Here is a 72,089-nt window from a genome sequence, read left to right as displayed (position 1 = left end):
TCCCCAAAAGAAGTCATATGAGATTTATTGAATGTTCATTATGTGTAAAAAAAAAAAAAAAAAACAATATATAGACCATCAGTTCTATTAACTGCATTGCAAAAGCTGTGATTTTAAAAAGCACTGTAGCGTGTACAGTGATTTCTTTATCAATTTTATGGTACAGAATATGTTCTGCAATCTTGCAGCTTTTGTTCTTGGTTTGTTTTTGTTCTGGAGCCTATGCTTTAATAAATACATTTTCTACGGTACAAAGGGAAGCCTACGCAGTGCTTCATGTGTCTAACTGGTGTGTGTCGACCGTGGGTGGAGGCAAAACCAGAACGCAAATAAGTTCTGCTTCCTTCTTCTCTGTCGTCTTTTTTAATTTATAAAACATAAAACACAGTTTATCTACATGTTCTCTCTGCCTCTTATTTCTTTTCTATTTCTGTTTCTGCTTCTTTAATGTTTTCAGGAAAGAAAATGGAGCTCGTGGCACTGCAGGTAAGAAACATCTGGATGGCAGCTTCTGCTTAGAGCTGCTCTCATCAACATTTCAAGTCAAAGTCAACTTTATTGTCAATTCTGCGATATGTACAGGACGTACAGAGGATCGACAGGCCGTTCCCTCAGACCGTAATGATAGTGACAACGGATACATTGACTGCATGTAATGTGGAGAGGCTCCGTCTCAATGACAACCCTACAGAGAATTATCACCTGACTCAGTAGTTCCTCACAGCTCAACAACAGTTTAGCATCTTTGAGCTCATCATTTTAGTTTTACAGTCTGCTAATCATCAGAGCTGCGGCGGGCAGCTGTTTTCAGTGAGAAGCCTTCGGCAAACAGATAAAATGAGCTACGAGCTGGTTAAGAAATAAACATCTGGCAGCAAAATAGTTGGCGGAGACCGAAACAGATCTTAATGGAAGGTGAATATTAGACTTTGACTCATCAGTTGGAAACAAGCACAGTTACACATGAATGCTAATGCTGCCCTGGTCACCATATTAACTTCATATGATAATAATATGCCAATTTTGTGTTTACACACTGATCCTAAGAGGCCAGATAAAATCTAATTAATGCAAGTTTAAAGTGGAAACAGACGACTTCCTCCCCGCAGCGTTTCCAAGTATTAGTGCTGGCGCCGCTGTTGCAGAGAGAACCTGTCCTTAGAGTAACAACTACCAACAACACAGAACAAAACACGAGTCTATTCATTCATTTAGTTTATTGTGGAGACTTGAAAGCAGATGGAAATGGCTGGCTGCCAGTCAGACTTCATTTTCTGGGACTTTTCGCGCCTGATGGCAAAAAAAAAAGAAAATGCCTGGCGAAAGCAGTGTTTTAGGGAACCAATCTAAACTTTAACAGTGTCATTATTTTATATCCATTACACTGTGTGATAAATATCTATTTAAAAACGATAAGTTAAAGCAAAAACTTGTTCTGAAAGGAGCATTTTAGTACGAAACACTGAGTGAGCTTGAAATTCTGTTGCATGTGCTGCTGAAGTCAAATCAAATCAAATCAATTTTATTTATATATCACTATCACATTGCCCAGAGGAGAATAAAAGATGGAAGAAACCCCACCGTGCTGAACTAAAACGATGATTTTTCAGAAATGATTTAAATTGATTGCTGTTACATACAACTGCAGTATGATTAAATGATCCTGAGAGGAACGCTGAGGCTCTTCCCCCTTCACACCACAATGATGAAGGAGCTTCACATGTATCATGTGTTTATTGTCTAACACGGTGACATTAATACATGATTTCACTGCCTCTGTGAAACAGAGGGTCAGACAATGTTTCCCTCCCACGCGCTGAAGCATCCACTTCTTTGATTGTGAATCCACTAAATCCTCCAGAGCTGCAGCTGCAGGTTGAAGCAGAGCGGCATCAGAGCCGCTGTGTGGGCTGCTGAGGACGGATTAGCATAATGAGGCTATAGGCAGCTTCTATAGGTAATCTCATAAACACACAAACATGAACTGTGAGCCGTGAGTGTGTGAATGAGACTGTGAGGAAGATGAGAGGGAGAAATTAGTGATGCAGCTTTAAATTTGCATGTGAGTGTTGATATGACAGACAGAGAGACTACAGTGTGTGTCAGTGTGATGAGCTGTGTGTGTGTGTGTGTGTGCATCACAATATTTTTAGGCTTTTCAGTCGTTCTGTGTTAAACCTGAAAACAGTGAAGGCGACACACCTTTACAATCCAACCTGAGTGCAGCCGCAGCGTTCCAGAGACGAGCTCATCAACATCCACACGAGGTTATTTCAGATGATTTGTTTAATGGACAAACATTCTTCTTGTATGGAGCCCATTAATGCAGCTGTCAGTTTATAGAGCTAAATGTACAGCGTGTTCTGTATCTGAAACATTTTTCACTTCAGTGTTATTCATGAGTTGGGACAGACGGCGGCTCAACCGAATCTGTAAGACTTTACATGACGTGAACTTCATGGTAACGATGCAGTGATGTCACACAGAAATGGATCCTCTGCATGTTTTACATTCATGTATCGCTTATTTAGAGGACAGACTTGTCACAGATTAATTTAAAACACATGGTAAGAGTGTGAGGGGGTATGAACAGCAATAACAGCAACAAAAATGTATTCATGGGGAGTTTGTGAATGATAGATCGCAGGCAAACACAGGAATCAAACACACCGCTGGCAAAGAGTTGGTTTATATTTAATAATCACATTATTCCAAATTATCTCAGTATGATGTCACTGGTACGAGGTGACTGAACACTTGAGTCATGCAAATACATTAAAAACATTCTTAATTTAGATTCAATTCAAATCACTTTGCTTTCAGTCAGTTATCATAAATAATAATTATCAAAGGAGACTCCACATGTTGACAGCTAGATATCAGGACACATCATCCCAGTGAGAAACAAGCACAGTAATGCTAATGCTAATATACAAAGCTAACTCTTGCAGGTAGTGAAAGACCTGTATGTGTTTTTTGTATTTTAAATATTTCTTTGTATTTTGTAAAACTATGATTAATCTTTGTTTGTCTGTAGAACCGCTGCAACAATTTGGTTCATATTTATTTTATTCTTATTTAAGAAAATGATGAAGGAGTTAACAGTTTCTTTATAAACAGCACACACATTCATCGGTGAAGGTTCTCGAATGAACGGTCAAGATTTGACTTCAGCTGAAATGTTGTAAATTACATTTTGCGGCTCGGAGACGGTCTGACAGCTGGAGTTACTTTCTCACTGGTTTTGCTGTTTTTTCAGATATCTTTGCAGCAGTGTGACGTGTCCTTCAGTGAGTCCAAAGAGTGGAAATAAATGCAGAAGTAGCACATTGGACATTTTTTTGTAAATGCACAACAGCTGCTGAGGTCTATGACAGAATCACACATCTAAAAGGAAGAGAGCGGTCAAGATGGCTCGCTAAGTATGGACAGCATACATATAAGTTTCATTCTGCATGAATGAATTTGACATTATCGCTCGTTATAGTTCATATTTTGCTTCATATCTGACTTGAAGCACAGTCTTGTTCATATTTGTACATAGGAACAGTTTAAATTGCAGTTGTTCTATTTTCTTCATGAACAACCTGTCTTCACTTCCCGGCTCTGCAAATCACACAATCCCAGCAGGACACATTAGTCTTTCGAGTTTTTTACGAGGAACCAGCGGCTCTGCTCACTCACAGCCTGCACTCTGAAAACCACACGGTTCTTCAGGGGTCCAAAAATGGAGCTTTGGTCGTTACATATGTTTGAAAACCATAAATAATTTAATGTACTACATGACGATCTGATGACTCTTAACTCCCACTGTTACTGAAAGTCACCACAGTAAAATATATGCTACATAAAATACATTTCTCTCCATGTATGTGATGAAAACATGAACTCTATGTGAAGAAGAGCAGCAGAGAACGATACTGCAACTACCTCATGGAGATGGAGAAGATTACACATCAAGTTTATGTTTTCTTTTCTGTTTGTTAGTTAGTTTACAGAAAGATTCAAAACAGACGGATATAAATTCATTTTGATGGAAAATTGGAAACAACTCATAAATAACAAGTGATTCGCTTTAGATGCATTTTTTTAAGTATTTCCTAAATTGACATTTTTAAAATTTTCTTAGGAATTTTTTTGCACAAACTTGGCTGATACATTTCCAACATGTCTACCATGATATTCGGGCACTTTTTGCATTTTGATGCACGTACTGAAATCCTAAAGATTATTGAATTAAAGTCACTATTTGTAATATTCAAAAATGTCCAACTTTGGCGCCCCCCAGTGGTAGAACTGAAAAAAGCATGGGTCCCCCTGGGGCTCTGAGAACAAAGGGCTAACAACAGTTTCATCAGGATTGTCTCATTCCTTCACAGTCTGAAACATTAATTATCAGAATAAGATTATATACATACAGTAATGTCTTAAACACATTAAGAGTAAGTGAAGACTTGTTTTTAGATTCAGGTGTATCAACACAAACCTACTCCTAACCACTAAGTCTTTGAAAAAACAACGAGGGAATTCATTTCCTATGTTTGGATATTAGAGAAAACCAAGAAACTGCCACTGTTTTAACAACCACAGGCTTCCTCTGTGGAAACCGCTCGCAGGTTCAGCTTACAGAGTCATTTTTAATCACAGTGCAGCAGCCTCTCGGCACGCTCGGCTCTGCCCAGCAGGGTGGACTGCGCACCTGTCTATGAGACCCCCAAAACATCACGCGAACCCTGTCGGGAGACATTAGACTTTCCGTGATGTATGGACGTCAGCCAGAGAGGAGAGAAAGCAGCAGATCCTCCTGACGGCCTCAGGCTGCTTCACATCACGCTCACAGAGGAACAGCTGAACACACAGACAGCTTCTTTCTCTCACAGTTCATTTTCTGGTGTTTATGATCAGCAGGTAGAAGAGACGTGATCATTTCTTTGGACAAACACAATCCAACACTGATGGACCCGAGACGGCAGCTTCGTTTGTTTATTCCATCTAAATGTTACTCAGACAGTGCTGATCGAATTGTGTCCAATCTTTGCGGAGGCGTCCAGCTCACTCTTACATTTTGGACATTTCTGCCACTTGGTTTCTGCAGTTTGTCACATGCTAATGTGAAGTCCTTCATTTACACTTCAGGGGTCAAATCAAGGTGACAGATTTGTCAGCTCAGAGGGAGGCAGCGTCGGTCCTGGAGGGCGACATGGTTAATCTTCACAAAGGTGGAGGAGGATGATGTCAGGTGGTTCAGAGGTTGTACGGTGGATGATAAAAACTAAGGACAGAGAGGACGGGAAGTGAAAAAAGAAAAAAGAAAAAAACGTTTCGTAGTTATAAAGGTACGTACAGGCAATCCCACCTTTCATTCACACAGTTCTACCCTGAAGTCTTATTTAAAGAATATATCAGCAGCCAAAGTCGATATTCTGTCAAAACTCATCTGCAGCATTCTCCTTAAAAAGCAAGACACATTTCCTTTGCAAAGTAAGAGACCGGGGAATAAAGACATCATTGTCAAGGAGCTAACTCGCTCCAACAGAAGCTTTAATTTGAATATAACAATAAATAAATATTAACATGGTGTTTTAAGACATTAATCAAGAGAACGCTGTACAACCTTCCATATTTTCCTTTTAGCCTCCTCTTCCCTTACTTCCTTCCTCCATCTTGCCTTAATTCCCCCATTTGCACTCTCCCTCCCTCACTCACTCCCTTCCTTCTTTCCTTCCTTCCTCACCTACATCCTTGTCCTTTCTCATCCTTTCCTTTCTCTCCTCTTTCTGTTGCTTCTCTCCCTCCTTGATAGTTTCCTGCCTTCTTAGTCTTTTCCTTCTACCGTGTCTTCTTCTCTCATTGTAACAATGGACGACAGAAGACGACAGAAGAAAGAGAATAATGGTCAGGACTTCATAACAGATTTAGTGATTTGGTGAACTTGAAGTAACCTTGAATCTCTACATTCCTCCACTCTGCTTTTATGTTATTACGGTCCCGGGTCATTTAATAACTGAATGATAATCTGATCAGCCTAAGTGCTTGGAAATAAAGAGGATGAAATGAAGCTTTCTTTATTCCCCCGGGGCAGACAGATGAGATTTTAGGGTTTCAAACCAAAATGCAACGAAGCAAATTTCATTGTGGAAAAATTCATCGCTCATTAGACGGAGAAATAACGATCCATCCTCAGAAATATCAGGATAGTGGGCGAGGTCTTAAAATAGCTTACAACTTAAATATTCTGCAACAAAAGAGCGAGTCAGCAAACAGTTTGTGAAACTTTTCACTTGAAAGAAGTTTTAGAAACTGAGTCTGAATAACTGAGCCATGGTTTGTCATCCTGGATGCAAAACAATTGAAGGAAATGTTTTTAATCTATGAGACGAGTGAGATCGTAGATCTTTGGCATCAGTTGGGGAAATAATGATGAATGATTCGGGGAGTGGGAAAAGGTTCTCAGGTGGGCGTGGAGGTCAGGTATGGGGGTTGCTGCAGGGGTAGTGGGGGTTGATGGATCTGAAGCAACAGGAGCGTTCGTACATGGCTGAAATGTGCACTTGTGCATATTCAATTGGCCAACGCAGTTTGTAGCCAAGTCGCCCCGAATGTTGAACCTGGTTCAACATTTTTTGCCAGGCATCCCTGCGTTATTTTGCCAGAGCCCTCGATGTCGGTACCCACTGTGAGCACACAGTCGTCTCATTATAAATAAATGATCAACTGCAGCAAGTGAAGCCAATACAAGCTGTTTTTTGGTTGTGAACCCTTCTGTGAGCTCAGCGGCGTCTTTACCACCTTGTCCAGTGTATCTCGAGGCTTCCCATGCCCCCTTTTTGTTGTGTTCTGGACCCCTGCCTGTGTAAAATGCCAGCGCGGAGTCCTGGAACACGGACAGCTGGCTGGGCAGCGCTCGAGGAAATCATGTAAGTTCAGATGGAGCCACTTGCTGTCGAGGTCGGAGTTCAAGTCAACGTCTTTTCTCTGTGAAAATGGCAGCCTGGAGGAGCGGAGGAGTTTTCTGGATGGACAGTTGGAATACAAAGAGACTATTTATGCAACACACTCAGAGTCGGCTAATCCCCCTTTACATAAGTCAGCTTATGGAGCAACAGGCCTTCTCAAACCGGCGGAGGTTCAGCCGACAAATATAAGTGGAATACACTGACGTTATTACAGAGAGAGGGAGCGAGACGAGCAGAGTACACTGCTCTCCTGTGGCGACAGATTCTGCTGGAAAAAAGCATTAAATCCGTTTTATTTTACTACTTTTACATTTACAAGGAAACACATCATAAAATGGTTTCATATCATCCGACTGCTACACAAAGAATTATGTAATAAAGTCTTGTGAAATAAAGGGAAGATAACACTTACTGTATGAAAGGGAGCAGCGCTGTGACTTCTATGCTGACCCAGTTCTGGGAGTTACGTAACATATAGAGCACAGGCCCTTTTTGGATTACACAGGATTTTTTTCATATTGTGCAAAGATAGATGGAGGTCAGGGAATGTAGACAAAGGCAGAGAATATCTGTTTTACACACATTTTATCATCTCGTTTGTTCTTCCTCATTTTTATTAAAAACATAATTTGATGCAGAGATGAAACCTTTGTTTAGCACAGTTAAAGCAAACATGTAATAGACCTTTTCACAGACACTTTGACTCGTCAACGCAGGAAAAGCACAGGTGGAATCCATAACATTAATGATGGCTGCATTCAATTTAGGCCAGCTGGTGCCAGGGCTCTGGTATTGGGCATGCTCACTAGCTTGCATGGCTAACTTAATAGAACGGAGCCATCGTTAATGTTATTGGTCACACCTGCTTTTCCTGCTTTGCAAAATGTCTGTGAGGGTCTGTTGTTTAAATCTCAAGGATTCTAGCTTCACATCTATAGATCTTAGTCAGCCCGTCCTCATTAGAAAAACAACCACGTAGGTCAACTAAGAAAGCTCATCATGACCCATATTTACATTCGTTGTTTGGTGACAACCTCCAGCGGCTGTGGTGGCTATGTCTATGGCTGCAGAGGAAGAAGAGCAAAAAAGTCCGTATGGCAAGAGGGTTGGGGACGGATTGTTAAACAAGCACAGGACTTTCATTCCAACCCCAGTCACCAGAATGAATGTTAGCGAAGTACTTTTCTGCAAAACCACGGATAAGTTCAAACCAAATGCTTCCTCGTGATGCAACTTGTTTAGGGTTAATTTTCCATTTATTTCTCTGCTTAGGTTTAGGCACAGAAACACTTGGTTATGGTTCGGAAAACATGGATTTACTTAAAATACACCTGCTTTGGTCGCCACAAAAACAGCTGGAAATCTCCTCACAGTCTAACTGCAGTCGCCCAGTTGGAAGCCATGTGGCTCGTAATGAGGCCACCACCGTCCACTCCACCTCCGTGATGTGAAAGTCAGCGATACGATGAAGGTCTGGTGAGCCTGTTGCTGGTACGTCATGTTGTTTTTCTTCACGGTCATATGTGTCTGTTCGGGATTCGCTGGCAGTCGACCCATTCAGTCGTATGATGATGTGTCGAGGATGAGACCAGGGAACTTCAATGCCGTTAAATCCTCTGATTTCTAAGAGTAACAACAACTTTTGAGTGAGCATGTAGAATAACAGTAGAGGCAGCACTCCGATGGTGGAAGAGTGCTGGGAGGCAGGAATGTAAGTCCAGTACTTGTGCACCAGGACTGCAGATGGATTGAGAGTTTGGCAGAAAGATGTGATGAACCATGGTGGAGCCCACAATAAGACCCGAGGACTCACTGCTGCGAGAGGAGAAAGGGGGTAATTGGCAGATCCTTGTAGCTGTGCCAGCATGGACACATCGCCTCTGTAAGTAATGTTGCTGTGCCTGCTGGCCACGGCGGGAACCCGGAGCAGCTGCCACAACAGGATCCTGGAGAACAGGCGAATGCGTGTCCAACACCTGGAATCTGTTCTCAAGCTGTATGGTCTCAGGGGGATCAGGATAAGAGTGAGTCCTCCCTTCTCATCTACAATCCCTAGTGTTGCCTTGTGTGGGCGGATTCAGTGCAGAGAGCCTGCGATTCCCTTTGGTGCAAACCTGTTTTCCACCTGTGTTGAGGCTGATGAAAAGTTGTAGAACAGGCCAAAATCTTAAGCTCGAGCCAGGGATCAAGATCAGCAACAGTAACCGCAGCGTTGTCAGAGGATCGATTACCAACTTCTCTGGATCCAAACCAGATTCTTGTCTCCTCACCAGGACGCTGATCTTTTACAGCTGGGACGGCAAAAGCAGCAGTGGCAAGAGAGTCAAAAACTTGAAATCTGCTCTCAAGTCCAATTATAAAAGATGGTTCACTTAAATTAACCACAAGATCACTAATACAAAACTCACTTATTTATATAAAAGCTGTGGTCGAGCAGCTGAGCAACAGATGAGCAGCTCAACAATAATTACACAACTTTCCAGAACAACAATGACAAAAACTGTTGGCAGTCAACATTTGACACATCACAGTCACAGAGAACTCGCCGTGTTGGTGGCAACCAAACCAGGCATTTTAATTCAAAACATGATCTTTTCCTCACCGTAGCTAAGTGGTTTGTGCCTAAACCTACTCAGAGCATAGGCACAGCGTTGTCACAACATAATTTAAAACTGGACGTAGAGAAACGTAAAGTTGCAACATGAACATTTGGTACATCAGGCAGGCTCACCTCTGGTCTGGGAAAGGTTGAGCTCAGCGCTGCGTTAAGTTCAACAGCAAGTCACTGACTTTGTCCATCTGCCGTCTGGAGCAGGTCGTATGCAGTTGGTTTGGATGTTACTCACTGAAAACAGCTGCAGCCGGACACTGAGCTGAAATATGAACGCCACAAAGACCAAAACAACAAGCTAAAAGAGGCTTCAAGGCTCCGTACAGGTGATAACTCTCTGTGGGTGTTTCACTACATCACATTACACAACGGTCGTCTGATTCCTATTGATTTGAACAGCCTTAATAAAAAGATGCATGTCTTTACTTAAAGAGGAATTGTAATGGACTAATAAAAGATTACACTTAACGTACTTCATCATTCATTTTTAATTATACCATGATGGAGGATGCTAACTAATGCAGAATGAAGCAGACGTTGTTTCTCTCCCTCAGTGGACTCACATCTGGTTTCTACAACAACAGAGTCGTTGAACGACAGAAATTATGTCTTCCTAAATATCAGATAATATGTTTTTGGTTTCTACACTATAACCTGCCTGGGGTCAGACTCAACATAGCAGCTGAGAAATCTGTATGACTTTCAGTTTCTCTCAGCTGAAGCTAACTGCGAAAGCACGTCTCGGGGGGGAAAGTGTTATTAATCCACTTTTTCTGCCATAACTGTCTCAAATGAACAATCCTACCAAGCCAAAGCCGTCGTCTGTAGGACTCCAGGCAGCAGGGCTCGTCTGCCTCAACCCGCAGACAGATGGCTGCCCAGCAGGACTTCAGGGCGAGCGACAGCACTCCTCTGACGGCCAATTCATCTCTGATCCAGCAGCCTGAACTCTGACCTAAGTGTAAATGAGGGCTCGCACACACAAGGCACTCTGGGAAGGCGGCCCTGCGAGTCGCCAGGAGAGAAGAGAGGAGAGGCCCGGAAATGGAAACACATGGTATTTACTGTCCAGTGAGCTAAGATCGGAAACAATTTATCCCATTTATGAATATTTATGACATAAACATGTCAGAGCAAGCCCCAGCTATCAAACTGTTGATCTGTGTTCACATTACATTAAACTGTCGTGTGGTTTTGACATTAGCTGTAATGAAACCGTTGGATTTTTTTCTTGATCTCAACTAAAGTGGTATAATTTAGACTTGTCATTAAAATGTCATTAAATGTTACAAAGCCAGTTTGACAAGAGGAAATGTACTGTCAGAAAAAGATCTTTTGCGACCGGGAAAATTCACCTGAATGCCCTCTCAAGTCGGAACAACAACTCGGAAAGTCAGATAAAATTTTCAGACACGAGTCGCAGAGTTTATGTCATATGTTATATCACTCAAATACTAGAAACAGCTGTCAATGTGATGTTTAAATGCTCTGAGAGAAAAAAAAACAAAACAACTTATTTTTGGTGTCCACGTTGCTCCCACGTTCAGACATGACGCACACAAACATACACGAAATCAGAAAGACGACATCAGTACTCGGGAAATGGGACCAACTGAGGAGCATGTGAATGGATCATAAGTAGCAAGGTGATTTAAGGAAGTTTTACTTGTTGCTCAAGAAGGTTAACCACTAACTGGTGCTAACAGTAGCTGGCCGGTGGTAAGCTGTGGAGCTAGTGCCCCTATTTGGTGACAGCCCCAGGGAGGGAGGACCAAACCTGTCAAGAAAACCACCTTGGTGCGCTGTGTTTGGTCCCGAAGACACTGCTTGTGGTTAACGATGTTAAGAAGAATATTTATTCACAATGGCAAACATGACACGATGGTAAACAAGTAAAACAAACTTATCCATTCTTGCCAGAAGCGACGACTTCATTGTAATAAAGCTGCTCACATCCACGAGGATTGAATTTTATTATAACTTCAGTGCACTGACTGAAGCTCTGACTTATTGACCGGGGATTTCATATGTTAGCCACACTGGAATTTAAATGCAGAGCAGCAGAGAGAAACACCAGCAGTTCAGACATGGCAAAGTTGTTTGAAATTAAAATGTGTCAAACCACGAGGGTAACCGGGCTTTTATGGTACCAGGTGTTGATTCTGGAGAAGATTTAAGGATTAAAAAGTACTTTGTACTTTGTTTTCAAATAAAGATTAATCTTCTGTTTCATTTTTCACCTCTTGTTTTCCATTAATCCCACACATGGTCACACCTCAGCTCTGATCACAGAGAGCAGCACACACTCAGTCCATGTGTGTGTCTGCTGTGAAGGTCAAGTGAAGGACGTCTTCCTCCTGTCACCGCCTCCGTCTGAACCTGCTCACACACACACACACGCAGAGGCATGCTTCCTTATGCATGTATGTATGTGCACACATGCAGTCGCTGTCTCAAATACTGATGTACACACACACACACACACACAGTCACACACACGTACAGAAACACATATGCATCCTTGTGAAAAATACACACACACATACATGTTGAATATATGCACACACCAACGCACGAAACCAGCTCTCGTTGTCGGTCTTCCAGGCTTTAATAAACCAGGACTCTGAAAAAGCTTTCGGGATATCGAGCGGTCCAAACAATGGGGGGAAATGGCATTGGGGTTTCCATGGCAACTGCTGCAAGCTGCTAAGAGGGCTGCTTTGAAAACATATGTCAGACTTGACTGGTCTGTTCACAGTGAGCCTAGCAACAGATTCTCTGTGCAGCCTATCACACTGTCTCGCACAGTGCTCGCTGTTCTAACATTTGACTTGCTGTCTGTCAGCGGTCTGGAATGATTCAGGCAGAGAAAACTACTCCCATTAATGAAAACATTAAAAAGACAACTTCAGGCTCTCTGGGTGAGAGAAGCAGGAGCCCAACAATTAGATGAAAAGATTTCCTTATTTCAGCTTCTTCGTTTAAAGATTTTACTGACGCAAAAATCCATAACAGCTAATCTCTGCCTCAGAGATGCAAACGATTAACATTCACTGAGCACCAAAATATGATCTCCAACTTCCTTATATTGAGTTACAAACATCTCACTTCTCACAAGGCAGACTTTGCTGTCTTTCAGAACCACAGACAGTTTAACAGGTGCTGCTGTCCGCAGGATCCGGTCTTTCCTCACAAAGGAAGCAATGCAACTCCTGGTCCAAGCGCTGGTCATCTCCCGCCTGGACTACTGCAACTTGCTCTTGGCTGGACTCCCAGCCACTGCGACTAAACCGTTGCAGCGTATCCTGTTTACAAGACTAGCACAGGAGCTTTGGACTGCTTGGAGGAGGAGGGTTTTCAGGCCCGTGCTGAACCAGAGAAACCTGGATCAGCAGCCTCCTAGTGGACAAGTTGATGAGGGGAAATACACACTACAGAGGTGATTTACAGCGGACTCTGGGGAAATTGTAGACACGCCAGGTTCAGGCAGGGACAGAAAAGACATGAAGCAGCAGGAGCCAGATTGTAGGAATTTAATTTGTAAGTAACGTGATACATCATCCATCATGTTTAATAGTCAGCAGGCATTTGTTTTTGCCAAGTCCAAAGTTATTTATTTTCATGTTATGAACAGAGATATTTGAAATAAATCTACAAAATGTCTCCATGCTGGTTGTTCCAACACATTTATAATTGTTAATGTTACCGCTTTTGCCCGTAAGGAAAAATCTGGATACGGCGTCTGTGGTGGAGCCCTGTTGACAGCTGCTCAGTGATGCACGGAGCCAAAAAAGTTCAACTTTTATAATTTCAGCACTCCTGGTGACGGCTTATACTACCAAACAGGCCAAGTGAAGAAAAAAACAAAAAGAACGAGGCAAAGAGAACCGCCTCGAAAAAAACAAAGGAGTCGTGCAAGTGTGGTGAGTGAGTTGGAGCTTCTGCTATTTTACAGGCTCAACAAATGATTTAATACATTTTAAGATTGTCAATATTTGCCTGTAGAGTTCACATCGCTGCTCTGTTCCACACCTGTACAGCAGCGTCTTCTTCTCTTCAGGTCACATGTGGTTGAATTTTTGTTTGTCGCTGCAGAGGTGGTGGGTGGGTTGTAACAGCAGCAGCAGCTCAGTGCCATATCACTGCCACACAATGTGAAGAGCAAGGTGGGAGGGAGGGTATGAAGAAGAAGAGAGAGACATATGAAAATAGATGGGAGGGGGAGGGAGGGGAATATGGGAAGAGGGAGGAATTGGAAAACAGGGATGGAGGCTGATTAGGGGGGAGGAAGAGAAGAGCGAGAGATGGATGCGTCATACCAAAACATTAGTATGCAATCAAGTTGCTGGTGCGGTAAGGATTGTCGTTGTCTGTCGACGGCTGCTGCAGCCTTTCAAATCTACACTGCAATGTCACACACACACTCACACACACACACACACACACACACACAGAGTTGATCAGTGACACCACACAAACAACAACACTTCTACTCCCTCCATTGTCTGAGAGAAAATAAAGGAAAAGAAAAGAATTACCATTTCCATGTCAGTGTGTGCAGAAGAGCTTCATATATCCTGTTATTGATCCATGTCACACTTTCACAGGGGCTTATTAGAGGGCTGGAGCTGGAAATGAGCCAGGGCTGCACACACACACACACACACACACACACACACACACACAGAGTAAAGTAACGAGCAGTGGATACTCTCATCTGTATGGTCTCTGTGTTCTCGTACAATAGAATTATTTAATTAGGAAAGAGGGAAGAGAAGAAGAAAGATTGAGTCATGTAAAGGAATGACGATAGATAGATAGATAGATAGATAGATAGATAGATAGATAGATAGATAGATAGATAGATAGATAGATAGATAGATAGATAGATAGATAGATAGATAGATAGATAGATATTGAATGAATTCAGTTTTTCAAAATAAAAGCAAATCTGTGTAAAACTCTGTAATGTGGCCTCTGGCTCAGTAGAAGGAGAGAGTACGAGGGATTAGAGGGAATTTATTTATTACTTGTTTAATTAGTTTTCCAGTAGCGCTGCCAGAAACAGAAGCTGTTGAGGTGTTTGTTATTAAACAGAGGTAAAATGTCTAAAAAAAAAATGAGCAGAACGGGAAACTGAGGAGCAGCAGCAGAGTTTCAGTTTCTCTGCGGCAGATTTTAGGCTCCAGCCCTTTGTGATGTTTGTTCTTTCAACAGCATGTATGAAGTGTGTGTGTGTGTGTGTGTGTGTGTGTGTGTGTGTGTGTGTGTGTGTGTGTGTGTGTGTGTGTGTGTTCATGTACGTTTGGGTGGGGGAGGGATGGGGGACTCTAAGACATTGATGAGCTGCACCCTTCCTCTCTCTCTCTCTCTCTCTCTCTCTCTCTCTCCATCGCCATGGTCCTTGGCAGGTCCACGTTGCCATGGCAACGCTCACATTGCCGCAGGCTGGCTGGAGCGAGGCGCGCTGGTTGAAAAAGAAAGCAGGAGAGAGGAAGAGAGAGAGAGAGAGCGAGCAAGTGAGTGAGTAGAGAGAGAGATCACTGCAGAGGGAGGGGAGGGCAGGCGAGAATTGGTTCTCCAATTCATTACCCCTACAACATCCCCCCCACCCTCCCCCCGACACCACCTCCCCCAGCTCCCCCTCGCCATCCCATCTCCCTCCCCCCCAAATCTTATCATTGGCATCGGCTCGGCTGGGCCGTGGAAAGGCCTCTGCTCTGCTCAGTAGTCTGAACACGTTGGATCCAAACTTAAGACTGCATTTATTATTCATCCTCCTCCTCGGCAGACAGCACCGCAGCCTAACACTACACACACACACACACACACACACACACACACACAAAGAACCTGCACTGGGACCAGACAGTGAGAAGCTAACACACACACACACACACAAAGCATTACACAGAGCGGTATATTGCATCAATCTATTACCCTCGGACTGTCTAATGCATTACAGTGGAGACATGAGCAGGTGTAAGTTTACTGTCTGCAGATGGAGGTAAAGTGACTAACAGGAAGTGAAGACGCCTCGCTGCCTCCTCAGCTCATATTTGACCCCTGTGACCTTCCAGTTGAGCCTCAGTATACCTGATTACTCATGAGTACGTATAGAGGTGATGAAGTTTCGGTAAAATTTTGTCAGGATCAGAAAGTCTCACAGTTTGAAGGCTTCGACGCAGAATAAAGTTTCTTAATTCTGATCTGTGAGGTTTTTAACGTTTTGGCTCAGATTTTATATTCCCACACGTCCAAAAGCTGCTGTGTTTGTGTTTCCTGCTGAGAAACACAAACTGATCACTCCAGTTTACAGTGAAGGAGCTTTTGGTTGATGACACCTCCGAATATTCATCATGTGATAATATGAAAAGAGAAAAATACAAAAAGCTGCTGATAATATGCAGCTCCTTGAAGTACATTTAAAACGAGTTCGCACTGTGCTTTTTTATAATCACATTTTCATCCAGAAGCAAAATACTACTCATGTTTTTGATTAAAATAAGGACATTTTTAATAAGAACAGAAACTATTTCCCAGCATCTTTCTAACTCCTTCAGTCAAATGTCACTCTGTGCTCCTCGAACATGAACCTGCCTCACTGCCTCAGCTGAGGTTTGACCTCCTGACCCCTCAGCTGCTACAGTGAACAGTGACTGCGGTGCGTTCAAGGGGACACACACGCTCAGTCCGAGTTGCTAAGATACAGTATGGCTAAGCAGGTCTGAATCCACCATGAACCTGAACAATCACAGCCTGCTTACTTACAGTGCTACTATTCTGTTTCTTCTTTCTCTTTCATGTGATCTCAATTAAACAATCCAGCATAATGAACAACTTCTCTATTAAAGAATAATGTAAAGACTGTAGTTGCTTGAGGCTGCTCATGTAAAATGTATAAGTATTTTCACAGTTGCACAATGATCAGAGTAATTCCCGTGAGAGAAACCACGTCACTGCACCTGTAGTACGACATTATTGTTTTGTGTCCTCCGCTGCCTCCCCACAGAGGATGCATCCAGAATAATGATGCCATTACAGCTCCAACAGGAGCCGAGTCGAGCCTTCCACGATCCACTTAAAGATATAATATGTGACATTTCTGCATTAAAATGTCTAAAAACTGTAACCTCTGAGAGAGTCAGAGTGAGGAGAGTAACTGTAACGTGAATCGAACATTCAAACATTACGTCGTCTGTGAACGTTTCTGCCTCAGTCGTGTCATTTAGACTTTCATCTGCAGCGTTGGTTGTTTAACAATGGCAACAACTCCCATGATCCCTCGCTACCCGTGTCTTTTGCTTTGTTTTGACTGAGAGACCCCCAGTGGCAGAATTTACATGCTGTGCATTTAATGATTGAAGAAGGCATGTATTGTAATTTAAAGAGTGAGGAACCCTGTGTTGTTTGTTGATAACAAGGAGGAGTGAAAGGAGTAAACAGAAGGTTTGGTTCTTATCCACTCCGCCTCCATTTACTTTGTGACTACATGGAGCCCACACAGAGTCCACCCTCATCACCTGATAGATGTTTGGAAGCATTCCTGAAGAACTTGAGGGTTGAACACACAATAATAATTATGGCTAAAACACTGACTTTAAGTATTTTAATTAAATGTAAAAATGTTCCTCTAATTTCAAGACATAAGTTCAATGTAAAGGGTCGAATTTAATGCATCATATTTAGTCAGTGTGTTTAGTTAAATAACTAGATGTGTGATTTATGACAGGAGACAGGATAACCTACTTTAATGCATTATTTTTATGTATAATAATTATAAGCACTTGAATAAACACATTATGTTCATTAGGTTCTCCTCAACTTTATATGTAAAGTGACATAAACACACATGAAAGCTGAATAAACACACACAAGGTTTATTTATACATCTGCATGAATTTACATCAAGCAGAACAAGTTATTTAATTCATTCACATTGACTCAACATGATAAAGAAACGTTGCATTAAATGTGACACTTCACATTGAACTTCTGTCATATAATTAGACGGAAGATTTACTTGTAATCAAAATACTTCAAGTCAAACTAAAGAATGAAGAAACACTCAGCGTCTCCGTCGTGGCCACGCAGGTGTCACGAAGCTCTGTCCCGTCCCTCACTAAGAGTTTTATTGTACTTCAGCTCCTCCGTCTTCTTGCACTCTTGCACTTGTTGAAATTTACTCACATGTGATGGTGGAAAACAGATGGAACAGTAACACAAGCTGTTAAAGTTCAGCCTGTTAATATTACAATTCCAGTTTATTGCCTTACTGCCTGCAACACTGCTGCTTGTTTCCTTTACTGTGCAGGTATACCACCGAGGAAACGCTGACAATCAATAGCGCTCGGGGTTAATTCCATCCTGATTGGCTGGACCTCTGCGAGCTTCACTGTCAGAGGTCAGAGTTCATTCTGAGTGAACTTTGAAGCAAACAAGTTCAGATCAATAAGAGAAAATATCACTTCTCCCCCAAATCAACTTTTATCCAATATAAAAGCATTTCATTTCAAAAACAGAGCGCACAATTATTTTCATAGCTCGTACGCTGACCCAGCAGCTGGGTGAGAGAAGAGTCTGCCGTCACCCTCAGTGACGTCTGCTTCCTCTCTGCAGTGGAGAGTTTACCTGTTTGTTTACACCCTTCACTCAGAGACGGAGCATCCTCCACAGCTGCAGGTGTGACTTCATGTGAAGTGACACTGCAGTGAAGAGCTGGAGGGGAGAGCCCGGTTTGAGAATGAGCGATGGTAGTTCACCTTACGTAATCAGGCCTCTAGTGCTGCATTCAGGGTCTAATGTTTCAGACGGGGTATTCAGGCACAGGAACTGTATATGACACCTTCATAAACAGTAAGTGAGAAAACTGGAATGAGCAGACATTTTTCCTATTTCATACAAACAGGTAAACATGTTCACACCTGCAGGCTGTAAAGCAAAATTCAGTCATTACTCGCCTCCATTTCTGGATCTTTGCAGCAAAACAGGGTTGCAGCATTCTCCTAAACAACTGAAGCAGCTGTGGTGAAAACAAAACAACGACAGACAAAACAACAGAAAACGGCTCCACAGAGCCTCGAGATCTCCAAACTGATTTGAAATGACGTTATTGACACACTTATATAAGCTGAAATCTTCACTGTAGCTGCCGAGCTAAAAGTGTTAGCGCACATCCCGTCTGAAGAGGGTGCACAAGCTCATCAGTCCATCTAGGGTGCAAATCTTTTCAAATCAGTTTGGGATCTGAGGGCTTCTGGAGACATTTTATGGAATTTTTCTAGGTTATATATTTACTTTTTAAAACGAGTCCCCATCTACTTCAGTTGTTGAGGAGAATGCTGCGACACTGTTTTGCCGTGCAGCTCAAGAAATGTTTCGTGGACCGTGAAACTTCACGCTTTATCAGCAGGGGTTGACTACATAATGGCTGGATAATTTTCTTTTTTGGGTGAACCTTTTCTTTCAGTTTCCTGCTTCCTTGTTTATTAAGCAGACTTACTCAAACACTTTCCCCCCACTCATACTATTCCCAGCAGGTGTGTGAAGATGACCCACTGGTCTTGTTTCTCTTCAAAGAACCCAATTATTTTTTTTGTCCCTTTGAAACAAATGTAGTGAAGAAGGTGTAAATGGTGAGCTCGTCAGAAAGAGACAGAAACACACTGTGAAGGGCAGTAATGGCTGTGAGAGTATATAGAGGGAGATTTAGATTACTTGACTGCATCACCCTGATTTTGTTTTCAGATTAAATCCAGTTTACAATAAACTCTAAATTAGAGAGATGAGTGAGGCACATCCTCCTGACCACACCGCTGCATGCACACAGAGAGAGAGAGAGAGAGAGAGAGAGAGAGAGACTGGTGATGCAACCACAATGAAAGATTCAGAAAATGGCAGAAACACCATGACAAAATGTATAAATGCTCATGCTTTATTCAGCTGTACTGCACTCTACAGCAGCAATAAGTGTTTTCACTGCCTCATACTGTATAATGGCTGCCATATCATCAGGGGGTTGATCGGATTGTTAATGAATACCAGTTTCTCAGTTACAACTTAACTTAAAACATGTGTTGAGGTTTCTGGTTTGAATAGTTTGGAAACATAACTTCCACAAAAGTATCCTCTGAATATATTTCAACTAATTCTCCTGAGACTAAACCCAAAAAATCAGGTGATGTCACTCGACATATTTGATTTGGCTCAGACCAGAGCCAGAGCTATGTGTCGACGCTTTGTCAGCATTGTAATTCTGACTAGCTGTCGATAAAGGTCGACAAAGGTCCAGTTGTTTGACTTGCTAATTTTCTTTGTTTGGGCTGATTTTCCCTCATGACTAATCGCAGGGGATTCAGATCACCTGTGCACAGGTGGGGAGACTGACTCCTGATTTGAGGAGTGGAAGCAGCTTGGGGTATTTCCCTCCCAGCCAATCAGGGTGTGACAACAGGGTGTAACAATTATAAATGTGTGTATTCAGTAGAAGTGTCCAACATGTCTTTTGTTTGAACTACTTACTGGAGGTCAGCCACTAACAACATACCTAACAGGCATACCTGCATCAATTAAGGCAAAGACATGCCTGCTGAAAATGCTTCAACTCTGTTATCCAAAGGCTTCATGATTCCAGTTCAGTACACCTACAGACATGAGAAACAAGCAGGGGGGGTCTGGAGGAAAATAAGCATCTTCCATCTGTTGTTTCAGTTTTTAACACAATAGGTGAGAAAGAACCCCGTTCACAACGCCTTGACTTTCCAAAGATTTAGTCCGATTCCCAGAACCAGACGTCTGCATATGGACTCATCTCGAGGAGAATGAGCCAAGAACACACAGAGTCTGTGTACAGAGGAGAACCGGGCTGACTTATATAACATGGTGTAGTTGGTTATCTGTACTGGATGTTTGGTTTGCTGTTCCTAGAGTACAAACTGATTCAGATTAGTATGAGCGGCGTCAGGCTTCCTTCTAATGCTTACATGAACAAATTATGCTGAACTCACACAATATCTGCTGTAAACAACAGGAGGAGAAATGTAAAACTCTCCCCTGGTTACATAGTGAAAGGAGCACATTGTACAGTTCTTATGCCCGCCATCAGAGGTTACAAAAGTACAAAGCAAAAAATAAATCACTAAAATCACACACAGCCACAAAAGGTATGTGTAACAGGAACGTGTACAGTCAAGCTTCAGTAACAACAAAGCAGTTTCAACTGAGTGCGTCAACTATGGGTCAGGTTGGGTCTGGAACTGATTTAGAGATACAGTAAATGCAGGTAATGGATCAGATCTGGACTGGTTTGCTGAACAGGACCAGGTAGAATCTCAAAACTACGAATACAGGTGTCAACATCACGTGATTGGCAGTCGCTTGTTGCATCTCAGCTCTGCCCGCTGTGAGGATTTTCTGGATTCAAGACAGAACGACGTGTATTTTTTATACAGATTATCAAACACAGAACTGGATCATTCAAAAGTAAACCAGCAGGAAATAAGAAAATACAAAAATGTGATACTACTTTTTGTTAACATGAAGTTACTGTTGCACAGAAGAGAAGTTTGTCAGGAAGGAAGAGAAATGTTAAAGGAAGCATGTTAAGGAGACTCAGCCAGCAGAAAAAAAATCATTTTTCATTTCACTGACTTTCATCTCAGGCAGCTGCACACACACACACACACACACACACACACACACACACACACACACACACACACACTTTCAGTTACACAGGCATATGCATCCATCCACTCAAGCCTGCAGACTCTGGCTCAGAAGCACAGACGCTCTCACACACATTCAACATACCTGTGAGGGTACACAGAAATCTGGCATTAGATGTGACTCACGGGGAAACGCTTGATCCAACATCTGACATCTGGGGCTCTCTGCTGTAATGGCTGCCTTATACACCAAAAAACTAGACGTCATGATGGTAAGACAAGTCCAGCTTAGTGAGTAGAAAACTATTTTAACATTCTCTTTAATTCTAACGTGGTTTTGTTCACTTTGGGTCTAGTTGAACCCCGAGTAGGAGTACAACTGTGAATGCACACGTGAGGCTGGATCAATAAAGCTTTGCAGTATGTGCAGAGGGTTACTACAGATGGTGAGAGTGTGATAGCGCCAGAGGTGCCTGAGCTCATTAAGAAACAGGACCATACTCCGGTGCAGAGCAGGGAGAGGGGAGAGGGGAGAGGGGAGCAGTGAAGGGAGGGAGGAGGGGAGGAGGGGAGGATGCAGAGCCTGGACGGAGATTTTTCACCTGAGTGTCACTAAGATCTGATGAATCTCCACCGCTGGAAGAAAAAAAAAAGAAACATTATAAATCCTTCCTTTGTGTGCGTCTGGACGGCACCACAAGATCTGTGTTACATTAGTGAAAATAAATGGTAGCATGTAAATGATAACCTCAGAGGTGGTTCAGAGGCGGCAGGCTGCTGCTCCACACAGGAAACAGGCTGGACTGTGGCGCCATCTCCCTGTCACTACCGCTTATTCCTCTGCTGCATTTAATTGAAAGGAATTTGTTCTGGCGATGGATATGCAAAGATTTATAGACTTGAGATCAACCACGATGGCTTCTTGATGCCAATGTTCTGTGCCAACATGCAGAATTACTTAAATATGACTTTAAGATGATAGCTGTGAAGGGTTTCCTGCATAGTTGGAGTCAGGGCAGAGTTGAAGAGCCACTGAAAAGATCATAAAGATGATCATAAAACTCTGCACTGGACCTATTTAATGGAAGCAAAAATACTTCACACAAAAAAATGTAAGATGATCAGATTTTCTGACTTTTTATTACAGCGGTGTTCAGGGAGAGACTTCAGTCGCTTCAGACGTGATGACATGTCCCTCTGACTCTCACTGGAAAGCCAGTTTAATTCTAATACATGAATCTGGACCCATCGACAAATTAATTTCACAATACAGATGACAATACAGTGTAAACTTAAAGGAAAAGTTCACCCAAAAAGGAAAATTCAGTCATTATCTCCTCCCCGTCATGCTGATGGAAAGTCAGGTGAAGTTTCGTAGTACACAAAACATTTCTGGAGCTTCACATAAAACAGCATCGCCTCATTCTCCTAAACTGAAAATAGATGGAGACTTGTTTTAAAACATAAAAAAATGGAAGAAAAATATAAAATGGCTCCATAAAGCTTGGTGGATGTAATCCAAGTCTCCAAAAGCCCCAAGATTAGCAGCTACAGTGAAGATTTCGGGTTAAAAAGGACGTAAATAATGTCTTTCCAAGTCAGTTTGGGATCCCAGGGCTTCCACAGACTTGGATTACGCTAGCTGAGTCGTATGTGTTTTTTTCCAAGTTATTTTTTTACATTTTAAAACAAGTCCCCATCTACTTCAGCTGTTCAGGAGAATGCTGCAACACCATTTTGCTGTGAAGATTCAGAAATATTTTGTGGACTACAAAACTTCACCTGACTTTCCATATTAGGCACAAGGGTGAGCAGATGACTGACTTTTCATTTTTGAAACGTTTCCTGTCTGTAGAAACAGAGCTTCTGATTTAAAACACTAACTTTTCTCTTCCTCAATGACATAACTTCTACCAAAAACTGTTTATTTACAGCTCATTAGAAAACTACAATTTGTAAATAGTGCACTTTGCTATTGTTGCACAATTTAAAAGCCGCAGTTTGAGTTACAACACGAGTTCAAGCTTCATTCCTTCTGGATGAGATCACTGCTGTAACAAGGCACGAGGGGGAAAATGCTGTGCTGCACTGGAACACTTGCACGGACCGGCTGCAGGACAAAAACACAAACATGTTTTTTTGTTTTCAATTCATTTCCTTTAATCACTTCTCGGAGTTTATTTTGTAACATGTGTTTTCCTGAAGACAAAACCTTTCTCCGTGTGACTCAGATCCTTCAAAGAAAAAACTAAAAACTTGACGTGACAATGAACCATTACTCTGTGTTTAGATCACGTCCGGTTTTCTGAAGCGGCTGCCAAACCAGTGACGTCACCCGCCTGGTTGTGTAGATATGTACACAAACACAGCAACACAGTGCGAGTATGAGCCCATAAAAACTACCACAACTTGACAGACACTGGCAGGAAACACAGAAAATCTCCCTTTGTACACTCGTGTTGCTCGTGGAGTCCCAGAGGCCTGCGGCTGCACATTCTCTGTGTAAAACTGTCACTTTCTGAGCTCAGATGATTGGAACATTGGCCTTAGAGACGCCGGGATGAATCCACTTAATAATTTTCTGAATGCCACGTCCTGCCAAAGCCAGCCTGTCATTATGCAATCTATCAATAATCTGGAGTAAATTAGGAGTGGCAGCTCTCTGACCGTTCATGAGGTCAAAAATGAACAAACAAAACAAAAAAATCAAACAACAAAACAATGACAGACTAGTCGTCATCAGCTTTGATTTTCTTCTTCTTTTTCTTCTTCTTTGCGGCCCCCTCCACTACGTCGCCGTACAAAGTGTCTATTGGTTCAGATTTCACGGTCACCTGCTCCACCTTCACGCTCACACTGGGCTCCACGCCCTCCTCCACCTCCTCTCGCTCTCTGTCCTTCTTTTTCTTCTTCTTCTTCCTCCTCTCCTCAGAGACGTCGGCCTCCTGGAAGGGGAGCTCCATCATCATGTCGTCCTGTATTTCAGTTACAGGCTCCTCTTTCACTTCCACCAACTCCTCCTCTCGCTCTGTCTTTATTCGCTTTTCTTTCTTTTTCTTCTTCTTTTTCCTCCCTTCCTCCTCCTCCCCTTCCTGCTGCCATGTTTCTTCTGCGAGTCGTTTGACCACCAGAGGACGGAGAGTTGTAGACGATGGCCCGAAGGCAGCTCCGTCCATCTCACTCTTGGCCACGTAGGTCAGTGTGGGAGTCTTACTGCCGAAGGGGTGGAATCTCTGTTTCAGCCCCGGCGGTATGGAGGGAGCTGGAGCAGCGGGGATGACCTGAGGGGCCTGGTTGGTGCTGCTGTCTCCATAGTTCTCACACACGTTTAGCAGGCCTGAGAAAGTCGGGCCGAACACCACGCCATCTGACGACTGCTTGTCAGCGGTGAGCAGGCAGAGCTCTGAGGTACCGTGGGTGGACCCCAGGATGCTGTAGATCTGCTGGCCACTACCAGTCTGGGCTCTGCCTGCAGCTGCAGGAACCTTCAGGGTCTGGAGACCTGAGAGGGGCACCTTGATGCCACTGAAACTGGAGGGAGGGAGGAGACGTGGGGTCATTCACAGAAATAATGTCAGGAAAAAGTTTACACCAAACTACGTCATGTTATCAGACTGCTATTCAATGTGGGGGAGCTTTCTGAAAGTTCAGCATGAAGCCCGTCTCCAGCGCCACCTGCTGGCCCAAACAGACACAAAGTGTCCCACTGTCACTGCAACCAACAGTTATTGTCATTGGTGATCAATCTGCTGATTATTTTAACATTGGAATCAACGGTATGAGATTTTCACAATATGATATCCATCGCAGAAAAGATGAGTGTCACGGTATTACAATATTATTATCAATTACAATGACCCTAAAAGGAATAAAGATGAAGGGATTTTTTGATTAAACAACTTATTTTAATTTCACAAAATATTATATCCCTTCAGATATGACACTTAACATAAGCATGAAATATATTTATTTTTAATAACACTAATTTGATTAGTTATCTGAATTTAATTGTGTGCATAAGAAAATGTACACAGTATCAAACATCAAACAGTCTAAAACACAAAGACTCTTCATTCATTAACTGTCATACGTGACAAATAAGCAGCAAATCCTCACAGTTAAGAAGCTGGAACCAGCAGATGTTTGACTTTTTCTTGCTTTAAATACGACTGAAGTTATTACTCAACTGATCGCTGCAGCTCTAACTGTCACCTAACTCATGTTGAGTGTGTCTTAGCTCTGCCACACAAATCACTACAGAGATCGTTCGGGGTAAAACTATGTAACTTTAAAAAGAGGAAATGTCACAGACTTCCCTTGCAGACATAATGATGATGAATCATGCTAACATTAGACAACTTTAAATAGATATTGCTGCGTAACTGACATTAATGAGTCCACTACTGTTATGCTTCCTTTTTACATTTGCCATTATTCTGTCATTGTGACTTTCAGCCACGTTGTCTCCGTTCTGTAAACGTTACATCGGCTAACTTCAATTTATTGGCACAATTTATGCAGCATGTAAATTTGGAGAAAACATAAAGCCAGTTTTTGTAATGTGAATCTTTGCAAGGACATCAAAACATTTATTATGTAGAAGCAGTAAAATGTTTAGTAGATTCTCAAAAACTGCCTGTAAAGAATATCGGATGCAAAGGAGAAGATTGTACTCACCATTCTGGGTTGAAGCTGGCCGGAGCTTTAATGAGCCATAACTCGCTGTGGTTGTTCTTCAGACTCTCTGTGAGAGTGCTGCTGCAGGGTTTGTGGCTGAAGGACACAAAGTCAGCAGGACACTGGTACCTGGTGCTCTTCTTATCTGTGGATCCAAACAACACGCCTTCAGCATGTCATCAATAAACTATCACAGCATGTCAGAAATACACAGAACAGCCCAGAGAAAGAACAACCCAATAAAACTTGTGTGCTTTTTTTTTTCATTTATTTTATATTTATTTTCAGTATCATGCCTTTATGTGCATCCTCCATTATTTCAATAGTGCCACACTGTATGAAGTACGTTTTAATGGCTGGTAAGATTTTAATATTATCTCTCCTTGGCTTAAATACTGGATGACACAGACACAGTGCATCATTTTGAGTCAAAACGAGATTAGTTATACACTTTTACTCAAATATGTCTTGGCTTATAACACAAGTCAATACTTTCTTCTGTTTCAATAAGTTAAAGTGTAAAAATACAGGTGCTACACGTGAAGAAAAACAATAAGAAGAAGAAGAATTGCTTGCTTGCATTGTATTTCTGAGTGAAACTGGCTTCATGAAGCTGGTTTAACTCAACTATCAGTGTATTAGCAAACCAACACCAGCTCTGTGCAACACTGTGTGAACTTACCGCTTTCCTTTTGCTTTGCAGGTGATTTCTGAGCAGGAGTGTCTGCTTCATCTTCGCTTGACGAAGATGACACGTCTCTCGGCATGTTGACGTTTAAAAATACCCAAAAAGTCCTCAAATTAAAAGTGTTCTCCCGCAAAACGCATGGCTGCTACAGGGGACGCACATGTGATGACGCCAAATGAACTGCGACCTTTCATTACTTCACTTCCGTGTCCGTCTGGGTTGTAGTTCCAAAACCAGACACCGCGAGCAGCTTTGCGTTGACGCCGTCGGGCGAGAAACTCAAACACCCACAATGCACCTCGAAAGGTTACGTAACGTTCCAGCGTCCGTCTGGGAAGAAGTTGACAGCAGTGAAGAGCAGGCCGAAGTGGGTAAACAAAACAAACATATGAGAAAAAGAGCGACAACAACTTAAAAGTTTGATCTGATTTTATATGTGTAGGATGTTTAACACGGTTCTAAAGCGGTCTGACAGCCGTTGAAGCGGGAAGAGTTTCGTAAAGACGGGGCGTGCACCTGTCAAACATAAATAGGTTAACGAGCTAACGTGTGTTAGCACGTTAGCTAAACTAGCTGGCTCGTTGAACCCGCTCAGGTTAGCTCGCTCGTTAGCCAGCCATGTCGTCCCCTTCCTCCTCCAGGCGCCAGTGGTGCTACCTGTGCGACCTGCCAAAGATGCCCTGGACCGTGGTGTGGGACTTCAGCGAGGTGGTCTGCCGAGGCTGCGTCAACTACGAGGGAGCGAATCAGATTGAATTCCTGATAGCGAGCGCCCGACAGCTGAAACGGACTCACGGGATGCAGGACGGCAACGTCAGGTCACCTGGTCCCTCTCCCAACAAACACGGCACATCTGGCAGAGGAGAGGCGGCGGCGGACGGGGGCAGGCCGCACAGCGACCGCTTCGAAAGGGGAGGAAGAGGAGAAAGTACCGGGTCGGCTATTCGCGTCCCGCCGAACGGGTTGCACCGTGACGGGCAGCCGCCTCAAGAAGTGAACCGCCAGAGCCCCAGCGGCAGCCGGAGACCCATGCTGGCAGCTGCCATCCCTCCTAGTCTAGTGACTCAGAGCATAGCAGGGATCCCCCATGGGCTGCTGACAGGCATGCCGGCGGGTCTTACTGCTAGGACAGCCCCCATGAGTAGCTCCATGATCTTCCCTGGCCCGGTGCTGGCCGAGATTAACCGCAGACAGCTAGGGATAGGGATGGGGATAGCCCCCTTCATCACTCCGGAGCTGGAGCGAGAGCTCAGTTCGTCGCAGAACCAGCCCAAGACACAGTCACAGATCCACACTGCTGTGGCTGGCAGCAGCGCCAGCAAGAGTTCAGGTCTCCCCTCTTCATCCTCGTCCATGGCCGGAGGCGTGAGCCAGACGAGCCCCAAGCCTGCCTCATCTCCAGCCAGGCAGCCGCGCCCCCTAACCTCCAGATCCGGAGGGGAGCCCCTGGGATCCAGCACCTCAGCGGAGGGGGCCACCACTGCTGCAGCGTTACCTCACAGTGGAGCCTCTGAGCTGGGATCAGCATCTGCCAGCAACGCCCATTCAACGGGAAACACTCTGTCCTGCACCTTGTGTCATGAGAGGCTAGAAGACACACACTTTGTTCAGTGTCCATCAGTGCCAGGACACAGGTTTGTGTGTTTGCTTCTCTTTTGTCTTGCTATGGTGGTGTTATGTAGTGTTGGCTTCATACAATTTGTGGATAATTGTTTTGAGTAAAGAGATTCTTTCTTTATGTTTCAATAAATTTGTTTTCTTTGAGTTCAACAAAGTAATTTAAGCCTGCACTTCAGACTCTAGTCATTTGCTCTTAGTATATTTTAAAGACTAAAAATGCAGTAAGTTACTTTAAAAAATAATGTGTTGGTGAAATATTTATTTTTTTATTTGAGTAGTTTTTAAACAAACGCCTCACTGGAAGTTATAATGACTCATCTTCTCTACCTCCACCACATTTAGGTTCTGCTTCCCCTGCACCAGAGTGTACATCCAGGGCCGGCGGGGTGACGGAGAGGTGTACTGTCCGAGTGGAGAGCGCTGTCCGCTGGATAACTCTCCCAACAGTCCGCCCTGGGCCTTCATGCAGGGAGAAGTCTCCACCATACTGGGCACCGGTGGAGCAGGAGCTCCATCGGCTGCTGCATCAGGAGCTGGGACCGGACCCGGGCCGGGAGCTGCAGGTGCGTCCGGAGCTGGGAGTGGATCTTCCAGTGGAGCTGGAGCTGGAGGTGGAGACGTCACCGTCAAGAAAGAGAGGGAGACGTGATGGTGACTTCATGGAAACCAGGACCCAACACAGCAACAGGCAGGTCCACAGACAGCTGATCACCTGTAGTCTGAAGTGTGGCAGCATTTTGCATTGTGAGACCTTTTTATAAGAAGGCACCTTAGTTTACTCTCTCCTCCAGTAATGCATTTGCCAAACTTCACAGCTTCAGGTTCTGAATGTGGATGTTTGTGAACACTCGTCTGTTACACAAGTTATTTATGGCATTTCTCTTCTTATACTATCAAAAAATTGTCATCATTTCCCTACATTTTTATCATCCAGGCTTCAGGATATTGTAATAACAAATATGAATAAACATAGTTTTTCTTTTATTCTGCATAATTTCACATTGTTAATTTGTTTGCTTTTTGTTTCCACAGAGTTGTATCACACACCAGAAGGAGATGTCTGCACTGGACCGCTGAGAGATCCAGAAGAGAAGTGACACACAGTTCAGTAAACCTCCAGTGCACAGGTCTTAACTCCACCTACTCACCACCCGATTCTATCAACGCTATCAGACCTCGCTTGATATCACCTGAGTAAAGTTTCAGAGACTACCTTCACACATTGTCATTATTACTTTTCTATTTTTTTTTACACCAAGTTTGACTTTGCCCACTTTTAAGTTAAATCCTATAGTTACATTACATCAGTCACATTAAATTCCTCAGTGCATCCTGTGCATTGTGAGCTCGACCTCACCAGCTGTGGAAAACAAACCTGTCTCCATCTCCATCCAGCACATAGCACAGATATTTGTGAAATAATGGCACAACTTCCCAACACAGACTGATGTATCAGACCGTACATATTAACATGACCTTCATCACGTAGTGTTGGATTCAGATATTCAAGGCCAATCAGCAGCTGAACACTGGCTACTTTTTGTAGAGTTAACAATAGTTGTGACAGCTGAAACCCAGATTAGCACTGCCAGCTAGCTACTGTTAGCAGCTGGAAATAAATGGGCTGAAGCAACACGTAGACTACAACAGTTTCCAACAAGTTCATGTCACTTTTCTACAAACAAAAACTCACAACACCGTTACAACCATTTGAAAAATGCTGTAATCCATAAAAAGTATATGCACCTTAATATTAAAAAAAGACTGTGCCAACAGGACCACCAAAATGTCTCTATGGCCACAAGTGTACTAATATGTAATTTGCAATAATGATATTTGCTAATGTTAGCTTGTTAGCAGACCTGATATGAGGATATGTGTTGTTTTAAATGACCCTGCTCAAACTCACAGAAAGTAGCCACAGTTCACTGTTGTTTGTAACAGTACACCTAATGTTGTGTTGCACAGAGAGCACTACAGCTTGTTTTGACAAATCCTGCAAAACACAGATGTTGAAATAGTGAAGCAGTAGCCATGGATATCCTGCATCTTCTTCTTGTTGATGGACAGACTGTTGGCCAGCAGGATGCTGCAGGAGGTCAGATAGTTAGAACTGAACTGCCTCGGACAAAATGACATTTTCTCTGTCCGTGCTCGATCTAAATGAAATATTTGTGCTTTTACAAATGCAATTAATTAAAAACTGACATGAAATTGACAGTTATGATGACACACTGTACCTTAAATTTAAAATACAGATTGTTTTATTGTTTTGCGACTGAATTCACGTCCTGGCTAGATCGATTAATTGTCAACTATGAAATTAATCGCCAAACATTTTGACAATTGATGAATCGGTTTGAGTTATTTCTTATGTTCTGGTTTCTTTCATCCTCTGTGACAGTAAACTGAATCTCTTTGAGTTGTGGACAAAACAAGACATTTGAGGACGTCATCCTGGGCTTTGGGAAACACTGATATTTTGTAGACCAAACAACTAGTCGGTCAATCGAGTAAACGATCGACAGATTAATCTAAATGAAAGCTGTTAGTTGCAGCCCTAGTCCTGGCACGCAATCACATTTTTTTCAACCAACATGAGTTGAGGACAGAATGCCAGTAGTGACAATTCTCTGAGTTTAAATAAAGTTGACTTGGACTCAGAGAAAAGAAAATGTTTGCTGTGTAGAAACGAGTTAATCTGTCGAAGCATCGACCAGCCACAGACACTCTGTGTTTGACTGTATTTAAATGTTGCTTTCATACAAGATCCAGCCCAGCCTACGCTTTACCCCGAATGTATATGAAAAGATATCTATTGATAGGCCTAGGACTATATTTTATACTAGAATGTTAAATGTTATATACTCTATAGATCTATAATAGTACGTACGTGCAATCCTTCGTCATAGTATATGCAACAGTTTGGGATATTTCATTAAAAAAACGATTGCGCATCATTTCTCAAACCTTTTTGTTTTTTAAAGCGAGAATCCACCAAAAAGCAGAAAAGTTCTTCTGAAACCCTGCAAGGTTTAATATTATTTATGAATTTGTATCTCACAAAACTAGAGACAAGACAACCTTCATAACATGTGACGCTTTTTAAAAGTATATTTTTTGTTTCGAAGTGACCAGAAAATAATCTTGATTTAAAAAAAAAAAACAACCTCACTGTCTGAGGGGATGCGCAGGGAATTCACTTTACTAAACTGAACAATCCAACATTACAACGAATGAGTTTTTTGGTGCATTCTCTCTTTTCGTGCGGTGTGTACTCATCAGTACTGAAGCACAGACAAACCAAAGGTAATTTTATGCCCAAACTGATGTTTCTGGATGTAAATGTTTTATGGAAAAAATATAAATTGCTATATTTCTTGGCCAGGTCTCAGTTGGTTCTCTTCATCAAGCCGTTACAGTTTACAGGCCCGTGTGGTCTCCTGTACTTCTGGGATGTGACGTATAAAGGTCTGCTTATTCAGGCCGTCTATACTGAGACAACGTCCCACAGATCAGGTCTGTTGAAGAGAAATATCTTTGAAGAAGTGGAATTTGAGTTGAATATGCACTGATATATCATGCAATCCCTTGTTAAGTGCCTTTTTAAAATGTTTACCGTCTGTCCGTGTGTCTGGGAACCTCAGGGGAAGTCGGAGTGCAATGGCTTTTTTATTGTCTAGTCAATGATTAACCTGAATCTGTTTCCCTTCAGTTGCCATCAGACGGCTCTTTTTGCTTTTACCTGAAGCCTTTGTAAAGTCAGCCGGCCATTCATTGTTTGAGTATGGTCTCTCCTCACATCTTTCTCTCTGTGTGTTGAGTTTCTTTTCATTCATGTGTCATTTTTAGATCTGTTGGTTTTATTGCAGCTTCATGTACAAAATAGAAATAAATGGGATGGAAACTTGTAATTGTTGTTCTACTTCTTGAGTTTGACCACTGAGATTTAATCAAGTTAAACACCTTCATTTATGAGGAAATCTCAGTATAATGTGTCTAATCAAGACCCTTTTGGAGAATTTCATGACTTCCTAATTTAAGGTTTTATATTGATTATTATAAAAACAGCATTTTGTAGCCTGCTAAAGTAATATTCTTGTCAAATCTTCAAATATACATGAACGAGTGATTCTGTAATTTGGTATTATTACCACTGATAACAGCACATTGGTCACTGGTGCTGTTCACACTGCAAACTGAGTGTATGTATACTACAGTATATATGTGAATAATCACAGGTGGAAAATCACTCAAGTACAATTTTGAGGCACTTCCTCTCCACAACATGTCTCCTCTCTGTTTATTTGACAGCTTTAGTTACTCGTCACTTTAAAGATGAAGATTTTACACAATGGATAATAAAACCAGTTTTAAAATACAGAACCTTGTTAATGAAGATTGAACGAGTGGTTTTCAACTATTTTAGCTTCTGGTGTCTCGGAAAAAAGCAGTGTGTAATAGTTTCAAATATCCATACTGAATATCTGAAACTATTTCAATAAACCCTTTTCGATACTGATGCCGACTGTGCCGACCTCGCTGTCTCTTCTCACACACTTCATAATAACTATCATTAATACATTATTTTTATTTAATTCAACTTTAGTTACAAGTTTTTTACTGTCAACAAACAATAAATGATGTTTATAAAACTTGAAGACTGTTTCATCTTCTACAGGAACCCTTCTGTCTATTAGTGGCCACCAGATGGCGCTCTTTACCTCAGTCTGCCTGACAGCACAGTCAGGATTATATTCTTCATCACCTGTAATCAGATTACAGCCTGCAGAGTCTGAACAAGTCGTTCACGCTTTAAAACTTCAGCAGTCTCAACTGCAGGAGAAAATCTTTTATTTCTCAGAAGCGGCTGATAAACTCACTGATGAAGCTGCTCATTTGTATCATGAAGAAGAGGAGAGGGAGGATGAGGAGGAAGAGGAGGAGGAGGATGAGGAGGGGGGAGTCTCATTCCTCCTCCCCACCGTCCTGGCAGGCCGATGTGTCGCTTCCTCCATTAGTGTCCGCTCATTACAGCCATTGTTAAACCAATTATAGAGGTGTTAATGGACGGCGGAGCGCCTATTGGAGTGAAAAGCGGCCCGCAGAGAGAGGATATGGCTAAATGTGTGTTGGGGAGAAAGATGGGACCTTAAAGGAGCATTACACCAATCAAAGATGCGTATTAAGACGCAGGCTGGAGGCTCGGTGCGTCATGGCCAGAGTACAGAGCTCGTCACAGAGAGCTCAGACATCAGCGAGTGTGTGAAATGAGTCAATAAAGCAGCTTCAAGAAGCAACTAGCTTATATTTAGTGTGGCTGTCAGTATAAACAGATGTCGGGGAATGAAACCAGGAATCACAACATCATTTATGTCCTGGTTTACTGGAGATGAGTGTAGAGGAGACACTCAGCTGAGCACCAGGCTCTCCATGTTACAAAGAAAAAGAAAAAAAAAGAAATATGAGTTTTGGGGTTTGATTTTCCAAAGCAACATGAATGAGGATTAGGATAACCCTTCTCCACTGACACGTAAAGGCAGAAAAAATAAAGATAAAATAATCAAAGCTACTGATGGAACACTGCAGACACGTGAAGTGTCTTTTTATTAACCCTCTTTAATTTATACAAATGAAACTCTCTGAAGGAGGTTTGGGGTGAAGACCTCTCGGTTCCTAGTAATCAGTGTTGTATAAAGTACCAGTCCTGTCAGTCATACTTGAGTAAAAGTAACGATATCGTGGTGAAACATTTGGTAAAAGTGAAAATCACTTAAGGTTAGTAAAAGTCTCTAAGTATCTGATATAAGATGCACTTTAAGTGTCCAAAGTGATTTTCTGGCAATAAATGTATCAAAAGTTCATTATATTTATATTTAGGTTTTATTTTTATTTTTATTTTCTGATTAATAGAAACTGTGTTTTTTAAATCAGACTGTTGATAAAATAAAGTAATTAATGTTCTACTTCCGCTCTGATGTGTCATTTGTAAACTAACTACAGTAACTAAAGATATCAGATAAACGTTTTGCAGTAAGGAGCTCAATATTTACCTTCAGAATGAAAATGGAAATACTCAGGTAAAGTACCTCAAGTGCAGTAGTTGAGTAAATGTACTTAGTTACCTTCATCACCGCTTTTTGAAGGCTCTTCTGTTGTTAGACAGGCAGTGATGGAAGGTAACTAAGTACTTTTACTCAAGTACTATCCGTATGCGTGACTTTCACTTTCACCACATTAATATTTCAACACGAGATCCTGACTTTAAGTTTGACTCTGAGGTACCTGTTGGGATCATTACTGCAGACAGGATGGTACCTGTTAACACTCAGGTGGCTGAAGCTGGAGGTCAGAGATGACGTCATTTATTAATACAGCCATATGAGTGTCCAGATGAAAACGCTCCCCTCTGCCGGGCTTAATTATATCATTACAGACACGGAGGTGTGAGCTCACTCCACGTGTTAATCGACCTGACAGCAGTTTGCAAACAGGCGATAATCGCTGAGTGTTTACAGCTGACGGCCTGCAGAGAGTCTGACTGGTGATATGTGCTGCAGCTGCAATATCAAGATGAGGAACATGATGGCTGCCTCATCATGTCAGGGGAAATATTAAGAAAAGGGGGAACAGGGAAGTCTCCTGAGGCCGCGCAGCCATCAGGTGGATCCGTCACGTGTTCATCTTAAAAACACAGCCCGGTGCTGATTCTGCTCTTTTATCCTCCAACCTTCCTCCATATTTCTCAGCTTGTGCTGCTCAGACCTTCCTGTTATTTCTTTTTTTTCTCACAGTCTAATCCCGTCGACCTCCCGCCTGCGCATCAATTACATCTCCATTGACTGGCCATTAGGCTGAGGCATTGACATTCACGGGCCTCCGTCTGCTCTGAGGCCGATGTGTATTCCGCAACACAGCAGTCCGGCCTCATGCATCACACCAGGATTACATTATTTATTGTATTTCTCTGCGGCGGCGGGTCTCGATGCCTCTGTGGAGGAAAGAAGAAGTTCTCAGGCGACCGGGCCCATTTTACGCACAGACTGCGCGCTCGAGGAGTTCACATTTACGCACGAACAAACACTTTAAATTTAGAAACTCACCGTGTGATTGTTCCTGCGGAGCTTTATCAGTGTGAGGTGTTGCCGTTCAGGCCAGATGTTTCTGTAATTGGAGCTCTGATGTCCCGATAGTCTGATAACCTTCAAATATTTTCCTAAGCCTCGTGATTTTTTCACGCCAATCAGGAGAATATTTGACTATCAGAGCCCAGAATCTGAAATCAGTTCGGCGGTTGCCACAATTAAGCGCTCAGAGAATGTGTTAAATGGTTCATGCCCCCCAGAGAAGTGATAGCCGAGGGAATTAACGATGTTCACGCCCTTCAACACACACTCACACACACACACACACACACACACACACACACAATATAAAAGCAGTTTTTACTCAAATTAAATATCGTCTTGGTCACTTTTTTAAACGTATTTTTATGTGATTTCTAAAACGAGACATTTTAAAGACGCTTGGATTTGCAGCAGTTTGTTTTGGGTCGAGCTGAACCACCTGATCACATTTTAGTCCAAATCCTTTCATCTATTTTTAGAACAAACTCATTCTTTCATAACCCGTTTTAATAATTAACTACTTGTGACCACATCAACACTTCTCCCGTATGAACCTCGCTGCTGTATGAAAAGAAATCCACTCAGCTGTGACACTGGAGGATTATGGGACAGTCTTCTTCGTCCGGGTGGCCCCGTTGTAGCCGCCGGGCCAATATACAGCACGCCAGGGGGCCACATCGGCCTTTTTGCGGGGCCCTTCCTGGATCCTGACTCGGTATTCAAATGTCAGGATCGGGGCGGGACCCGCCGGCACCTTATAAGCGGAGGACGCGCAGGTTTTTATTCACTGTATCTGCGCGCTGCACCTCCGCCTGCCGCACGCTGCGTCCCGGGCTGAAAAACACGGGCCAGGAGAAGAAGAAGAAGAAGTGAACATCTGCTGAGCCATAACAAGATTAAGGTTATGAAACAATGGATGACTGACAAATAAGAAATATTGACTTTACTTTTCCCAGGAGCAGCGTCGCATCACTCTGGGTTTTTTCCGCCACACTTTTGATATTTTCTCCTTCATTCTTGGCGAAAAAAGGAGACAACTCTCAACTCTCTGTTTGGATTTTTCCAGAAAACTTCCACCTTTACGAGGGATTTTAATATTTATTTTTGATACCAAGAAGTCCGGTGATAGAAAAGTCTTTCTCCTCCAAAGACTTGTGTTGGGGATGTTGAGCTCTGTGAAGATGGAAGCCCATGATCTACCAGAGTGGAATACTTTCTACAGCGAGGCCAGTGAGGTAAAGACCCGAGCGCACATCTCAAATAATAATAATACACTCATCAAACTCTTTTATTTTCCTCCTGCGGGGAGCAGCGGGGCGAGTCTCGGGGCTTTTTGGAAGTGAAAAAGAGCAGACAGGATTTTTTTATTGACGCGCATTTCCAGCACTAAACTCTGAACGAATAACAGCTGTAATCCTGTGACAAAATACAAAATAATATCATAAAGATTTAACTTTAAAATCCTCATCTGCCACGTGAACAATTACAGAGTCCTATAAGAATGAAAATAACTTTAATATGATGGAGTATTAATGCGCGTTTAGACAGAAATATAACAAACACCATCAGGAGATTAATACTTTTTTTTAAAAAGGCACCAAAATAATTAATATATTATTCTTTCGTAAAAATAGAAGATTATTAAAATATGAGGCCTTTTTTTAAAATCAGGCCTTCAAAACAAAAGAAGGAAAAAAAATAGTTTTATTCTGACAAGCCACAAAATAATTATTTCGATTATTCATTTATAATTTACTGATAATTTGATAAACTAATTATTCTTCTATAAATATTCAGGCTCTGACTGTTGAAAGTTATTCGCTCATCAACAGTCTTGTCCTCCTTTGTGCTCCCGCAGCCGCTCAAGTGTCGCGACAATTCAGGTGTAAATGTAACAAGACTTTTCTTCTCACTAATTCAATTAGGCTTAATTCCATCAGCAGCTTCATTCTCACCTCAGCTCGACCTGATCAAATTACCGAGAAGAAGAAAGAGTCTGATAATATTTAACCAGCGATCATTAAACGGCCCGAGACATCTTCTCTTCTCCCCCCGAGGACTCTGTTTTCTCCTTTATTTAATATTTTACCTCAAAAAAGCCAAAAAGATTACACACTTATTATTTTTTAAATAAAAACAAATTAATCATCTTTGACAAACACAAGACAAATGAAAGCAGGAATGAATCTAATTCCTCCAGCTGAACTTAGACAGTGAACATTTGGTTTACTTGTTTTTTCCACGGAAGCAGGAGGAGGCCGTCTGAACCGAGAGGCACCATGACGCGCTTTTTACGCATTTTCAGGTTAACATCGCTGTGTGAAATCCATGTCCTCTCCGCGCACTGAGAGCTTCATTGTGCATTGATAAGGAGTCACTTTTAAAACGGAGACTGAAACCACTTCACTCTCACATTCAGACATCTTTTTTAGAGCAGCAATTTCATTTAATATCAGTTTAAATCTACAGATTGTTCATGTTGTCTGTTTTCTAAATGTTAAAAATAAAAGATTAGTTAATTATATTTAATGATTACAATTAAATGATCTCTCCTCTGCCACTGCAGTGTGTTCTTGTGAATAACCAGATGTTGTTGTGTTCCTCTTTTCCTCCAGATGTATTCCTCTCCCAGCACCATGAACTCTGGTCTGGGCTCCATGGGCTCCATGGGCACCATCAACAGCTACATCAACTTGAATCCAGCCACCGCCTCCCCTGCAGGCATGAACATGGCGTACCCGAGCTCCAGCCTCAGCGGTTCCCCTCTGGCCTCCATGGGTTCCGGGCCCGGCCACATGTCCCTCTCCCCGGTGGCCTCGTCCCTCAGCTCGGCCCCTCTGTCCCAGCTGGGCCCCGCTGCTCCGGGCTCCCTCAGCTCCCTGCCCCACTACCAGAGCATGGGCCAGTCCATGAGCCAGCTGGGGTACGCCAACACTGCTTCCCTGAGCCGCGCCGGGCCCAAGGATATTCCTCCAAAGCCCTACAGACGCTCCCTGACCCACGCCAAGCCGCCATACTCCTACATCTCCCTCATCACCATGGCGATCCAGCAGAGTGGCAGCAAGATGCTCACCCTGAACGAGATCTACCAGTGGATCATGGACCTGTTCCCCTACTACCGTGAGAACCAGCAGCGCTGGCAGAACTCCATCCGCCACTCGCTCTCCTTCAACGACTGCTTCGTGAAGGTGGCTCGCTCACCAGACAAGCCGGGCAAAGGGTCCTACTGGACTCTGCACCCGCAGTCAGGCAACATGTTCGAGAACGGCTGCTACCTGAGGCGCCAGAAACGCTTCAAGATCGAGGACAAGATGGCCAAGAAAGGAGCCAAGAGCCAGGAGGGCTCAGGGAAAGGAGGCCACGGTGGAGATCACCTGTCGGAGGATCACAGCCCCACAGGAGGCTCAGAGGGAGCCGACTCCGCCCACTCAGACAACTCCCACCCGGGCTCCTCCGACGACCAGCCGCATTCCCGAAACTCCCTGGTTCCACTAGACTGCCCTCCGCTGTCCTCCTCACACCTCCACAGCCCGCCTGTCTCCCTGCCACCTTCCTCCTCCACCTCCTCCTCCATCCCTCAATCCTCCCTGTCCCTCTCCGCCACCTCCTCCTCCTCCAACCTCCTCCACTCCCAGTCTTTAGTGGGTAGCGCCCACCTCCTGCCCAGCACCATGCAGCACCACATGGACCTACAGAGTGATGCTCTCAAGTCCCTGGACCCCCACTACAACTTCAACCACCCCTTCTCCATCACCAACCTCATGTCCAATGAGCAGAAGATGGACCTCAAGTCCTACCAGGACCAGGTGATGGCCTACAACAGCTACACCGGCAGCTCTCCTGTGGGAGCCAAGCAGATCTACGACAGCCCGGGGCCGACCAGCATGGACTCAGGCGCTTACTACCAAACTCTGTACAGCCGCTCGGTGCTCAACGCCTCCTAATATGGACGCTCACATACAAACACACACACACACACACACACACACACACCTGTCTGTAGAGGTGAGCCAAGATGGAGACTTCTCTTCCTCTCTGCCCTTTTCTAAAATGGACACCCAAGCTCTCTTTATCTTCCTCTTTCTCTCTCTCTCTCTCTCTCCCTCTCTGGCTCTCGTCCAGCGGCCTTGGAAGAGACTCACATCTAAAATGGCTGCCGTGTTTGAGGGGCAAAAGAACAGTTTTTTTTCTTTTGGAGCATGGAGACCGGTTGGTTACATGGAGGACAGAAAAGTGAAGCTGGATGGTTGGAAGTCTTAACTGATGAAGACATCTGACTGGTCGCAGGAGAACTGCACGTGGTGAAATTGGCTCTGTACAAAATGTAAATAGAGGTAATGTGGGGGGAAAAGGATATTTGCATTTATTTATGAAGGGAATAAATTTTAATATATCTTGTATAGCGCTCTGTTGACCAGTTACAACCCCAATGTGAGTTTTTTTTTTTTTAATCCAAAGATGGAGGAGAGAAGGAGGCGAGTTTCAGGTTACTGCTTCAGGCAGGTGTTACTGCGGTAGGAGACATATTTTTCTGTGCGTTACAGCATTTCACACTACGTCCATCATTTCTGTCAGATCAGGCATCCGTCTATGTAAATGTAGCTCATGAAGTCTGTACTTTCAAACGTTGTTTTTTTTTAGGGTTATATGAAGAAAAAAAAGCCATTTTGTCCTCGCTGGAGGAGACAGAAGTTTAAATAAATCTTCTGCAGCCACGAGGAAAGAGGCAAAGTAACTGTGGTAAAAACTAAAAAACCATGTCTTGTTTATGTTTTTCATTTCCCACATTCATTTTCTGTAGTTACCTTTATGAGAGCGTTCAAACCAAATGCGTCTCGACAGACTGTAACACTTTGAATAGCAGCTGGTGAGGTGCACGGGGGAGTTCAGTCAGTTACTAAAACAGTGGAGGGGAGGAGAGATGCACTATGGGAGGATTTACATACAGTACTTTGCACTATGGAGCTCCCACTGGCCAGGTGGGCTGATAGTGTGTGTGTTACAACAATGCTTAGAACGGCCCCCCTCACACTGTCAATGCATCAGCTCAATGGGATCACAATGTCAAATGGTGTCAACTGAAAAAGTGCCTTTTCTTCAAATGACTGCTGATCTGATCAGAGATCAATGTATCGACGATCTACTGAAGGATTATTCTGATAACGACAGAGGACGCAGAAGTTTCAGGTCACGTCATGTCCTCTGTGGAGCATGTTTTAGTTTCAAAGAGAAATGTCTTTTATTTAAGCTACGTTGCTTTTCAGACTTTGAAAGTGTGCTGATATAATATATTGTTTTTTTTGTTGTTGTTGTTTCTGTTGGTCTAAATGTGATTAAAATGATTCATGTTTCATTTTTCTTATTAAAAAGGCAAAAAATGTGGGGAGAACCGTTGCATTTGTTTTTTCTTTCCAGTCGATGTTAATGCAGGAAGTGTTTGTTGTCAGTGTGGACACAAGTCAAACACTGAAAGTTATCTCAGTGTAGTAAAATCATTATTTTATGTCAGTCTGTTGTTTGTAGAAAATACATAAAAACATTAAAAAGAGGTCACCCCTTTCTGGATTTTACCTTTAAAGATTACAAAAGGCTTTAAAGAAACAGTTCACCCAAAACTGAAAATTCAGTCATGATCTATTCACCCTCACGCTGCCGATGGAAAGTCTGGTCCACGAAACATTTCTGGAGCTTCACAGCAAAACACTATTGCAGCATTCTCCTAAACAACTGAAGTGGATGGGGACCTATTTAAAATGTAAAACAAGCTCCACACAGCTCGTCCGGCACAATCCAAGTCTCCTGAAGTCCTGGAATCCCAGATGGATTTGGATGGATGTTATTTACTCCCTTTTTAAGTCGATGTCTTCACTGCAGCTGTTAAGCTAAAGGTGTTAGCGCTCACCCCATCTACCCATCTACTTCAGTCGTTTAGCAGAATGCTGCAACGCTGTTTTGCTGTGAAGCTCCAGAAATGTTTTGTGTTCAACAAAACGTCACCTGACTTCCATCAGCATGAGGCTGAGTAGATGACGAATTGTCATTTTTGCAAGATTTAGTTGTTTTCTAGACATAATTTGCAGCAAATAGTTTTTAAGAGTCGGTGTGTGAAACCCACCCTGCAACAACAAATTATTCTTGTTAAAATCAGACAGATATAAGTTTGTAGATTGTGCAGCACATCATGCCTCGTCCCGGTCAATCAATCAATCAGGACTCTTTTTTTCACCTGGCTGGCGAGGCGGTGCTGCAGGAATAGCAGCGTCTTGTTGAAACAGCTCCTGACCAAATGACTGTGGTGTGTGACATGTAGGACTGGTAGACTAAACACGGCTGGATCACACTGAGAGCCTCAAAGCAGACCTCTGCACAGGCCATCGGCACACACACACACACACACACACACACACAGGGCGAGACCCGCACCGCTCCAAAAACGACTGACCAGCCTCTGACCCTGCACTAGAAAAACTATCAGCAAGTCAACAAAACAAAAACAGGGAGAAAGTAGGAGCTGAACATTTTTTGCTCTTTAATCTTTAGTGTGTGTGTGCTCGGCCTCTGCAGCTCCTCCTGACCAATCAGATCGCTCTCTGTTTGTCCCAAACAAACTGTAAACGTGAAACACTTCCTGTAGCCTTCGGAGGAGTTTTCATGGGAAAGAGAATGTAAAGTATGGAAACCTGCTGAATCACTTTTGTATGATATCAGGAGAAGAAGACGGATTATTAATGCATGTGAAAATGTTGTAAATGCTAACATGCTAACTCGGCTCCTTCTCTTTACATCTGCAGCAAAATAAAACATTTTTTATTGATCTTGGTTCCTGCAGCCACCCTTTTCTGGCCTCCTGCTCCCCCAGCCCTGTCGCCAGGCCTCCTGCCTCCCTGTCTCCCTGTCTACCTGTCTACCTGTCTGTCTGCATGTCCACCTGTCTGTCTTTTGGCAGTTGCTCAACCCAGCCCAGTGCTGTCGCAGTCACGTATGTGTCGCTGCCTTTTCTTCTCTGTCACGTCAAGCCCAGGAACCATGAGCCCCGAGGCTTCAGATATATACACTGCAGATACACACTCTCTCTCTCACACACACTCACACACACACACACACACACAACATGTGAACATCACTGTTTAACTTCAGTTTCGATCAGTCAGGAAGACAAAGAACACATAATGGCACCTGTTGCTGCAGTAACTCGATTTTTATGATAATTTCACCCTTTTTATGAGACAACATCAATACTTCAGCCTATAAAAGAGCACAACACACACACACACTCACACTCACACACATACAGACACACACACCTTAGAGAAATGGTTGCCGGCCTATAGTCTGAGTGGGAATCTGAGGCAGTTCGTCACCTTGCATACACAATAGTCCCTTCAGAGCAGTTGGCTTGATAAGATAGGCGAGCTCCCGCCTGATATGGTCTCCACAGCTACAAAGACACACACACACACACGCACACACACACACACACACACACACAGGTATGACTAACCTGGCTGACTCTAAAATGTCACTCTGATATGTTCCCCCTGCAGTAATCAGGTGACCACGCTGATAGTGGTCACATTCAGTCCAGGCTTCTCATGGAGGGAAACAGATTAGAGTCTTTCACAGATAACATACTGTGGTTCGAGGTTTAAAGGAGCAACAATGCAGCCGTTAGAGTGGAACAATTTCAGCGACAAAGAGAGAAAAACTGCAGTGTGACCCTTACATTTGTAACCTCCCGGTTGTAATCTGTAACCCTCGGCTGACCCAGTTTCCAAACGCGAGACTCGTAGAAAATAGATACCGACGGCTGATAACAGTCTGCGTGCCACAAATGGCCATAATAACCTCAGCTGAAGATACGATTTTCCTCAAAGTTCCTGGGATTTACCTCTTATCCACACATTGTTGCATTTTTGTCATAAATGTAAAGACTTAAATCATAAAATCAATATGTTGTGGCGGATGTATCACAATGTCTGTCAGCCTGAAGGAAGGAAAACCGTGTGATGATGCTACTTTTTACATCAACACCACCAACATCTAACCACACACTTCCCTCTGCAGTCAGAGCTTGTATAAATACAATTTGTTATTATATTATTGTTATGAAGTCAGTTTGTTGCTTGGTGTATGGAAGTGTACTGTGATCTCCATATACAAACAGTAAAAGACAGTAAAATATGGAGATAACTGTGGGAATAGCTCCAGTGTGCTCAGACATATGCAGATCATTTTGGCTCATTGCTGCGTCGTTTTCTAGATGACACACTGTTTCAGATTAGCTGCAGAGAGGAAAGAGAGTCCAGGAGGAGGTGGACTGGAGGTCTGAGCGAGTCAGGAGATGTATGAGAGCTGAGGACAGGATGTGAACATACTGTAAGTCTGAGTGGTCGAGCATGATGAAGTCTGATGGTGAAAAAACTGTGAAGAAAAAAAACCTTCTCTGAATTAAACAATACAATGCCCCGTTGGTCCATGTCCTCCACAATGACACATAAAAGCATTTTCTAATCGAACTACATCACCTTTGTTTCGGATCTAGATTAGTTTCCTGACCTAACGACACTACATTTAAGGCTTGGTTAGGTTCAGGCACAACAGCGACTTGATTAGGCTGAAGGGAACATTTGGTTTGGACCCAAATAAACCAACAATCTGTCCTTCTCTCAAAATCCAGAACACTGTGTTTCTACCTCTGTGCACCAGATCAGTATCAGTCCTGACCGTTTTGACACAGTCAAGCACATTTCTGAATGATTCTCCAAAATGACTTTTTCATTTTTAAAATATTCTCTTTCTGCACTACCTTCACGTGACGGGTTGGGATTAGGCAACTAAAACATATAAAGTTAATTGGACCTTTGTGTGCATGGAAATCTTTGCTGCACAAAGAGCCAGCGACTTCTAGCAGTGGCACTGAACATTGGTACTGGATGTAGATCAGGGGGTGTGAAATTGTCCAAGATGGCTGTTATTTCTGGGGAACTGGGCCACAGTTCTGGCAATCGTTCTATAAGCTGTGATGACTGTTATTACCGTCAGTATGATTCACCTGCCTTAAGAACATTCAAAGTGATTTTGTAGTGAGCTGAAGCAAGAAGAAGGTGTGAATCAAACCGTTTTGGTGGGAAAGGCTTTCAGAAGAAACGATCTTATCAAACCCTTAATCACGTTTTGCATAATTGTTGGCTTGTAAATTCTGAAGGAAGCTTTAGAGAGAGTCACCGCAGCCCTCAGACCCGTGCGAGGGTGACGCTGTTGTCATTTTCGGTAAAATGGATATTTCTCTCCTGAGGTGCAACAGTCTCTCACTTGATGACAGCTGCCCTCAGGCTGCTCTGCTGGTGACAGCAAATCCAGCGCGAAGCCTGCAAGCGTGCACACCTGCACAAAGAGCTTCTGTGCTGAAATGACTGAGTTTCATGCAAAAATAAGACGTATTTTCTGCTGCTGCTGCTGCTGCTGCTGCTGTAGTTTATGTCTAACCTTCATTTCATGTGGAAAGAAAGAAAGAAAGAAAGAAAGAAAGAAAGAAAGAAAGAAAGAAAGAAAGAAAGAGAAGAAGGAAGAGAAGGAGAAGGGTGGTGTGTGGTTTCAAGATGTGCCATGCAAATGAGGCTGTGCATCCTGGATCCTGTTAGGTGGATCTACTGTTTACACTTGTTATTGCCTGAGGAGAGGGAGGGAGAGAGGGAGAGAGAGAAGGAAGGGAGCACTTACAGTTCATCCCTCAGGCTATACTCTCCCTTTTTCTGAAAAATAAATGGGTTTGATGACAGACAGACAGACAGACAAGTCAATTAGTGAGGCAGCACGACAGTCAGTCAAGATCTGAACCTGAACTCAGCAAAAGTTGTACTTTGCTAAACAAAAGGAAAACGAAGCATGTTGCTCAGGTAGGATTTCTATGTAGATGTATGCGAAACAAAAATTATGACGATGAATTTTATGTGTAATATTTTTCTCAAAATCAATCATAAGAACATTAAAACCATGTTGAAAATGTGTCACAGAGACAAACTTATTTCTTATTATGTGTTTTTAAACAGAATAGATAAAATGCTGCTGTTCAGTAAGTAGGACAGTCAGACAGAGTCAGTATGACATTCAGTAAACAGTCCCACCAGCTGAGACAGTTTGGCAGTTAACCAGGTCGACGGACAGACAGACAGACAGACAGACATGAAAGGTGTTCAGATGTACATAAATGTGAACATGAAGACTCAACTTCAAAACGCATGAACACTGTACTTGGTGCTCACATTACTGGGTTACTGTAGATCAGCACTCAGGTCTCATTCACACATAAGAAAACACCCGACATCATCTTAATGAACGTAGACAATGAACACAGCTATAAAATAAAAAAATAAAACAAAATGTTTAATACAAGAATTCACTGAGACAGTCAGAGAGAGAGAGAGAGAGTCTGTATGAGTCTGTATGAGCTAGTACAGATTGGGTTTAGACAGACTGTCACATGGACAAAAAGCTGTAGAAAGATCTGAAAGACGCACACATTGAGACGAGAAGAGCTGCAGCCAGTGAAGGAGGCAGAGAGACAGTCAGTTAGTGTGTCATTCAGACAGACAGACAGACAGACAGACAGACAGACAGACTGCCACTGGCCAGCAGAGGCACAGATAAGCTGTTGGACTTTGCTCCGTCGGCCGTGGGTGTTGCAAAGAGGCCCGAGATAAAACTGCTGGCCTGAGAGACGAACACAGAGGAGGCGGCTGATTACATTTAACCTGATGGTGTGTGTGTGTGTGTGTGTGTGTGTGTGTGTGTGTGTGTGTGTGTGTGTGTGTGTGTGTGTGTGTGTGTGTGTGTGTAGAGGGACAGACAGGGAGGACAGTATCGATCAAAACTGGACCATCGACTCAGGGACGCAACAGATGAGCAGCAGAAAAAAAAAAAGACAGCAGGCGGCCTCTCTGCTGTCGAAACACTGCAGGTCAAAGGTCAGGGTAGCAGGCTGTTAAAAAGGTTGCCGGTTGTAATCCCTGAGTTGCTCACTCAGATGATGCTATTTTCTTGATCTTTGCTAATGTGGAACAAAGCTTCAGCTGATTGTTGTTGTTTTGTTAAATTAATTAAAAGTTTATAGTGCCGGTAAAACTCCTGATCCATCCTGAATGATTAAATGATGTTTCTATGATCCATCCTGAATGATTAAATGGTGTTTATATGATCCATCCTGAATGATTAAATGGTGTTTATATGATCCATCTATTTACTAAATGCCAGATATTTCTTGATGTTGTATTTCCTGCTCTGTGTCTTCTGCCTGTTATATTTGTTCTTGTCTGTTTGCATTGACCCAGTTTCCCTTCAGGGATCATTAAAGTTTCATCTTATCTTATCTTAATTTCCGTGGGTAACATTGTCTCTGTTATGATTACACACACACCACCTGCTGGGTTTGTCCCCACTGTGACATGATACACTGTAGATTTCAAAATAAAAGTCTTGCGGTTTTCTTAAAGTACAACATTGTTTGGTGCCTTCATGGAGCTTCCAGTGGATCCACCAGTGATAAGAATCCTTCTGCCATATCAGCGGTTCATACACTGTGTTGCAGGTGAGACTCCTGCTTCTCCTCTGTAGTTTCAGGATGTTTGGTTATGCAGTGGAGGAGCTGTGAGGTACAATACCCTCAGGACTGTGTGCTCTCCTTCTCGTGTGTCCGTGGAGAGCCTCAGGTTGGATTTTATGATGTCGGGCCTTTAGCTGCACAGGGGAAACCCCCGCGCGGCTCGTTTGTATCACTTAAGTAAACTTTGATCCTCATAACCACCTTCACTTCCAGGTCCTGTGGGATGTCACACTTCCTATCTCAATGATAAATCCACCCCAACATGCAAACGTACTGTAATCACTGTGTTCTTTCTCCCCGGGGAGAGCTGACGCTGCTGGAAACCTCTCGGTGCTGGCAGATTGCCCCCTAACATCAGCACAGTTGTACTGCTCAGGGAGCCCATGAGCAAGGCACTTGACCCCAAACTGCTCTGTAATGATAATAACGTTACATTCACACTGGCCTCCATGCTGCTCTGCTGTTCCCTGCTCGTCTACGGTCGGTCTCCTGTCTTTAGTGGGTTTATCCACATTTCAAAAACCTGCATAAACGTAATTTTCGAGTAAAAATGGAAATAGAGTTTTGAAGGAGCTACTTGGCCGAAATTATATCTTTGAGCATCGATATTGTTTCTTATGCGATTGAAGGTCCCTGATGATTTCTGTCTGCGCAATCCTCGGCTCCTAAAGAGACACTCGTCTGACATCAGTCCAAAATTCAGGTTTTACCAGCTGACTGAATGTCTCATATGGGTCTTTGTGACTTTTATATCCAACCAATACTTTCATGTATAGACAAGTAAACAGAGTTATGAGCCAGAGTGGAAGTCCTGTCTCTTCATAGCTGCTTTCAGTTTGAACAAACTGAAGAAGTGGACTGTGACCGTGTCAGGACGGTGTGAGGAGACATAAAACGTCCACGAGTGTGATGAGACCTTTAGGAATGTTCTCCAACATCTGGAGAGCATGTGTCAGGGTGTGTGTGTGTGTGCGTGCGTGTGTGTGTGTGTGTGCTACTGGCTAGACTTTAAGACAACACTTCTTGAATTGACATGACAGCCACTACTGTCCGCTGCATTGTAAATCACAGACATTGAGATACACACACACACACACACGCCTGCGCACACACACATAAAGACACACAGAGCATGTCAGAGGCTGTGTTTGTCTCTGGCTCACAGATGGATGAAGACAGGGTGTCCATCCTTTGCCAAGTGACAGGATCTGATGGAGCGATGTGTCGGACGGCTCTGTTGAATCTGGCTCTGCTCCGATATCCAAACCTGACTTTACACTGGAGGTTTGGGGCCGACTGGGTGAGAACCGCCGCTTTGATTCGCAGCTTGAATCAAAGTTGGCAGAGTTCCTCCCTCAAGTCAGATTTCACTCTATTTGTTTGGTTTTCATGTTTGTTTATACGCCTGTATCAGAGCACGAGACACTTTAACTTATGTAAAAGGTGCATTTCTTCAGTGCCAGGTCCTGACAGCTTTTTAGGACATTTAGGTTCATAGAAATGGATTCAAATGAACAGAAGAAGGGTTTAAATGTGCTATTAGCAAGAAAAGCTGATTTATGAGTCTCATTCCCAACTCTTCAAATGACGCTCTGGGATTGTAGGACGGGTCGGCCACCATCCCAAAGCGTCTCAAAAATCAACTTTTCTTAAAAATAACACTGCATTCATATTCAGATATCTGTTTATAGGACTGTAACCTATGACTGGCCAGCCCTCCTCATCAGAAAAATCATCATACAGTAGGTCAACACTGATGGCGGATCATTACCACCCATATTGCGCCGGTACAACCACAGATACGTCCGAGGTTGACTTTGTACTAAACGTTGCATATCACGTTCACATTATATGCTTTTTAGTGGACTTTCATCAGGAGGTGAGGGGGACAGTGGTGACGTTATTACAAGCTACAAGGCTGCCAAACGGGCTACTGCAGCTCAGGTCTGTGGGGACATTTCGGACCAAGTTCAGTCGTTTCTTGTGATGACCAAAGCCGGCTATTTTCTGCAGGAAGTCAGAACATCTCTGTCTGTGATTGTAAGCGACCAAAACAGGTAATCAAAGCCAAACCATGATGTTTTTCTAACCCTCACCGGTGTTTTTTGTGCAGCGACCTAACCAGAGCATAAGCTCAGCGCAGTGACAAGAGAAAAACAGTAAATTGAACCTAAGCATGCGTAAAGTTTTCGACACAAAGAAATGTTTTGAACTTAGCTGTGGTTTTGCTAAAACGTTCTTAGATAACATTTATTCTGGTGATTGCTTTGACAGAAGAGGAAGTCTTGGCCCAGATATCCGTTATCTGTTATCTGAATATCTGCTGGCTACGCTGGAAGCCACGAAACATTGGCTGTTGCCACCAGAGGCTAAGGTGTTGTCAGACAATAGCCGATGGTCCTGAGATTGTAAGTCAACAGCAACTGAATTCATTAAAGTCTTGTTCCCTCTCACGTTATTTTAGATTCTGTTCCAAGTTAGAAAAACACCTGAATTCAGTTAACTTCATATCTAACACATCTCTGCTGAATCTCTTATCTCCTTTAATTAACATACACCAATGTACAGATCATTCAGCTGGACTTTTATCACGTTTTTTATTACTAGTAATTGCAAGTAGTATAGATTTGATTATGATTTGATGAGGATTTTCCAGTGCGATGTGGCTTCAGGGTGAAATTTAACCCTGAATGAGTCCCAAAATATACACACAGCATTTACTGAGGCAAACACTTCATAATGTCAACTCAGGCAAACCAAATATAAATAAAACTTGACTCTGTCTTGATGTGTGCAGGGAAGCAGCAGAATATGGAGGAAGACATCCATGACTTTGCAAATATGACACTGATTATTTGCTGCAAATATTTGCTGCCAATCAGAGAATTAATCTTTGTTTACAGCACAGACAATCTCTGATTGTTTAATATCGTAGAGCTGAAAATCAAATTTGCTTTGAGTGACTTCTTATCGCCGTATCATTCAGTCGAGGAGCGAAGACGTGACTCCTGTGAGTGTGAAGGCCTGAAGGCTGAGAGTTTGTCTTCAGAGAGGAACAACAACATTTGACTTTTAGGAGACAGACACAACACACACACATATATTATACAGAATACAGGTACATGGCACTGTACACACACATGCATGCCCATATACACATACTCACTCACACGCACACACACACTCATTACGGCCTGCAGTTATCTTATCAGTCATCACAGGTGTGCATGTTAAAGGACCCGCCCATTACCGGTTCACTGCTAAAAAGGATGCTTACATGTGCGTGTTTGTGTGTGTGTCTGCACATCTGTGTATCTTAGTGTGTGTGTTTATGCATATGTGACTGCTTGCCATTGTGTAAACACCACATGTGTAAATGTATTTTGTATCAGTCTCTCTGCTCGACTTTCTCCTGTGTGCTTGTCTGTTGTTTATCTGTTGTGTGTGAGGCAGCAGAGGAGCTGATGTTTGGCACCATTAGCTCATCTTCACAACCTCAGGGTATAAAGTGCAGGACTGAAAAAACTAAATTAGACTATGAACGTTTCTGACCGAAGACAAAAAGCCCAGTTCAATCTTCTTTCGATATAATAATATAATATCATTATATAATAATATACATAATTTCCCACAAACTTTTGTTTCAGCACCAGAAAGGTCAAAATCTCTGTTAGACCTCTTATAAACAAATTGTTGTACAATACATGTAAGGAAAACTGAAGACTGATTGAGTGTTAGGAGGGTTGTAGAGTAGTGCTGCATAAAAAGTCACTTCACTAATCACAGATACAGAAACCCAGTGGCTAGAATAAATGTTGGCAATGTATGTTTCTGCAAACCACCATCATTTATTCTGGTGACTGGGCAGATACAGTGCAGATACATATTTGTTGTATTTATCAGTCTGACAGCTTGTGACTCTGGGACGCCAAACACAAGCACTCGGTTGTTGGACAACTAAAAGATTCAGATCCACTGTGAATCTGTTGTATTTTGTTTGGGTTTTTTGACACCCTGAACGTGGACTCGTGAGCCGTGTACTTTCAAATTTTTAAGTTTCTCTCTCTTCTTCTTTGATTCTTTCTGTTCTCGTTTGCTTCTTCAGACCAGAATCAACTCAAATCAAGCTTCTTTGTGGCCTTTGACTGATGGCACTGAGAAAGTCGCACCACTGTGACAACTGCAGCCGGGCACTTCCAGTTCATTAGCTGTGTGTGTGTACAGCTGGACACACAAACACACACACAAATGTAAGAAGGGACCATAAAACAGCTGGGGCCACGGCCTCTGTAGAGCTGCAGAGGCACAAGAAGTTAGAGAAGCCGGTTTGAATGCACAGAGACCAGCTGGGAAACTGTGGGCAGGGAGAGTTAAAGGCTCTCTCCTCCCTCAACAGCTGCTGCTGCTGATGTGCCTTTGAGCAAGATGCTTCAACCACAAAATGTCCAGTGTTCAAAGAGAAGCACCCTGACGAGAACACTTAAAACATCACAAACATATACAATGTGGTAAATTAAATGTGAAGCTCAGAACTGTGGTGTTCAGACCCTTTGCACCTGTATGCAGCAGGACACAGGTGCACAGGTAATTCTGGCTGTGACGTCCTCTCAGGACTGTCTGTGCGTGTTTAGACAATGTTTGATTGGCAGCTCTTTTGTTATCTTTACCTGCAGGGGAGGGACGACTTAGACCTTTACGACTCTTTGGACTGAATGCAGTTTGATGCGATGATGAAATCTGCTGCAGAGCCAAAATAAATGAAATAATAAATGTTTGAAAGACTCTAGTTCACATTATCAATGAATCTGTTTCAAACAATTTGTTGTTGTTGTTGGTCTTTTTTACAGGGAACGTTTTTATAGGAAACTACAGGACTGTAATGTCCTTGGAAATGCATATGTTTAAAAAAAAAAAAAAAACAACAGCAATGATCTGAATGTTTGAAGACTTTCTCCAAAAGGCTCTCAGGCCATGGTCAGTGTCTCCACATGATGGATGACCCCCGGCCTGACTGACATGTCACAGAGGAATCTGAGGGTCTCTCTCACTTTCACCAACCTGTTACTGCAGCTCATTTGTTTTTCCACCGCCTCCAATCAGAGGCCCCCTGGCTAGGACCAATTAACAGCAACACACACACACACACACACACACACACTGAGAGGCGACTGCAGCACCCAGCTGGGGCAGATTAGTGGCCCTCCAACCTCTTATTGTGTTGCCGTGATGATCAGGGGGTTAAAGTTGACACCCACACACGAGAGACTGAAGCCCCTCTTACAGTGGGAATGTTGCACTGTTATTCCACCTCTGTATAAAACATACAAACAGGAAAATTGGGTTGCATTGTTCTACCTTCAGGCCGGCAGCTGAAGCAGTGACAGAGCCTGATCGTCTCCTGTGTGGGACGGGTGAGATGGCAGGATGGGACACACAGTCGTCACACTAAACGCACCATGTCTCTTTTGCTTCTGGAGCGACAGCATGCTCCCTAAAATAACACACTGCCGCCCAGTGTGCATCACACAGCGTTGTTTGGTTCCAGTGTTGTCAAAAGTACCCAAAGGTCACACTTGAGTTAAAGTAAAGATATTAAAGTACATTATACATATATTTACATGATGTACATGTTTACTATGCATACTAGAGGTCCAGTAGGTCAGATTTTCTGCATTTTTCTGATTATTGGAATCAGTGTGTTCGTTCTTTTATCCGACTGCTGACAAAATAAATTAATCAAAAATGCACAACTAGTAACTAAAATTATCAAATAAACATAGTGAGTAAAGAAGTATAAAGGAAACAGCAGAAAATGGTAAAACTCAAGTACAGTACTTGTGTAAATTACTTAGTTATATTCCACCATTAATCAGTATAAAAAAGCTAAAGTGGCATATGATGGATCTTCTTTTTGGCAGTATTGCAGGATATCTGTGTATTAGGGGCTACAGAGTGAAGAAAACCTCCTTCACTGTCTCTGTTGTCTCGGTGGAGGAGCCAGGAGTTACTCGAAGTGGCTGCTAGCTGGTTAAACACAAACGCTGCTCATCTGAGAAAGAATGAACATACTGCAGCAACTCTACAATTATTTCACATCAACAATGAGGAGATCGCTGTGAATGGAATTTCAATGTGTGTAATTTGGTGGTTTAGCAGTGACGTCCACAGCGTCTCAGCGCCAAACTTCATATTTCATATTTAATGTGTTGTAATATTTGAGTTTCTGCAGAGAACTTCGGTTCCCTACGCTTCCTCAGGGAGGTCAGAGGTCAGTCACCGCTGCTGGAGCTGGAGGCTCAGCTGAGCAGGTCGAACCAGTCCTCAACATCCAGGCTGCTGATGTCCTGAATCACCACACACACATAACACATCCTGTCTTCAGCACTGTTGTGTGCGGTGCAGCAGCGTGTCTTTTCCACTGAAAACAGAGAGAAACAAGGCCGGCCTGTGGAGACAGATCGCCGGTGGACACAGCCTCGTATGGTTTTGGCGCGTGCCGGTGACTTTAATGTGCCAAGTTGTTATGGATGTATCCATCCTGTCTGTTCATCCGTCAGACTGTTTTTCTACCTTCCCAAAACCCCAAAATGGACGTGGTCTGAGGAGGGGGATGATGAAGAGGAGGAGGAGGAGGGTGGAGGGACGAAAAAAGCAGGGGGAAGGATTGAAGGCCAGAGGTGGGGGAGGGCGGGGGAGGCGGCTGCTGCCAGGGGATGAATGAGTGCTACTATGTCTGCTGGCTCCGGACTCTGTGTGTGTGTGTGTGTGTGTGTGTGTGTGTGTGTGTGTGTGTGTGTGTGTGTGTGTGTGTGTGTGTGTGGCTAAACAGGGCTCCTTGAGGAGAGCCTGACAGCCTCTCACGCTCAGGTAGACAAGCTCCACTTATTTTCACAGCGCAGGCTGAAAACACGCACCGCTCAGTTTGGGCCTCTGCAGGCACCGTAGAGAGGAATCAGCGATGAATCTTTTAAGCGCTGCAGCACTTCCTAAACAACTGAAGTAGCCAGAGACTTTAAAAAAACAATGAAACTCAAACAAAAAACATGGAATGGTTCCACACAGCTTGTTCGGTGCAATCCAAGGAAATGAACAAGAAAAGAGATACAGACTTACACTGGTTCAACAACGCAGAAGGCTTCTTTAAAAGTCACGTTGTTCTTCTAAAGCGTGAGTTGAAGCTTCTGTCATTGATGTGACAGCGAAACACTATTAGCAATAAGAAATATAAAGCAACACATGCTACAGGAGACTCATTCCTAATTATACTCTGTTTAAATATAACAATCGACTGTCATACAGAATATATGATCTGCAAACCCCTGAAGCAACCAAAGTCAGTCTAACCCGCGCAGCTCTCACGGCAGAACACTGACATAAGTACATGTAGAAACAAACTTCAGCTATGAGTGTTTTGGGAATATAAATATTTAAGATAAATGTCAAGAGGTCACTATTCAGCATATCGGTTGCTAACACGGAGGTTGTTGGCGCTATTGTAGCCGCTTATAATCGAAGACCTGTCTAATAAAAGATGAAGACACGGAGGTGAAAGATGAGGAGAAAGTGCACTACATGGGTGAGATCCTGGATCCTACAGCGACAGGCTGAAAGGACTTTCCCTTTCTTTTTCTGTTTCTCTTCTCGTGCACTGATTCTTTTAGCTGAACAGCCAATCAGAGTGATTTCTCTCACCGATGGGCAACCGCAATAACTGAGGCCACAGACCCTCACGCTCACCCGACATTGACCGACGGCTGCTTAAAGACCCGAAAATCCACCTTTTCTCAACAAACACTGCTGAGTTAACAGGCAGCAGAGCAGGATCAGTTAGCCCCCGAGCCTCCTGACGCTGTTTTTGAATAGTCATTTGTGCCTGGAGTGATCTTTATTGTCACCTCGCTCCTCCACCCCTCCAGACCCCACCCCACCGGCAGCGTTAACTATCTGAGTCATAAATCATATTCCTCACCCCCCCGGCTCAAAATATTTGCATGTTAACAATGAAACCCCCCCATTAAAAAAAAAAAGGTGTCCTTAAAACAAGACTTAAAAACAAGGCTTTCTTTACAAACTGTCTCTGTTGCCTCTCTGGAACTTTGTTTTTGGAAGTGAAGGAATGTCCGAGCCTTAAATACTTCTCCCGTCTCCTCTCCGTCTCTTTTCTTTCTTTCTTTCTTTCTCTCATCTCTCCATTTCTGTCTCCCTCTGTATCCCCTCTCTCCTCCCCCTCCTCCCCCTCCACTCTCGCTCCCTCCTGTCAAAATAAACACATTGAGAGCTGCCCTTCTTTTCATTCAGACGCTCCGAGCCGACGGCCTCATTTAGGGCCCTGCTGTCCTCCTGTGTGTGTGTGTGTGTGTCCTGTGTCCCCTCAAATTGTGTGTGTGTGTGTCTCTCAAGTATTTATAACACACATTGAAAAGCAGCTTTTTTTTTTACTCCTCCTCCTCCTCGTCCTCCTCGTCCTCCTCCTCCCGCCCCGGCGTGGTATCTGACATAACCGGCGCTGGGTTTCTCTGAGCGTCCCTGCGTTCCTGGCAGATAGAGGGGCCGCCGACCGCCGCTGGGGGAACTTTCCTGGCTCGGGGAAGCCGTGGCACAATCACACCTTTCATGGGCCGGAGTGAACGCCGCCCGTCCAGCGGCTCCTAGGCCACGGCACGGGGAATTTCACTCCCTCCCTGGACCCTCTCTCCATTTATGTTTCTGTCTCTAACTTGTGCTCTGAGCCACTGACAGTACCCTCACCAGACGCCTGCACGCTTTAATGTTTTCAAATGTCCATTGATTTTAGCTCTGCATTCTTGTTTTTGTTGCTTCACCTTGTTGTTTATTGGTGAGAGTAATTTGGATTTTTAAGCAACTTTTTTGGCATTTTTGCCTTTAACTTGAACGTACACGTTGAGTTGTACATACAAATCACTAGTGAATCACAAGCCATCACGTGGCCTGTGTGGACAGCTGTATCCGTTAAACTCACACATGTTAGCATGAGACGCATTCAACACATCCTCATACCTCAACAACTGAATAAGTTGATTGCCAGTGACTTCTACAACGACATATCTATATCACCAATCCCACCGGACCTTCACTGATATGTATCTTGTCTGTCCAATTTACGTCTAACCTTTCGTCAAGTCCCTCCTCCTCCTCATCGTACATAAAGTAGAAGAGGTCGTTCATTGTGTTATCACTGAATAAAAACACCGTACATGTAATTAAATTGTTTTTGCGAAATTAAATATGATCTAATGTCCGTCTGTGTCATGTCCTCTCCAGCCTGCAGTTCCTTCTCACACTCCTTCTCCACCCTGTTTTTCTTCCTTCATCTCTCCCTGCAACTTTCCTCCCCCCTCGTCTCCCTCCAGATCTCTCTCCCCTCTGAAGCCACCTTGGGGTTTACAAAGCTACCTTTTTGCAGGTTTAAATTTAGCATCACCTTCTTTTGGGCCACGACTCTCCTGGAGAGAGAGAGAGAGAGAGAGAGAGAGAGAGAGAGAGAGAGAGAGAGCTTCTCTAAACGTCCCTGTAAATTGGCAGGTTTTGTGAAAACCAATTTGGAAAGGCTCAGTTTGGAAGCATGAGGGGGCCGGTTGTGATGTTGCGCTGTGCGCTTCCCGTAAACGCGCTGAGTAGCTTTATTCAAAGAGCTGCGGTAAAAAGGCCAAATAAAGATCAAATCAACACGGAGGAAGCTCGCAGGGAGGGTAGGGTTTCTGTGCAGCGGTGGGGGCAACCTGGGACATGGAAAATTAATAAAATCAGGAGGAGCAGAGAAGTCATCAGACACAGATCGCAGAATAAGTTGCTTCATAAGAAATGCAAAATGAAGTTAATGTACAGAGTAAATAACACAACTAAAAAACACAGGACTCGGGTAAATAACAGCATGAGTCATTCATTTAAACGTGTGTGTAATTTTTTGTTTGAATCACGCAGGCAGCAAGCTCATGTGCCAAATGATAAAAAGCTGATGTTTAGCAGGTTTAATATTTACCGTGTTCACCCTCTTAGTTAAGCCTGTTAGCATGCTAATCTTTGATAATTGCTACATTACACAAAGTGAATCATTGACCTGCTGGCTGAGGTGGGACCGAATCATTGTTTTGCAAGTCATAGGAAAGACTCAAGTCATTGCAACAAAGGAGCATGTAAGTATTTCATTAAAGGAAAATAAGAGAAAAGAGAAAGTTTTCCATTTGAGACAACCTCAGTGGCCATTCGAGTGTAGATTTCACATTATGTGTCTCAAACTCTGCAACAAACATTCATTCACAAGGAAATCTAGCTGCATTTTGCTCTTGGCGAGCGTTAATTTCGGACCCACACCGTTAGTTGATCCAGGAAATGAAGGTAAATAATTGATGCCTGGAAAGAAAAAGACACTGCAGGGTGATCTACATTTTACCACTGATATTGAAATGATTTCAGTACTTATGCCACCACTGATAAAATGTGCAGACTTTGTTTCAGGTGGAGCCATGAAAAAGTGTTACTGAGCCACAGGATAAAGACACACACACACACACGCACACACACGCACACACACACACACACACACACACAACCCCTGACATGGATCAGGAGAGGGGTGGGACCAGCCCTGCAGAGCACTCTTGCATCCTGGTGTCACGTCAGCCTTTTTAATTCCTTCCAGGAACCTGTGAGGATTTTCACCGTGCTAACAATGTGTACTCATGCATGACTCACACACACACACACACACTCACATCACTCTTTCTCCCCATTCCCGTCTCTTCCTCTTTCTCTACAACTCTCAGTTTCTTTATCTGTACTAAATAGCTGTGAGTGTGTGTGCTTGGTTTTATGTGGATCTGCACGCTTCGATGAGTGTGTATCTATGCACGGATGCAAGTCTTGATCTTGCACCCACATCTCTTTAGCATGGTCTGTTGCCTTTCAGTTCCCCAACACACTTATCCAAACTGAGCCGCAGTGACTCCGCTCTCTGTCCAGACTCCATCATCTCAGGCAATCAAGTGCAGTCAATGTTTCTTTCATAAAAGGCTGCATTTCGCCTCATCGTAATTTCTCCTCAACCTCAGTTTGGCCAGAAGCCCCTGTATCTATAGGCTCATTCAGGACAGGGCACGCAGTCGCTGAGCGTATCGCTGTCGCCAAGCTAAGACCAGAAAATGTGAGCTTTTCAGGGATGAAGAAAAGAATGCTGTTCCACTCCTGGATATAGATACTATATGTTTTTAAAAATCACATGTGAAGGTTCTGAGAGGGTTCGAAAGTCAGTATATCCACACTGAAAACATGGATCACCATCAGTTTTATCCCATCGGACAGAAATCCAGCTTTTAACTGACTCACCCACACAGAGACAGTGTCACAGAGCCAGACTATATTAATTATATGCAATATATGCCAGTCTTCATAGTATATAGTTTTGCAGTTACTCTATAAGAAATCATAATGTGTTATATACTTTCACCGTTTGGTTTATACATCCAATTCAAAGACAAATCGAAGGCTTTGTTCTATGTTTTAGAAGGGTTTTTATATTTACCATCATTTACAAATAATCTGTAACATTACATAACTCCATTTGAATTAATTGTGAAAGTGACTTTTGTATTTCGGACTCTGCCCGTCAATGAGACCAGCTAAGGAAGAATTTCCTGCCAATTTCAACTTCAACATCTTCAATCAAAGTCAACACGTTTTAAAACCCGAGACAATAAGAGAAGCTGAGCGTTCAGACGTTCGATGAAACCAGTTGTTTAACAGCGTCGTGCAGAGCAGCGAGTGAGACGCTGGTTAAGAGCAAACAGAGCCGCACTGGGACAGAACTGGTCAGACTGGTTTTAAGGGATAGACTCGAAGGTTAAAGGATATGTGGGAGTCGTTCCCATCGATCAAAAATTTTCCATCCATGAGGTTTTGTTTCTCTTGTGGCCATCATCCAGAAAGGTGCAGGCAGCAGGCGGATTGACAGAAATCAACACTTGAGCGGATTAAAACCTTTAAAATGTGCTGAACAAATGCACTAACATAATAATGTACTGTGTGTTTTTGAAGCTAAAAGTTAGCGGGGGAGATGCACTAAGATGAAGAACTCAGGACAAAGTGTAAAACTCCTGAAAGCATGTTGAGAGAATCAAGCGGAGGCTGTCCAGACCACCAGTCTGTGTTCATTCACACATTAACAGACTTGGCCTGTGTGTGAGTTAGTGCTGACAGGAGAACTATAATAATCATCATCCTCTAACCTTTACATGAAGAGACAACAGAAACGACGAGGAGCAGTTTGTAAATTACCTTTTGAAATGAACCATTTATCACCTGACAAGCACCTGCCTTCCTTTTCCTCCATCTGGGCTTTGTTTGAAGTTGAATGAGGCCAACAGAAGCCAAATAAAAACGCCTCAGGGCTTGTTTGCTCTTCAAGACAGTTAATTAAAACTTGCTTACCATTTAAAAGAATTACATGACTTATGGGAAGGTGGAGAGATTAAATGAACATCCAGGTACAGCAGCAGGTAGCAGATGATCTGTGTATAGACAGATATTTTACAAAATAACAGGTATAATGTAATTTATCAAGTTTGTAAATGCAACAACATGCTACATTCTGGTGAGATAAGCCTGTTGGTTGTTATACGTCATCCAGGCTGCTAAGTCTGGGATCAAGCCAGTGGTGGGGGTCAGTCTGAACGGGTCAACATGCATCAGCTGACCCTCATAAAACATCTGTTAACTGACTCGCCAATAAGCATGTGAGATGGAGAAAGAGAGATCACATAGAGAGACAGAGAGGCAAGTTTTTTGTCAGTGGTTTCTGTGGTTGGTATGAATGACTCGAACACCTATCAGGTAGGCCTACGTCACACACACGTCTGCTGTCTGAGACCGGTACTGGGGTGTGTGTCCATGTGGACTTCAGTTAGCAGCCTGATTTTGGCCAGAGGCAGCACATGAAACAGGTTAATTCATTTGTCACAAGTCGGCCGTGAGTCTTGACTGAACTTAGTTTAGCAATTAAGGCTCATGGGTCGGCCCCCGGTGCCCCTTTTTTGAAAAAACACAGCTAAAGTGCCCTCTAGGTGGCCTTCCAGTGCAGTGTCTGTGCACTGGTGCCTCACCGCATACAGCTGGTGCCCCCTTTATAAATGTTGAGAAGAATCACCGCTAACAAAGTGGCTCCGCTAATTAATAGACTCCAGAAACAAGAGAAAACTAAAGAGATTCAGAGAGAAGCGGCCAAAAGTGTTGTTGGAAAAATGGCAACAGACTGAAGAACGGTTGGTCTGTGATTCTGAACGAAGGACGAGGTCAACGCCGTCCTTACTTAGACAATTCATCACTTCGGATTGTTCTGAGGCCTGAAAGCTAAAATCCCATCCGAAGATAAGACAGATTTTCTTTCACAGGTTCACATGTAGCTGCTGAACTTCTGCTTTTCACACACACACACACACACGCACACATGCACACAACCTCTCCAACACATGTACCATAAATAGATAACACACATGTGCACACACACACTCATATTCCCTCTCTCTCACACACACACACACACACACACACACACACACAGGCTGATTCTGTTTCAGGCAGCGGCGGACGGGACGGAATTAGTGATACGGCGGGTGATTTTTCTCTGCTAAAGGTGCAGTCCGCCAAACCAAACAAATAACACCAGCATTCATTCACCTTTCCCTCCACCACCAGTTTCCCTTCTACTGGTTTACACTGAGAAAACACAAACACACACACACACACACACACACAAACAAGTGAAGATGTAGACCAGCTCAAACAGAAATACACTGACAACACAGAGGCACGAGCGCAAACACATGCCCGAGACATAGATGTACATGTGTAGACACGCACAGGCCGAAACACGCCGACTGAGAGATGCACACATGCGCTAAACATACAAACACACACACAGTGAAAACACACTCTGCTTGCCCACATTTGGACATAAATAGCAGGATAAATAGAAAGGCGAGAGTCCGTTTTAAAGGAGCTGGTTGAAGTGAAAAAGGGTCAGACCAGTTCTCAGACGCCTGAGAAGAAACACACACCTCAACTGACCCAAAGTACACTGGAGATGTTCCACTGGATTAATACTGTCACCAACATCTTGATGCAAGTCTTCACAGTGAGCAGGTTTCATTCATTCACCATTCAGGACGGCAACTTAATAGACGACAGACTAGTTTTAAAGGTAATATCACTGATTGCATCTTTTCTTAAATTAAACGATTAAAAAATGTTTAAAAAATAGATTTACACACTTTATTACTATGTCCTTTATTCTGCCTTTGTTTTATTGAAGTGAGCAAACTATCTACTGCTATTATCATTTTATTTTAACGATGTGATTCAGCTATATGAAGCCTGATCCATTCATGATAGGTCATTTATTGTCAAAATACTTTCCTATAATCAGGAGCAGAAGTAAAGCTTTACAAAGGCTGGCAAAGGAAACATTTACACTTGTACACAAACTGTCCTAAAATAAAATTAATAGACGATATATTTTTGCCATGAAAAGCCTGTGGTATACACGCTGAAACATCCAGATGTGAACATCACTGAAGAGACTAACAGACAGACACAGACTGAGATGTCCTCCTGTGTTTCTGCTCATATTTAAAACTTTCAGCCGTTGTCAACAATTTATAAAAGTATAAAAGCAAATCAGAGTCAGCGATGCGGCTGAATAATGTGATTCAGTGGGGCGACAGGAGACTGGCAGTGACCTGGTCTGGGTGGAAAGGAACGATCACTTCACCACTGGGGAGACAGAGAAGTCTAGTTTTTCCTTGTTGTCTCTATTAATAGTTTAAATAAATATAAAAGTAAACAGAAAACTTGTAATTGAAGTAAATATATTCTATGTGAATGTGCAGCTTCTTCTGTCGATGCCCGCGTGACCTGCTTTAACATCGGTGTTTTTTCCACATTCCTCTTTTTAGTGTTACGATGTGTTTGGTGAAACTTGTCATAGATTACTGGTGAGAAGAAAGTATCTGCTGAAATATTTTAATATTTTATTTAATGTTGTAAATGCTTAAACCCTTCTGTAAATACTCTGATATGTATCTATTTTATACTATTTTAAACTTCACTGTATCTATTTGTATTCACTCCATTGCTTTTTTATCCTGTAGCTTAACTTTTAGACATAATACAGACCCTTTGTTCTACAGTTCAACGCCATTATAAATGAGGATACCTCCTAAACTTTTAAAGGTAAAATAAAGGTTAATAATAACATATTTATGATTAGTTATGTTACTGTAAGACTGTTAAAAGGTTCAAACATAATGACAATAGGGAAAAATGATATTTTGAAATGTTGCTAAACTGATGCTAATGGTTGCTAATCTTTATCATGATTTTTGTTTTTTTTAGAAACCCATCCTTACATGTACAGTGTGCACCTTTATTCAGTCATGACTAAATAAGTTTTTAAAATCATTTACAGCACAAGAGGGAACAAGGAAATGGAAATTATGTGAAGTACAGTGTGCTGACGTGCCAACAGTGATTCCTAAGAATTCTAGTGAAGCTCAGCAGGACGTTAAACTCATCACCTTCAAGTCACCTGATCCAATGATGCCAAGTTCAAAATCCAGTCAGGTAATGAAAACTACAAATATTTAAGTTGATTTGAAGTGAAATGTAATCAATCATTTTCCATAAATAGACTCATTTTAATAGATCAAGTAATAAAAGATCAGCTATATTCTGCTAAATTCAAACATGTTTTAAATTATGCATGCAGACTTTTAAGAACCCAAAAAATCAAAAATGTTTTTTTATTATATGAAGTCAATAAGTGTCCATCTTTGTACCTTGAAATTTTACAATTTTTACACCAAAATAAGCACAAATATGTGTGAACTCAATAAAATGGTTTACTTTCCTCTCGCCAGTAGACGAGTGTGTCTTTCTGTTGTTTTTCTGGCGTGTCGTGTTCGACATCATGAACGTGCAGTAAAAAGCAGCATGCAGGCCAGTGACGATGTTACTGTGATCACTTTTAACGCCGACTGAACGATGTTCGAGCGCCGCTTGAACGGAGACGGATGGAAAAGTATTCATGCGCCGACGTCTGCAACTTTAACACGTGTCGTAGCATCGTGTTGGTAAAAAGGGAGAAAATCAGTGTGTCGTGTTTCCATCGCAGCTGACAGATCAATGCTGGGATGAATGCCGATTATACCCTTTTCCACTGAAGACAAAAACCAGATGTTAGTGGGTGTGAAAGGCGTATCAGTCATACTACAGGATTTCCATTGAGACACCTTAGACTTTATGATTCTTGGGATGAAATTGGCTCACAGCTGGTTTCAGGCCCTCTGCCATCGTCTAACAAACTGTTGACATGCAAACAGACCCGAGGTGGTGACTGACATTTAAATCTGCTCCTCAACTCTCACTCTTTAATGATATTTCTGTTACGCAGAGACTGACCACGGCTCAGAGTCTGGAGGCGGTACGGCAGGAGTAATGAGCGGGACATTTTGGACGGGGACTCACTGTTACTCTGCCAGTGAGGTTTGCATGGAGACAGAGGGAAATGAACTGTATCAATGGAGAATGTGTGCTGCTCACAGGTACAGGTGAGGTTCCAGTCAAAGCTAAACAGAACAGGTCCAGTTCAGTTCATTTCCACAGTAAAAACAGAGCGGAGAGAGACCCAGAGGGTACAGTTAGTGCAGCTACATCCTCAGTCTGTTTCCTTCAAAACATCCGCTCCATGAATCAGACATCTTATTTACCCAGTGGCCCCCTCCTCCGCCTCTACCTCCATCCCATTCCCTCTACTCCTCCCCACCTCCTCCTCCTCCTCCTCCTCTGGCCATCACCCCACCCGTCTCGGCCCTCTCCTCCGCGTCTCCTCCCCTGTCTCTTCTCGTACGCCGAGAGAGAGGAAGGTTCTTTAAAGGTCTTTGGTTACCATGGTGGTTCTCTATAAAACCACCGTGACTCAAAGAGCCCTCTGACTTCTGAACAGGAAAAAAAAACTACAGATCAGAATAAATAAGCAGCTGTGGCTCTTTAAGTTATTTTTAGTCCGTTAACTCAGAGCATTTCACTTGTTCTTACAGAGTTACATGTATCACTTTAACAGAAATAAACACGTACTATATTTGGATATTATTTATTAAACCTACTCTGACTGAGAACCAAAAACATTACTTTCAAATAGTTATGCATTACTGGTGCACATAAAGGTAACAAACATGATTACAGCATTTACTTCTGTGATAAAATTGTCTCTATAATGTTCAAATCTAATAAAAAAAAAATCAAATGTACCCTGTGCAGTTTTTTTCATGAGCGGGTCCTCGTTACATTTGTTAGATTATCATATATCTATATCGTTCCACTGGTCATCAGGCAGCGGTGATGTGCCTTAAAAATTAAAAGTTGGCATTAATGTTTCTGCAAACCGCTGATATATTCAAATGTCTTTGTGTCACATGTACCATATTGACATTTGTACATTATGTGTCATATAACATTCATACTTTCATCTCAGGAGGCGGACGGGATGTTGGGTCCGTGTTCGAGACCGTGTTTTCTACATTTTGAAGTGTGAAACCACTGGATGTCTTTTAATGAGCTGTCGGGACATCTCCAGCTGTGTTTGTGGCAACAAGAGCAGGTATTTTAAGCCAAAACCAGTTCTTTACCTGATCCTAACCAAGTGGCTTTTGTGCCTAAACCTAACCAGAAACAAGAAACAACAACAAATTTGCAACATAAAGTAACTGACTAGTTGTCAACATTTATTCTCACGACTGATTTGGATTTAAAATACTTTAAAAAGCTTTTTGCAAATGCTTCATGAGGAAGGATTCAACATGTTTGTTAGATACACACCAAGTGTTTTGGTGAGAACACTGAATGTAAACATAACATTTACTGTTTATGTCTGAATTTAAAGTTATAATCCTTTTTTTAGATTTCAGATTTGGTGTAACTGGTTGATTCCTGTGTGTGTTACTGTCACTGAGGAGCTACTTTGACCCAAATACAACAAAGAGAAACCAAACAAATTCAAGTTACCACTGGATTATATGCCACATCATCATTTTGTATTAATCCCTTGTGCATGGCAGACTCCGCCACTAACAATAAAAACTATATGAAGAGGAAATAACTGAATATAAATACACTGAATGGTTACTGCTGCAAAAATACCTGAAAATGAAAATGTTATGAAAATGTTGATGTTATGTTTGTAACTTTGAATTTAAGCAGATTATTACTTTGATAACTGGAGGATTAGTTTAAAACTACTTCACTTCTCCTGGAAGTCAGATTTTACATTACTGTCAGAGCATTTTCCTCAACACTGCTGCGAATTAAAAAGTTAGTTACTGGGGAAATCTTTACTTTATGGCACAAAAGCAGCGTTTATTGAACACAAACAGACCCGAGGCCTTCAGTTTATTCACTGAGAGCATCAATAAGGACTGAAAAGCTGATTGAAACGATCCAATAAATAAAGTTACTGCAATGATTTTGTGATTAATTAATCAAACTCTCTCATTCATGTTTACCTTTTAAAAAGCAGCATGTTTAAAAAGCGTGAAAACAAATATTTAAAATACCCACTAATTAATAGGTTACTGTCACACAGTACTCAGCTCTTCCTGGTTCTACACACAGGCCCACTCTGAGTACTTCCTAAAGCCCTCGGGGGGGTTTTGATACGTTTGCATGTTGTTTGATTATTCCTCTCTTTCATTAAACAGTACCAAGTCGTCGTCACTGAATCGAGGGCCTAAAAATATCATTTCCTCTCGGTAAATCCTCCTCACCTCTCACACATACCGGGGCACAAGCTGCAATTAAAGTGCATTTAATTTTAGTCTCATCTGGCATGTTAGCTGTACAAAGGTACCAGTGTTAGCTGGAGGCCAGTGAGAGAGAGAGAGAGGGAACACACGGAGGTATTTATAGTGAAAGAAGTGGAGAGCAGAGATGGAGGGAGGAGTTTGCATCTGAGGGAGAAGTAAGAGCGACAAAGAGGTGAAGTTCAGGGAGAATAGAGAGCGAGATGTTTGTTGTTTTACAGCAGCACGATGAGCGGATCCATACTGTGGAGGCTGTGTGTGTCACTGATGTTTAGAGGGTGGAGAAAGAGAAAAGACGACTGGAGACTGGGGTCTTTAAAGAAAACATAAAAAGTTTAAAATATATTTTAGAGAGAGGGAGCAGATGAAATGTCTTCATACCTTAAAACCAGTGTTTGATATATCTGTTATTTGTTTACTCCAGTAGAATCTGATGACGCAGGACGGATCTGTCAGGTGTTTATTCATGGTGGAGTTATTCTTGATAATTGAAATGTGGGAATAAGTCTTTGTTCACTTGGATGTTTGAGCTTCACTGTGATGATTTATGTACGTGCAGCATTTTCACATCCATCTGCTGCAGGAGGAAAGTTTCTCTGTGTTCACATTAAAGGTTTAGAGGAGGAGCTCACCTGGTAGAGTGCGTATCATGTATAAATGCTGAGTCGTCACCACAGCGGCCGGTTTGATTCCAGCCCGGGCCCTTTCCTGCCTCTCTCCAGCTGTCACTATCTAAATAAAGCATAAATGCAAAGAAACAATATAAAAATGACAATAATAAAAGTAGATGTAATGAAAGAGTATTAGGCCTGCAGGAACAAGCCTGAGTTTGTATGATTTCTTTCAAATAATCTGGAAAGAAAATCCTTTTATAATATTCAATTGACACGTGTGAAATCAAATCACAAAAACAAACTCTGAGGGTGAAAATGACATCTGTATTGGTCGGTGTACGATGGACAGATGGAGATCAGATAGAGTCCACTGAGCATGACATATGAGACAACTTTCAGATGATGTCAAACTTGAAACAAAAAATATTAGCATTATGTTAGGAGTGGGAACACGTCGATGACATATCATCAACTTTTAAGTTGATATAGTGAAGTTGTTAAACCACAGTTACTTTTTTACACATCCAGCAGGACTGGAGCAATGTTATCATTCATTTGGAGCAAAAAGAAGTTCAACAATCACTCTTTTAGCTCGGTTTTCGAGCTAAGACGACCTGAGACCGGACCACGATAAATAAAACACCACCACCTACCAAAACTCAAACTTCATTGGCAGACAACACGCTGCTGCTCTGGCTGTCTGACTAACAGGTGATCTCGGAGCCTCAGGTGACACCTGTGGAGTGCAAAAACACACAGCAATGAGTTAGCAGCAGCAAACAGCATTTTCAAAACAGAACAAGACGTTTGCATCAAGGGACACAACAAAACAAAACTCTCACGATGGATGATTTTTTGATGACTTTTTGCAAAAATGTCACATCAAATCAGAAAATAGAGGTTAAATATTAGTTTTGTTTGAAATTGTCCTGCTGAACATGTTAGCAGAAATAAACTTGGGTCAAAGTCTGAATCTGAAGCATCTCAACGAGTCAGGACGGGACACTTCTGTCTGTTATTATCAGACTTTGAGTATTTTTATGTTCAAATCTATCCTGCTGTTTAGTTTCGTTCTGTACCTTTCTGCCATCCCTCCCCCTCCCTCTCTCTGTTCATTGTTCCAGGTTCAGGTGCTGTGCCGGCTGGTTAATGGTTAACTTCGGGCTCGGCCCTGGCGCAGAGCGAGGGGAGGAGGCGGCCGCCACGAAGAAACGGTGACATTTCACTGCCATTATTCATCCGTGCTTTGTTCCTGCAGCGCTGAGGAGTGTTTGCACTGGGATGGAGTGCAGGGCGGAGGGATGCTGAGATGGAGGGATGAATGGCGCAGGGTGTGGAGGGAGAAGAGGAGGGAGGGGGCGATCGGGGGTTTGAGAGGTGAAGAAGTCATGGGGTTAAAGTGTGAGACACCTATGAGGGGAGGATAAGAGACAAAGGCCTCTGTGTTTCTGCTTCACTATCTCTGTCTCTGAATCCTCCTCGTCTTCTTTCGCTCTCGTTTTCCTCTTCTGTGTCTTAGTTTTTTACTTTTCTCCACCTTCTTTCTCACACTCTGTCTTTCTATCTTACACACACACATATATATATATATAATGTATATATAGGGCCCACACACACTCATACACACACGCTGTTCCCAGCTGTTTGCATGGTGTGTTTGCACAATATGGTGGCTGGGAGGAGGAGAGCAGCGAAGGAGGGGCAGGGATGTTAAGCTCAGTCACGGATGTTCTCTCCACAGTCCAAACTGCCACAGATAACCTCATCAGCTGCAGTTTCACTGTTTCAGGACTGTTACAGTCATTCTGAGTCACTAACACCCTAACACGTAACACCCAGCCAGTGATTTTTGACTTTGGGAGGATGTGTGTTTACTTAAACTGCATTTAAACCTATTTAATAGCCAGTGATGACACTGCTGCTCATATTCAGTGGGCTGCGTGGCCAAGAAGTAAATCCAGAAGCTAGAAAGCCAACGTATGCACCAGGAGAGAAGGTCTTATTGGACTGAATAGGCGCCATCTTTGGGTCCTGTATCCAGTTATATTATACTTCTATGATTTAGCCCTGTGAGAAAAACCAGGCTCAACTTCACAGCAACACAACACGATGTCATCCAGCAGTTCAGTCATGTTTAACCATGAGTGGTGTTTAGGTGTCTAATAAGCCTTTAAACACACGAGTCTGTTCCTCCAACTGGACTTCCTGGTTACCTTGACTTAAACACTGATATAACACAGATCCTTTAAAACAAAAGTTTCTTGTGACTTTTTGTCCAAAAGTGAGATTTTTATGTGGTTTACATTGTAAAACATTAACATTTCTCTTCTACACGCTGCACCTGCATCTGCCAAATCTTCATTGAGGGACTGATGCTCCAAACCATCAGCATCTAAACACACACATGTACGGTGCGCTCAGTCTGCATGTGTGTCACTGCTTGTATTGTGCATGTTAGTGTGGGTCGGTATCTGTATACAGTGGGGTATATTCTCAGTTAGATCACTCTAACACACACACACACACACACACACACACACAGGTTGAGCAGAACAATGGCTGGCTTTGACAGAGCCGGGTTGTCAGGAGGAGATGGGCTGGATCTATTGTCTGCTCTGTTTACTCACAGACTCACCTGGCACTGAGCTAATAGCACCGGCTCTATCTGTCAGTGCAGGGGACGGGGGTCTCAGCCCACACACACACACACACACACACACACACACACACACACACACACACACACACACACACTCAGTCACATATACAGTACCGTGAGACACACAGAGCGGGTTACACTTCCGTATTTGTCTGAATGAAATCAACACGTACATAAACATACGTAGAAGAAAATGTGTGGGGTATGTTTTATTCCATGTGTGTGTGTGTGTGTCTGTGTGTGTGTGTGTGTGTGTGTGTCCCAGTCACACCTGGGTGTCCTGGGAGGTTCTGGGTAAAGGGGAGGGTTTATGGAGGAGAGAGAGGAGGAGGATGGGGGGTGTTCTTTCAGGATTTTACCACTGTGCAAACATGCACACACACACACACACACTGACACACACACACACACACACACACCAACCACAGTTGATGGGTTTTGATGGGATCAGTTGGAAGCCTCAGAGTGACCCTGCCCCAACCCCACCCTTGTTTGATCGACAGGGGTGAGAGAAGAGGGCTGTGAGTGTGTGCAGGTGTGGGGGGGGGTGAGTTCAACCGAAGACAAAAATCGGAGGATACCAACATCTCACAAATCCACATGACTGACTTCAGACACACACATTCAAAAGCTCAGGCAAAACGGTACAACAGCTGCTGTTCTTCATAAACAACATCCAGTATAAGAGTTTCAGTGACATTACAAAACTGGGCAATGAGTCCAGAAAGACTGAGAGAGTAAGTTTGTTTGTGGTGCAGAGAAACATTTCTAAATATTCTCTTACAGTAAAATAAGAGTTGTGCAAACCACATCACTGCCTTTTGATTTAATCTATTTAATCTGGACTCTACATACATTTTTTTGTTCATCTATCTTAACCAGAGCTCGAGGCCTCATTTGTTTCACAACCTCTCCTGTAATGTAAGTGGCTCATGTCTGTTTCCCTGGTTCACTCTCAGGTCTCAAGGCCTGAGCAGTCAGGAGCGGGGGCGACCTCGACTGATAAGCCACTTTTTTTTGTTGTTTTTCGGCTCGGGGCTTGGCCGTCTGCCAGCTGATAACGACATGGGGCATACCTGCTGCATTAATGATTGGTCAGCCCTGCCTCCTGCCCTCGCCCAGGTTCTTTATTTTAACATAATTCTTTATCGTTTAGGCACAAAGCAGAAACTAAATCTTATCAAGTCAAGGCCTGAGATCTACAGTATGTGTGCCGTTAACAGCTCCACCTCCAGCTGTAACAAAATGTGCAGCGGGAACAAATGACGTTACTTGTCTTTACTTTATTAAATAGTTTAAAAACTGTAGAAGAGCTTTAAACATGCAATGTAAAAACAAGTCCTCATTAACATCGACCGGTTCAGTCGACAGTCTGACAGACAGTAGTGGAGGGAGGCTCTTTATCCACAGTGGCATCTGTTCACAGTGCGCTGCACACCACTGCACAGCTAACTACCTACAACTGCATGTGTGGTTGGTGGCTGTCGTGTGACATCATGCATCCTGAGGCCCTCAGCTCTCAGCCAGCGCTGTCTATGATGTGCTGATTGTGTTTCCTGTTTTAATTTCAATAAACTCAACTCTCTATTTAAATCAAGATTTGACTGAATTGATCATTGATTTGCTTGTTAAAAGTATAATTTTGTATAATTTTCTGTCAGTAATGATTTTTAAAAATAGACAAACCGTAGGAGCAGAATAAAATAGACGATATCGCTGGTTCTGCTGTATTGATTCTGATCGAGTCCAACAGTGTTATAGGAGTGCAATGTTAGTTTATCAGATGTTATGCAGCTTCCTCTGGAGCCACAAGACCTGTAAACACACTTTAATGCGTAACATTGATGGAGTTACACTTTAAGCACGATTCTGACGTACTGGAGTATCTAAAATATATTCTACTTAATTATTTTTTTACTTAACACCTAGTTATTCTTACATAAAGACATGACATGATTATATGACATGAGGCAGTAATATATTAGCTACAAATGAGTACCTAAAGAACATTAAAATGCTCTCACATGTATTTGTTAGTGACAGTTTCGATTCAAGAGTTTTATTCATAATGGAGTATATTTAGACTGTTGTATTTCTACTTTTACTTGAGTAAAGAACCTGAGTACTTCTCCCACCACTGTCTACACTATAGAAAGCAAACAGTATTCGGGCAGCGTGAGCCTGTAAAGTTGTTCAGCAGCTAATGAAAGTATCTCTCTGCCCCCACATCTTCATAATCAGAGTTTTGACCCCGTCATCACACCTCTGCATTTCTCTTCTAGGCTCCTGTAATAAAAAATATTCCTTGATTTCACCGCCCAGATTAAATGAGTCACCAACAGTCCACTGAGGCTGCATTAGTCAGATCCATTAGTCCTGTGCTGCTGTTGTGACAGTGTGGAGAAAGACAGAATTACAACTCTCATTGTGGGTCATTATTAATAAGCAGGAAAGGAAGTAAATTACAGCAAAGAGACTGTTAAAAAAATATGATTCACCACATTTCTAAAGGGATGTTACTGCTCACTGTCTTTCTGTTTTTAAGATACTTCTGGGTCTATCTGAGGGTGATATCAGCAGCACAGTCAGAGTAAGATCGGCATCTGAAACTGAGCGCTGCGGGTCGGGCAGTGACCTCGGGGTTGTCTGGGCTGGATAAAAGGAAGTCCTGGTTAATGAGTAACAGTGGCGATGTGGCCTGGCGCTACAGGTGGGGTCGGTGGGGGTTGGCCAGGAATCGCACTGATAAGAGGGGAAGGCAGAGTGAAGTTTAAAGGGGTGGGGGCAGCGAAAAACAGAGAGAGACCTGAGTTTTGTTTCTACACCTGAGAATATGAGCAATATTTTGTATTATTGATAGTCGTGCCAGTGAACTGAAGGAAGGAAATGAGCATTAAAAAAGGAAAAGGAAACAGAAAATGTTAACAGAAGCCACCTGTCAGAAGTATTTAACTCACGTACATTCAGGATTAGTACGTTACAGGAGCTGACTGGAACTGATGTCAG

General features: G+C 42.8%; 3 protein-coding genes across 4 annotated transcripts; 2 read left to right on the top strand and 1 right to left on the bottom strand.

Annotated features, from left to right (window-relative positions):
- Positions 1 to 22,346: 22,346 nt before the first annotated feature.
- polr1g (RNA polymerase I subunit G) lies at positions 22,347 to 27,029 on the bottom strand. Its single transcript, XM_073483814.1, has 3 exons — positions 26,593 to 27,029; positions 25,911 to 26,055; positions 22,347 to 24,764 (listed from the first exon to the last, which is right to left on the bottom strand). Exons 1-3 carry the CDS (start codon positions 26,675 to 26,677, stop codon positions 23,963 to 23,965), a joined length of 1,032 nt encoding a protein of 343 aa, XP_073339915.1. The 5' UTR covers positions 26,678 to 27,029; the 3' UTR covers positions 22,347 to 23,962.
- Positions 26,908 to 32,132, top strand: irf2bp1 (interferon regulatory factor 2 binding protein 1). Of its 2 annotated transcripts, XR_012180202.1 has the most exons (4): positions 26,908 to 28,232; positions 28,561 to 28,906; positions 29,251 to 31,676; positions 31,738 to 32,132. XR_012180202.1 is itself a non-coding variant. In XM_073483808.1 (3 exons), the coding sequence occupies exons 1-2, from the start codon at positions 27,217 to 27,219 to the stop codon at positions 28,865 to 28,867; spliced, it is 1,323 nt and encodes a 440-aa protein (XP_073339909.1). In that variant the 5' UTR covers positions 26,908 to 27,216; the 3' UTR covers positions 28,868 to 28,906; positions 29,251 to 32,132. The 2 variants fall into 2 exon arrangements, 1 of the variants encoding a protein (XP_073339909.1); XM_073483808.1 differs by having other exon boundaries at positions 29,251 to 32,132.
- Positions 32,133 to 36,131: 3,999 nt separating this feature from the next.
- foxa3 (forkhead box A3) lies at positions 36,132 to 40,734 on the top strand. Its single transcript, XM_073482673.1, has 2 exons — positions 36,132 to 36,580; positions 37,961 to 40,734. The coding sequence occupies exons 1-2, from the start codon at positions 36,509 to 36,511 to the stop codon at positions 39,287 to 39,289; spliced, it is 1,401 nt and encodes a 466-aa protein (XP_073338774.1). The 5' UTR covers positions 36,132 to 36,508; the 3' UTR covers positions 39,290 to 40,734.
- The last annotated feature ends 31,355 nt before the right edge of the window (positions 40,735 to 72,089 follow it).

The sequence above is a fragment of the Pagrus major genome, chromosome 2 (assembly GCF_040436345.1).
Source record: "Pagrus major chromosome 2, Pma_NU_1.0".
NCBI lineage: Eukaryota > Metazoa > Chordata > Actinopteri > Spariformes > Sparidae > Pagrus > Pagrus major.
The sequence above is the reverse complement of the archived record's forward strand: the minus strand, read 5'-3'. Positions and strand labels throughout refer to the sequence as shown.

Excerpts from the sequence above, each read along its gene's own strand:
- polr1g (XM_073483814.1), bottom strand. The coding sequence starts at position 26,677 with ATGCCGAGAGACGTGTCATCTTCGTCAAGCGAAGATGAAGCAGACACT. Across the intron at positions 26,056-26,592 it reads TGCAAAGCAAAAGGAAAGCG|ATAAGAAGAGCACCAGGTAC; the intron begins GTAAGTTCACAC and ends TTGGATCCACAG. Across the intron at positions 24,765-25,910 it reads GCCAGCTTCAACCCAGAATG|TTTCAGTGGCATCAAGGTGC; the intron begins GTGAGTACAATC and ends CCCTCCCTCCAG.
- irf2bp1 (XM_073483808.1), top strand. The coding sequence starts at position 27,217 with ATGTCGTCCCCTTCCTCCTCCAGGCGCCAGTGGTGCTACCTGTGCGAC. Across the intron at positions 28,233-28,560 it reads CCATCAGTGCCAGGACACAG|GTTCTGCTTCCCCTGCACCA; the intron begins GTTTGTGTGTTT and ends CACCACATTTAG.
- foxa3 (XM_073482673.1), top strand. The coding sequence starts at position 36,509 with ATGTTGAGCTCTGTGAAGATGGAAGCCCATGATCTACCAGAGTGGAAT. Across the intron at positions 36,581-37,960 it reads TCTACAGCGAGGCCAGTGAG|ATGTATTCCTCTCCCAGCAC; the intron begins GTAAAGACCCGA and ends CTTTTCCTCCAG.